Source organism: Esox lucius, chromosome 10 (genome assembly GCF_011004845.1).
Source record: "Esox lucius isolate fEsoLuc1 chromosome 10, fEsoLuc1.pri, whole genome shotgun sequence".
NCBI classification, from domain to species: Eukaryota; Metazoa; Chordata; class Actinopteri; order Esociformes; family Esocidae; genus Esox; species Esox lucius.
The window spans coordinates 16,836,412-16,908,500 of record NC_047578.1 but is presented as its reverse complement, the minus strand read 5'-3'; the positions used below and the strand labels follow the sequence as shown (position 1 = coordinate 16,908,500).

The window sequence follows — 72,089 nt, the reverse complement described above, 5'->3', positions numbered from 1 at the left end:
GTGAACCTCGACGGCTGCATGGTCGTATCCCAAAAAACTGTAAGAAACCTTGGCATTACCCTTGACACTGACCTCCCCTTTGATGAACATATAAAATATGTCTCAAGAGTAGCTTATTTTCATCTTTGAAATATTGCAAAAATCAGAAACTTTCTAGCAAAAACTGATGCAGAAAAACGAATCCATGCTTTCGTTACTTCTAGAATAGATTACTGCAATGCTCTTCTTTCTGGTTACCCTGACAAATCAATAAATAAACTTCAATTATTGCTGCACACGGCTGCTAGAATCCTAACTAGAATTTTTTTTTAAAAACACATTACTCCTGTACTAGCGTCCTTATACTGGCTGCCTTTTAGGGTTAGGGCTGATTTTAAGGTTTTACTGTTAACCTATAAATCAATACATGGACTTGGTCCTACTTATTTTGCTGAAATGATCCAGCCATACAGACCTACACGTAACCTACGATCGCAAGATGCAGGCCTTTTAATTGTACCCAAAATATCTAAACAAACAGCCGGAGGCAGGGCCTTTTCTCATAGAGCTCTACTACTGTGGAATGATCTGCCAAGTAAGGTTAGAAGTGCAAACTCTCAAGTGTCTACTAAAAACTCATCTCTACAGCCCGATTTATGATTAGGTGTAGCATGGCTCGGGGGCGTGAAGGTGACCAGAAGGATCGATACTGTCCACCCTTGCTTTCTTGCCAGGTGGGCTCTCGTCGCCACTGGGATGCCCTCCCTCCAATGCCTTTCGGGGGAAGAGTCACTGGCTTGTTGTCTCTCTGTTGCGCACTTGTGCAATTGGGCTGTAATCTGCTGCCAATACTTGGCCCTCATTCAGGGTGGTTGCGGTTGGTGGGTGTCCCTTTGGTTGATGCCTGGCAATGTGGGTGGATTGATTTCCTGCTTGTTGGGCCTCCCTCGGGTAGGGCCACAGTGCTGCCGGACCCCCCTGTCTCAGTTCCAAGGTCTTACGCTGCTATACTATGGTGCTGGGGGTTTGGGTCAGTTCTCCTTCCCCACTAAGTTCTCCTTCTCCACTATAAATCGTTGTTGATATGAGGAATGCATTTTCTGAATTTTCCCAGTCTCCTCCCGTTTTAAACTTTTGGAGGACATGAGGTCCTGGTCCACACCTGCGGAGTACCTGGTTTGGGGGGCCCGTTGCTGTCCCTGTCCTTGTCCATCTGGTCATACTTCTGACCTAGTCTAAATTTAAATAGACTCTGGATTTAGCCCACATGCATTTATTAATTATTCCAATTGGACTCTTAATATCTCACCCGGCACAGCCAGAAGAGGACTGGTCACCCCTCTGAGCCTGTGTCCTCTCTAGGTTTCTTCCTAAAATTCTGCCTTCTTAGGGAGTTTTTCCTAGCCACTGAAATTCAACACTACTGTTGTTTGCTCCTTGGGGTTTAAGGCTGGACTTTTCTGTAAAAGCACTTTGTGACAACTGCTGTTGTAAAAAGGGCTTTATAAATAAATTTGATAGATTTTTCATGTAGAAAAACCAAACAACTTGCTGAAGTGGATACATTGTGTATGATTGTAACATAGACTTCTATAACTTTCTTTTGAATCTGAGAATATTTGATGTAGCCTACAATGCTTGGCTGTATAGTTTTAGAGTGTACTTAAATTGACTTTGCTAATTTGTTGCCTGAGTTTAGGCAACACTCTTAAAACTCTTTAAAAAATGTCATCACTGTCATTATTATGAAATGTATTTAGTCCTCACGCAAGCATTCAAAGCTGAAAAAATCAATGTTCTTCTTGACGAGGTAGGGAGGAACCAGCACCTATCCATCAAAGACAACCGCCTACCAGGTCCCAGATTCCCAATAACGTGGCAATTACGATGGTTTAACGAGTAGTTTCCCAAACCACCACGTACGTTGCCTGAGGCGGCACCAGAAATCTAAAAGTTGTGGGGCAAAATTTGGGACTTTGGGGCATTTCTCGGGAACCAGACAATTTTTCCTCAGCTTGTGAGGTAACTTGTGTTCTACTTATACGTAAGTGCCTACAGTTTTGTAATTATGACAGATGCAGAAAATCAGACGTGGAAAGTAATTTAGGACATGTCTTCCTAAGCCCATCCTGCAAAATGATTCTTCTTATCGTATTGGTCAAAGATGTAATGTATGCATTCAGGATTATATCAACACACTAATTTCCATTTAACAATTTTAAACCTGTTTCCACTGAAGCAGCAGAATTTGGTACTGCTTCCACAATTTGGCCAGAAAAAGACTGGTCACCCCTCCAAGCCTGGTTTCTTCGTAGTTCAGCTCCTCTTAGGGAGTTTTTCCTAGCACTGCTGTTGCTTGCTCCTTGGGGTTTCAGGCTGGGAGTTTTGTAAAAACACTTTATGACAACAGCTGATGTAAAAAGGGCTTTATAAATACATTTGATTTATTTATTGATTGATTGGTCTTTTGACCAATAACAGATAATTCACGTCAGATCTTTTTATAGTAGAAAGTTGTTGCATCATAATTATCAAAACACACCATATGTGTAAAAGATAGCTACATCACTATACAAGACTTAACTCTGACCAAGATTTAACTTTGACCATTCTTCCGTACCAGTGATTCTAATAGACCATCACTCTCTAGCTGACTCCAAATACTTTGCTAAGTACTTTGTTTTACAAACTTGGGAAAATTAGATAATGACAAAGTTGTCTTTACATGCTAAAATAGTACAATTTAGATTCAATGTTTAAATTTTTAGCCCTCTGTTCTACCTCATGGTTAAAAAACATGCAATATGGGTCCAGTCAGTTTATTGGGTCGATATCATTTTACTTTAGGAAGTAAGCATGTCTGCCGTAGAAGCCAATGTTCACTGATGGCAGCAAACGCATTAATGTTCATGAAACTAAAACAGTCATGAAATTCTTTGTTAATTATACAAGTCCGTTTTGGGTAGGGTGCCATCCTAGTAAGGCAGAAGCATTGTTGTTAGTACTCAACTGAATTCATTATCTTACCTGATATGACAAATATGAAGAGGCATTGTATAATCCTCAAAAGGGTAGTCCGAGGTTGGACCATCTTGATGGGTAAAATCTGTATCTTTTAAACAAATGTAGCCACATATAAATTATACCAAACTGATTGAGCTGATTAAGGAGTTTTCAGAGATGTAACTTCTTCTATGAAGTGCTTGGTATTTATGATGGGGAAGTGAGGTACCAATCTTTTATGCGGGTGCATGATTCAGGTGTGGCTTGACAAATGTGTGGGTTAGAGGCTGGGCATTGATAAACATCCGTAAGACATGAATCACACCTCATGTTTTGTTTGCTTCCATGAGTGATGGTAATAGCATCAAAGCACAGTTCTTTGATCTGAGCTCCCGTTACTTTAATTTGAAACAAAAGCAAATCATTATTTGGGCAAGGATAATGTCAGGAAGTTTTTGTAAACCATTAGTAACACTACTGCATGATTTTATTATAGAAGAATCACTAAATAGTTATTTTAGTTAAATGAGAACATAAAATATTAGGATCTATTGCTTAATATATGATCACTATGGGGACATAGTAGTGAAGCTTTTCAATGGTATAATTAATCTACAGCTCCTAGAAATCAACTTAGTTTCATTATATTCTCCAATTCAAATGCTATGATTGATAAAGACATGTTTATACACAAACAAAACATCTCCATGACTTTGGTTTGTTGCCTAACCCATTTCCATGAAAATTGTTTTAAAATGGGGAGTTGTATGGCAAAGGTGGACACAAAGAAATGAGTTTGACATATGTGGCCTGTCACATACACAATGGCTTTTTAATCCAAACCTTTGGCATTAAAGTTGTTAATTTGTTGAGGTAGTCTGAAGAGATTTCACCCCGTGATTCCTGAAGCACCTCCCACATGTTGAATTGGCTTGATGGGCACTTCTTAGGTACTATACAGTCAAGCTGCTCCCACAACAGCTCAATAGGTTGAGATCTGGTGACTGTGCTGGCCACTCCATTATAGACAGAATACTAGCTGACTGTTTCTTCCCTAATTAGTTCTTACATAGTTTGGAGCTGTGCTCTGGGTCATTGTCCTGTTGTAGGAGGAAATTGGCTCCAAGGAAGTGCCATCCACAGGGTATGCAAAATGGAGTAATTGCCTTCCTTCTTCAAGATCCCTTTTACCTGTACAAATCTCCCACTTCACCACCACCAAAGCACCCCCAGACCATACATTGCCTCCACCATGCTTGACAGAAGGTGTCAAGCACTCTTCTAGCATCTTTTCATTTGGTCTGATTTTCACAAATGTTCTTCTTTGTGATCCGAACACCTCAAACTTAGATATGTCTGTCCACTTCTTTCCAATATTCCTCTGTCCAGTGTCTGTGTTTTTTTTTTGCCAATCTTAGTCTTTTCTTTTTATTGGCCATGTCACGGTTGAAGGGAGGCAGGACATGAGGGCCAGAGGTGTAGTAGGTAAACATCCTTTTAATGTTCTTCTTTATAAATAACTTAAGTAAAAACAACAAAAGGAGAGGCAGCCCACAAACCGAGTGCAAACACTTAACACAAACAATGATCCACAAGCTAAAGGTCCAAAAGGCCAACTAAAATAGGGTCCCCAACTAGAGGCAATGTGGGACAAGTGCCTCTAATTGGGGACAATCAAAAACAGCAGCACAGAGATGCCTAGAGGCACCTCTGCGGTCAGGCCCTGACTGTTGCCCCCAGGTGCATAGAGATGCCTAGAGGGTCCCCAGCCAGGACCTGAGAGGCCAGTCTGAGATATGGCTTTTTCTTTACAATACGGCCTAGAAGGCCGGCATCCTGGAGTTGCCCCTTCACTGTTGATGCTGTGACTGGTGTTTTGTGGGTGCTATTTAATGAAGCTGCCAGTTGAGGCCCTGTGAGGCATCTGTTTCTCAAACTAGACATTTTAATGTATTTGTCCTCTTGCTCAGTTGTGCACCGGGGCCTCCCACTCCTCTTTCTATTCTAGTTAGAGACAGTTTGCACTGTTCTAGGGAGTAGTACACAGCGTTGTATCAGTTTTTTATGTATTTCTCACATTGAAAAGTCTTTATTTCTCAAAAGAAGAATAGACTGATGAGTTTCAGTTCTTTGTTTCTTTCCATTTTGAGCCTGTAATCGAACCCACAGTTGTTCCTCCAGATACTCAACTAGTCTAAAAAGGCCAGTTTAATAGCTTCTTTAATTAGCACAACAGTTTTCTGCACACTAGTCCACAGAGACCAGCCTGATTTCAATCTTAGACATCTCTTCAATATAATGTTCTCTCCAACATTTACTTAACATGGACCTTGCTGTTGTATCTCTTGATGCAGAAAAAGCCTTTGATCAAGAAGAATAGCTCTTCCTATTTCTCTTGCTACAAAAATGTGCCACTGAGAATGGAAATGGATCTAGGATTTCCTTTTAGAATCAGTCCTGTGCTATAAAAACAATAATTAAAGTGAGCTTCCACCTTCTGATGGAAAAACCCAAAGCAGAAACACCTTAATATTCCTGCTGGGAAGAACAAATGTCAGCAAAATAGTTTTCCTCTTGCAGTTACCTTTTTTCAATCTCTATTTTGAAAACTTTTGCTGAACTCAATTATCAAACTACTGTTTGATTTATTTTCTGAGGGAAAACAATGAACTTTCCATAAATAACCTTTTCAGATACCTGCAGGTAGAGATGTTAGAAAACATCTTCCAGCATTGGAAAATGCTTGCGTGATTCACAATGGCCCTCATTTATCATTCTTGCGTAGAAACGGGCGTATATGTTGGCGTAGGATTTTGCTTACACTCCTCTCACCGCCTGATTTATGAAGCTGTGCGTACCTTTAAAATCCAGGTGTACGCAATACCTGCCCTTGATAAATGCCGCGGCTGAAAACGATCGTCATTAGAATAACACGCCCCTATATATTCAAGTCTCCGCTTCCCCCACGCCCTCATTTTACGCCATGGACACACGGAAGACGGAAAAAAAGAGAAACTTCTCTGACGTGGAGATTGAAACGATCACCAGGGAGGTAGAAAGAAATACAATTGTTTCATTTGGCAGTTTAAAAAGAGGAATAAAAGATGATGTGATGTGGAGTACCATTCATTCACATTAATAATTGCATGACAATTTGTAATATTCGTCTTATTATTTCATGGTATTTATTATTAATGACGTTTATTGTTATTTAGAAGAATGTCGTTATTATTATTATTTCTATTACTTAAAAGAAGAAGAATGTCATTTTTATTATTTTGTCAGTCTGAATTATATTTTGGTAATTTAAAGCCTTTTATTACTGAACCCAGTCCGTGCGCAACTGCCGGGCCTAACCCTGAAACGTCATGTAAAGCGCACAGGCTCGCATCTGACGGAATACATAAGTCAAATGCTTTGGTAAAGTCACACAAATGAAACCTTGAAGTCCATTTTGCACAAAAATAAACACTGAAGTTTGTAATTATGTTGTTGTTTTTTTTACAGTGGGTCATAATATATCATATCTTTTAGTTTGTCAGTGCATTAGGATTTTTTTTTCTGCGCATTTCCGCACTAACTGAAAACGTGCGTACACCACCTCCTGAGCTGGCGTAGGATTTGAGAGTGCCGTACGCCAACGTCCATATTGATAAATCTCAAAGTCACCGTGGTTTTGGGTGTACACCAGGTGTGCTGGAAATTTGGTGTACGCACTTTTGATAAATGAGGGCCAATGTGCCCAACATCAACCAAACAAACAGTGAACTCAGAAAGTATTGGACAGTGACACATTATTTGGTTCTATTTTCCAGCACTTGGGTTTGATATTATGACAGTGGTGTTAAAGGGCAGACTTGTCAAATGTTATTTGAGGTTACTGACATCCATTTCGTGTGAACCATTTTTAAATTACAGCACTTATCCCAGAGGTCCCACGGAGGGCAGTGTAATTGGACCGCACATTCCGGGTTTCAGTGAAGACTTGTGGCCTGTGTGCTCAATGAAGGTAGAAGTCAGGAGAATGCTTTACTACCAGCATGTAAGGCTTCCTAGACTGCTAGAGTGACTGGTTGAGCGAGTAGTGTTATAAGAACAAGAATAGCATTTGTTCTGCTTCAGAAGACATATATCCCAACATTAACTCTCCCAGGTGTGCTGGGAGTTGCTGCGATGAAGCAGGGCAAAATATATATAAAAATATTATATCACCAAATTGCACAGAAAAAAAGGGCAAAAGGTTTAATAAAAGTAATCACAATATTTGAATATGACACCTGTACATTAGACCATTGTGTTGATACTGATAGGATCTAAACAAAAGTAGTTGTGGTCTCAGTTCAGCTTTCAGGAGTCAATTCTCACAAAAATGAAACTAACAAAATCACACAACGAATTTTTATTTTTTTATATATACAAGCTGGTGAGAGATTAAGTTTAGACTCTATTTTTCGAATATAATTAACTAACATTTTTACATTGTGACTGAATGCACTGTCTGTTATCTGTTTGCTGTTAGTGCCATCCAGTGGTAAGAAATGATTTATATTTTACTTGTACTAAGTACCCTGTCTGCTATTTACATACATACAGTATAATGTGGTCTGTAATTCATAACATTATTATATTTTTTTTTTATGTTATGGTAGTGAAGCATTTACATTGTAATGCCTGACTATTAATTGCTGAATTACTTGTTCAACTCACAGCTAGTTAGTACTTTGACTACCGCAATACATAGCTTTATTGGGAATACAGGTTACAATAGAACACCACTGTTGGTTTTATAAATCTTGTAAAATGTGCATCAATGAGGTTTTTCCTCATGCTTTGTTGATTGTTATCGATATTTTTAAATGGCACTCAATAAATAGCTTAAACAAATGCAAATGAGTTTTTCTGGTTATTGTATAGCTACTGACTTTTAGCCAAACAAGTAGTTGACAGGCAAACAAAAGGGATTGACTTTGACAGCCAGCATGGCAACAGAAACATAAGAAAGCATAAACAAAGAGATTACTAAAGCAGACATACAGCTCCGTAGAAAAAATTAGGAGACCACTGCACCTTTTTCATTCCTTTCCAAAAAAGTTGAAAAGGAACAGAAGGGTTAAAATTAAGAGATTGAACGCTTCTATTCCTCACTCAAAACTTTCCTTTTCAACTTTTTTGGAAAGGAAAGAAAACGGTGCAGTGGTCTCTTAATCTTTTCTGTAGCTATATATTTATTAAATATACAATTCTAATCACCATCAAAGATATTCGGTCATAAATCTCAACAAAAACTGTTTTAAAAAGACTGAGTAAAGTGCATTTGCATCTGTCTTTGACGTGTGGTTCATATAAACTAATAATAATTTGATTTAGTTTAACACGTGCAGGGTCATTTTCATCCATTTTTAGAAGGGAATGTTAGTGTACACACTTCTTGAGTGTTCCTAACGAGCCATGTTTTTTCAAATATGCCTGGCTTCAAATGCTTCAGAAAAATGCTTCACAACAACTCGCCAAATGTTACTTAATTTCAACGTAGTTATTTTTCATCAAACATGAATACAACCTTCACTCACCAAGGCTGAGGGCTCACTTGAAAAGAAAGGTGGCAGGGCGGTTCTTCCTCTGGGAAAACCTTTGGATGACTTTGGGAATGAAGTCATGTAGCTGCTGAATCAGCTGGCTTTCGATGGACAACACGGCCAATGCGTTGAGTCGCGACTGTCCCATGGTATTGCGAGTGAAGGTTTTTACCCTCTTCAAGGTGGAAAAGTTCCTCTCTGACTTGGATGTCGTCGTAGTTGTTGTAATGACAATTTTCAGCAGAGTGACGGTCGCAGCAAAAGCCTCCTCTAGGTAGTTCTCATGGATGGATCTTAAAAGAGACAGGGCCGTCTTACCAGTGTGAAGCTCAGTGTGGTGGTACAGAGTGTTCAGCTCAGACTTCAACATTTCCTCGTTTCCTAGAGGCCATAGTTTCACCGCACAGTCAAGCTCGGGACAATGACAGGACAAACTTTGGGAAGAGCGAGCCGTCAACCAGGTTGGCAGCGAGCAGGTGGTCACTTTTTGAAAACCTCTGCTCCACCTGGGAGATGACTGTGTCACATGCCTCCATCACCGGCGCTGTGTTGGTTACTCTTCGGCCTGGCTCGTCTGTTCCATCGTAAACGGTGGCAGCCCATTCATCAGTTTTGCTTTTGCATATTCTGGAAATTCCCAGATGCACCGATGCTGCGTTTTTTGCAGAGTGTTGTATAAAACCTCAACTTCTGGCATAAGGAAGAAAATTAATTCCTGCAGCTGCAGAAAGGCTCGGTCCCGGAGTTTTTTTGATAGGCCGTATGCCTCACTTATGGTGGCCTCATCCCATCTTGGTTGTGTGGGTATGCCCTCCATACACAGATCCCTGATGTGGGTACATCTCTTTCATTAGCATCTGTACCCCTCGGACGTTTCCACTCATTACAGCCACAACATCATAAGTCTGAGCGATCAGCTTTACTCCCACCTTCAGTGGTTCCAGAACACCCTTCATGCTATTAGAGAGGCAGAGTCCAGTTTCATCTTTGCCCTCCACAAATTCCAAAAACCTATTGTCAGGCAACATGTATCGCAACACAACCACCATTTGTGATTTACAGGAGACATCAGTTGTCTCATCTGCCTGTATGGCCACAAATGATGTCTCGTCCACTTGCTTGGCTATCTCCTCCCTGTATACTTCATTCATACAGTCTAACAATTTGTTTTGTACAGTGCTGGATGTTCCTTTGAAGATGGGGTCATAGAGCCTCTGAAGTCTCAAATCGCCCTCACACATAGTCTCAAAAATGCATCTGAATATTCCAGGATTCAGGGAGTCCACTGACTTGTTGTGCCCCTGCAGTGCGGTTTCACATTTTCCACACAGTTTAATACATGTTATTATCTGACTGAGAACGTACCTGTTTTCCTCCACCTGTTTGTTATGCTGCTCAATGGAGCGCCTGTATGCACTGTCAACTTGGGCTGCGACATTTACCCTTCCAAGTAAGCCATATTTCACAGCATTGTCCAGATGACTCCCGCTGCTCTCATGTTTTGCAATCCTCTCAGAAAGATGTTTCAAATTTTTGTAACCCGTCCTCGACCATGTACCTTCTCCACCAAATAGCAGACATGGAAAACAGAAGAGTGCCTTCTTGTGTATGCTAACCGTTAGCCACTTTTTCTTCAAAAAACACTCAACGTTAAAAATCCACTTTATTAATTTTCTCAAGTTATCTGGCGTTTGTGAAGCTAACAAGTTAGCTAAGACAATCTACCCTCCTTACTCTTCTTGGCGACTAATGTTGGCGCCAGACAGACAGCATATCAGGTCTGAAATACGAAATAGCGGCTGTCAGCCCCACTTGGCATCAAATTTGTGTGATCTACATTGATCACACTAACATTCTGAGCATGCGTATTAATATTTTCACACGTGACGTACATCTTCTTTAAGAGGCTCCTCTGTCCTCCACTCGCTACTTGTATTAATGGCACCTATTTTAACTTGTTATCAGTATAAAAGACACCTGTCCACAACATCAAACAGTCACACTCCAAACTCCACAATGGCCAAGACCAAAGAGCTGTCAAAGGACACCAGAAACAAAATTGTAGACCTGCACCAGGCTGGGAAGACTGATTCTGCAATGGGTAAGCAGCTTGGTGTGAAGAAATCAACTGTGGGAGCAATTATAAAAAAAAGACATACAAGACCACTGATAATCTCCCTTGATTCGGGGCTCCACACAAGAGCGTGAGGGGCAGAGAGATGGGCTGCCCCACATTCACACTTAGCCTATGGCCTAATACTGCAAACTACAATCGGCAGAACGCTGTCTGAGGCAGCAAGGCAGGGACCAATGAACATGAAATAAAATCCTAACACAAATGATATGCAATTTAGGAAGATGCTATATTCATAGATAATAAATTATAGGATGTAATTTTCGATTAATAAAAATAACATAATTTTGTTGCAGTTCTTTCTGTTGACAACAGTTGGGGCTGTGCCCCTAATGACCAGTCGCCCGTGTCTCAGATCCAACACACTGCCACAATCATACCTTAAATTTAGTCCTTGTCACGAGAAATAGATATTGTAGATCTAATAATTCCCCCCAAAAATCCTGGAATATCGGATCACTGTCTTATTACATTTAACATTAAAACAAGAAATCCACAATGACTTTCAAAAGCCGTACTATAAATTCTCGGACTACAAATAGATTTCTTGATATTCTTACCAGCTTGCTCATCAACGACAGAGTAAATAAATCAGCAAAAAAACAAACACATCGAGGATCCAAACTCAACACTGCGAAATACTTTAGATACGGTTACACCACTGAAAACCAAAGAAATAAGCAACAAGAAACTTCCTCCCTGGTACACAGACAATACTAGAGCACTCAAGCAAGCCTCCAGAAAATTGGAGAAAATGTGTTGCTCCACCAAGTTGCAAGTATTCAGACTAGCCTGGATATACTACAATACCAAAAAGCCCTCACATTTGCCCAATCAGCTTATTTCTCCAACCTGATTGAGGTGAACAAAAACAATCCAAAATTTCTCTTCGATACAGTTGCAAAGTTAACAAAAAAGCAATGCTCAACAAGTGAAGTGGGTCTTCACTTTAGCTGTAATGAATACATGAACTACTTAGATGAAACGATCATCACCATTAGAAAACCAATAACGGCCCCTGTAAATGGCCCCTGACCAGACCCCACCACCAGGTACACCACCCCTATCGTCGGCAATGGAGCCCCGATGCAGGGAACTGGAACTGGCCCAACCGGACCATGCTCCGCCACCGGTTACCCCACTCGACTGTTGGCAGTGGGACCCCTATGCACGGAGCTGGGACTGGGGTTAGCGGACCAGGAGCCGACATCACCGAGTGCTGATGGGCACTCTGCACCAGCCTCTCCACACCCCGCCTAACCTGCTCCCCCGCAGGTCCGGTCCCTGACCCTCTTTGGCAGATGTTGTCAGCTGGTAGGTGGAGAGAGGTGTGTTGCCCTAGCTCTCTCTCTCTCTTCCCCCAGGACTGAAAAAATAAAATTGACTTCAAGCCTCACCAGATTCAAACAGAATGGAGGTTTTTCAATTAGCATTTAGTATATGGGGTGCCAAATGTAAAAGTTTGGTGAAAAATGTTCTACATTTAGCTCACTTTCCTCACATTTAGCTAATTTTCCTCACATTTGAGACAGAAATTATATATACATATACACACACACATATACACACATATATATATATACACATATATACATACACATATATATACATACACATACGTACATACATACATACACATATATATACATACACATATATATACATACACATATATATACCCATACATATATATATATATATATATATATATATATATATATATATATATATATAAAATGTTAAATGTTTAAATCTAAATGTTAAATCTAAATATAAATGTTATATCTAAATGTTATATCTAAATATAAATGTTAAATTTATATCTAAATGTTATATATAAATCTAAATGTTAAATCAAAATCTAAATGTCATATCTAAATCTAAATGTTAAATTTATATCTAAATCCATCCATCCATCATCTTCCGCTTATCCGCTTATCCGCTTATCCAAATGTGAAAAAAATTGGACAATATAGTATGTATACACTACTCAAATAAATGAAGGGAACACTTAAATCACACACTGTGTCTCAGTTAATGAGACCAAAATGAGACCAAAATGACATAATAACGTTCAGTGGAAACCAAAATCACCAACCGATTGAGGGCTGGATTCAAACTCACAATGAAAATCAAAGTAAACAATCAGTAGTTTGTATGGCCCCCATGTACCTGCACTCCCGACAATGTCTCATGCTCCTGATGAGACGGTGGATGGTGTCCTGGGGGATCTCCTCCCAGACCTGGATCAGGACATCTGTGAGCTCCTGGTCAGTCTCCCTCTCCAGTGCATCTGTTGTCACTTTCATTTGCACCAAAACAGATGACGTTGATTCACAATGGCTTATGCTAGGCTAGCTGGACAGATTGATATCCATGAAGTTAAATTGGCTTGGTGTTATATTGTGATGTTCTCTTAATATTTTTCTATATGTAATATACAGTGGGGAGAACAAGTATTTGATACACTGCTGATTTTGCAGGTTTTCCTACTTTTTTGTTTTTCCTACTATAATTTTTTTTATCATAGGTACACTTCAACTGTGAGAGATGGAATCACATTGTAAGATTTTTTTATAATTAATTTGCATTTTATTGCATGACATAAGTATTTGATCACCTACCAACCAGTAAGAATTCCGGCTCTCACAAACCTGTTAGCTGTTCTCCACTCATTATCTGTATTAACTGCACCTGTTTGAACTCGTTACCTTTATAAAAGACACCTGTCCACACACTCAATCAAACAGGCACCAACCTCTCCACAATGGCCAAGACCAGAGAGCTGTGTATCAGGAAAAAAAGTGTAGACCTGCACAAGGCTAGGATGGGCTACAGGACAATAGGCAAGCAGCTTGGTGAGAAGGCAACCACTGTTGGAGCAATTATTAGAAAATGGAAGAAGTTCAAGATGACGGTCAATCTCCCTTGGTCTGGGGCTCCATACAAGATCTCACCTCGTGGGGCATCAATGATCATGAGGAAGGTGAGGGATCAGCCCAGAACTACAGGACCTGGTCAATGACCTGAAGAGAGCTGGGACCACAGTCTCAAAGAAAACCATTAGTTACACACAACACCGTCATGGATTAAAATCCTGCAGCACACGCAAGGTCCCCCTGCTCAAGCCAGCGCATATTCAGGCCCGTCTGAAGTTTGCCAGTGACCATCTGGATGATCCAGAGGAGGAATGGGAGAAGGTCCTGTGGTCTGATGAGACAAAAACAGAGCTTCTTGGTCTAAACTCCACTCGCCGTGTTTGGAGGAAGAAGAAGGATGAGTACAACCCCAAAACCTGAAGGATCTGGAGAAGGTCTTTATGGAGGATTGGCCCAAAATCCCTGCTGCAGTGTGTGCAAACCTGGTCAAGAACTACAGGAAATGTATGATCTCTTTAATTGCAAACAAAGGTTTCTGTACCAAATATTAAGTTCTGCTTTCCTGATGTATCAAATACTTATGTCATGCAATAAAATGCAAATTAATTATTAAAAAATCATACAATGTTATTTTCTGGATTTTTGTTTTAGATTCCGTCACTCATAGTTGAAGAGTACCTATGATAAAAATTACAGACTTCTACATGCTTTGTAAGTGGGAAAACCTGCAAAATCAACAGTGTATGAAATACTTGTTCTCCCTAATGTATTTGCATATCTGGATTTTTTGTTGTTGTAATTGTTAACATTTGCATACAAATGTGGTAAATGTGTGTAAATGTGACTGTTTCAACAACTATATATTTTTCAAGATTTTCAGATACCTACTTGTCTGCTAGCAACAGCTCTGGGTGTTGGGCCTGACACCCAGCACTGAAGACTGCTCCATGGTCAACACTAACGGAGCCAAAAGAACCTTGTACACAGTTCTGGTTGAATTCTTTTTGACCTTTTTTATTGTTTGGACTGATGGGATTTCATGTAATTTATGTATTTAATACAAAATGTCACTGTGTGCCACTCCTAATGTCAATATTTATAATGCATATAATAATTGTTCTATGTTTACTTGAACAAGACATTCTTAATGATAATGATTGCAGGTTAATTTAATTGAAACATTTCTAAAACGGTGATAAAAACTTTCAGGTACAGAGCCTGCACAGCATGCATTTAGGATGTCTAAAAATGATGATCAATAACTTGTGTGTCAATAACTATGAACATCATAAAGGTGAGGTTTGGCAGTAAGATTCAAATCCTGAATCTTATGTAAAGGATCTTGTCAAGTAACAGGAGTTTTGGCCCAAATTGTCCATTAATATCAATTGGTTTTTAGGTTACTAGTCAGTCATCCATCTATTTCTATTGTGCAGATGTCATATTATCATTGAACATGGTGTAAACTGCCAATTCAAATATGAAACTAATTAAACAATGCACTCTTTGATTTTCTTCAGAATTTTACAATTCAATCATTCAAAACAAAGATTATTTGTAAATAATAAAATAAAAAGGTCCATAAAAATATAAAATATATGAATTAGCTTGGTGATACTTTTGTAAGCAACATAGTCTGATGACATCATTTACAGTATAAAAATACTGTCATGGTTGCCCAATATTTATGCACAACATTTTATATAAATAAAAATAAGAAGCCATTATTCAAAATACATTTTAGCTAGAAAGATGACATATTCAATTCCTATGAACTGTACAACTATATACAATGGCTTCTACTTGGCTTCAATTATTGCTCAATCTCTAGCCCAGCTGACCGGAGCTGCCTGGAAAAACAAAGAAATAGGGTTTAGTAAAAATACATTTTCGTTGTTAATGAATACCATATTTTCTTTGTAAAACATATTTATAATTTGGATATTTCATTATGGCTTATTTTGCTGTCTGTTTTTTTTATTCATGCCTAGTCTTGTGTAGCCATAATGCTGTTGTCACACCTGGTTCTTGATTAGGCTAGTTCATTCCAAACAATTCTCCCTGAATCCATTTACTGGTTGTTAATGCTGGAAATCACAGGTCATTAAAATTACACACACACACACGCCTCTGCCATCCATGAGAAATAATGGTTCATGTTGTTTGACTCATATGGAAGCAGATCGCCCATCATCAGTAAAACAGTCATGCACTGAGCAGGGCCACTAGAACATAGGTGTGAGTCAATATGCCTATACCTTTAATAACAAAGTAAATACAGTGATGTCAGTCACCCATAAAAACAATGGCACTGGGCCTCATGTGCTGGACATGTCCGTTACACACCTTTGTTAAAGTGGCAAATAATGGTAATAAGAATCAATTAAATATTTCTGTCAGTTTCTGTTAATGTTTAAGCTATGTACTGATTCTCACATAATATTATATCAAATAGGAAGTGTGGGTACCTGTATGTTGCCACCACATCTTCCTGTTCAGGGGTTCACTACGTACATGCCTGTTTTATTTTTCTTCTGTGGGTCATTCTGTTGAGAGAGTGTCAGACACAAACTTTGATTTCAGAACGTCCTGTTTAAAACTTTACTTTATTGTCTATCATATTATTCCAGCCTCTCTAAAGGTATGCTGAAATGGTGCAGATGAATATCATAAAATCCCCTCTGCATTGTTAATCAAATTTTTAACCAAATACTACTCTTAAGTGTTTCACCCTGGCTGTTCAGTTGTTGCCTTAATGTGGTTATGTAGTGGTACGCCATATTGCTTCCCCGACTATATACAACAAGGTAAACTTGAAAGCAAAACTGAAGTGTTGATAGGAAACTTTTCTCTAAACCTAAAACCCCAGACACAAAAGGAAATAATTAGTATTGTTCCTATTCTTTCATTTTTTGAAAGGGGCCCCAGGTACAACTAATAATATGAGCAGATGTAATGTTTTGCATTTTCAGAGCCAATAGCAGATGAAGACAAAAAGTTAAGTTAAACATTTTCAGATGTATAGAGGGATTCTTACAATGGCCTGAAAGGTATTGACATTGAGTGGCTCTCCTATAGGGGTTTGGGGTACTTGTGTTGGGAAAGAATCCATGTTCGGGGTGCTCTTTTTTTCAGAAACGTAAGGATCCTCTGACAGATTCTTTCCTGACTTTTTACAGCACCAGCGCACCACCTGTTGAGAGAGCAACATATAAAAAAGGTGTCAGACAGGAAGGAAATATTTCTGCCTAGAAGTGAAACAAACCAGGATGCAGGTTTCTCACCATCATGATGAAGATGATAATGAGTAGCAGCAGGATGACAGCAGCTAACACCAACAGGGCAATGGCCCATCCCGGTACCCAGTCACTGAAACCACCACCATTACCCCCACCAAACGATTTGGGAGTAACATTTGACTGATTGTTGATGGAAGGTTTCTCAGAACTGCTGGACAGGGAGGCGGTTGATCTACTGGTTATCATTGGGTCAACCTTCCCAGTCGTACCATGACTTTTGTTTGGTGAAGGAGCACTAGTGTTTCTTTCCTTACTGCTTATAGAGGTAGTTACACTAACATTTGTACCTGAGGCTGATGGGGTACCTGGTGGTGGAACTTCTAGAGATGTGGTTGGATTCATTCTGTTTGTTGTTGGAATTTTTGTTGTAGTTGGAATCAATGTGGTGGTTGTTGTTGGAACTTTTGTCGTTGTAGTTGGAGTCAATGTGGTGGTTGTTGTTTGAACTTTTGTCTTTGTAGTTGGAGTCAGTGTGGTGGTGGTTGTTGTAACTTTTGTAGTTGGAGTCAATGTGGTGGTTGTTGTTGGAACTTCTGTCGTCGTAGTTGGAGTCAATGTGGTGGTTGTTGTTGGAACTTCTGTTGTTGTAGCTGGAGTCAATGTGGTGGTTGTTGTTGGAATTTTTGTCGTTGTAGTTGGAGTCAATGTAGTGGTTGTTGTTGGAACTTTTGTCGTTGGAGTCAATGTGATGGTTGTTGTTGGAACTTCTGTTGTTGTAGTTGGAGTCAATGTGGTGGTTGTTGTTTGAACTTTTGTCATTGTAGTTGGAGTCAATGTTGTGGTTGTTGTAACTTCTGTTGTTGTAGTTGGAGTCAATGGGATGGTTGTTGTTGGACCTTTTTTCATTGTAGCTGGAGTCAATGTGGTGGTTGTTGTTGGAACTTTTGTCGTTGTAGTTGGAGTCAATGTGATGGTTGTTGTTGGAACTTTTGTCGTTGTAGTTGGAGTCAATGTGATGGTTGTTGTTGGAACTTTTGTTGTTGTAGCTGGAGTCAATGTGGTGGTTGTTGGTGGAACTTTTGTCGTTGTAGTTGGAGTCAATGTGATGGTTGTTGTTGGAACTTTTGTCGTTGTAGTTGGAGTCAATGTGGTGGTTGTTGTTTGAACTTTTGTCATTGTAGTTGGAGTCAATGTGATGGTTGTTGGAACTTTTGTCGTTGTAGCTGGAGTCCATGTGGTGGTTGTTGTTGGAATTTTTGTTGTAGTTGGAATCAATGTGGTGGTTGTTGTTGGAACTTTTGTCGTTGTAGTTGGAGTCAATGTGATGGTTGTTGGAACTTTTGTCGTTGTAGCTGGAGTCCATGTGGTGGTTGTTGTTGGAATTTTTGTTGTTGTTGTTGGAGTCAATGTGGTGGTTGTTGTTGGAACTTTTGTTGTTGTAGTTGGAGTCAATGTGGTGGTTGTTGTTGTAACTTCTGTTGTTGTAGCTGGAGTCCATGTGGTGGTTGTTGTTTGAACTTTTGTCGTTGTAGTTGGAGTCAATGTGGTCGTTGTTGTTTGAACTTTTGTCGTTGTAGTTGGAGTCAATGTGATGGTTGTTGGAACTTTTGTCGTTGTAGCTGGAGTCCATGTGGTAGTTGTTGTTGGAATTTTTGTTGTTGTAGTTGGAGTCAATGTGGTGGTTGTTGTTTGAACTTTTGTTGTTGTTGTAGCTGGAGTCAGTGTGGTGGCTGTTGTTGGAACTTTTGTCGTTGGAGTCAGTGGAGTGGTTGATGTAGTTGTCATTGTTGTAGCTGGGGTGGTGGTGGTTTGGTTTGGAACCACAGTTGGTGCTGGTGTTGCAATAACTGAGTAGAGAAAAGAAGATGTCACTGAGGTAAAAAAGTTTATATCATTAATGAAAATGACACAGGAAGAAAGAAAACAAATACAAATGTTACATTTCTATATCTTACTGTCAGTATAAGTTTTATTAATTTGGAGAAGGGTGTCAGGATTGCTTTGGATATAAGCCAGGAAGAGATTCTTCACCACGATCGGATTGATTGTAAATTTTTGGAAAACAACGATAGGGTTTGCTATCACTGATCCAGCACTGTGAAAATAAATGAAGGATGTTAACAAAAGTCCCAAACACCCAATGACAGGCATTCAAAAATGTATTGTAAACCAAAAGATTAGAAGTTCAGGTGTTCTGTGTTTTGTGTTTTTGTTCTATGTTGTCTACAGATCTTAACCTTGAGGTTGTTGCATAATTTCACCTGTTTTACCAATTACATTTCCCACATTGGTAGATGAAAATGCTTTGAGTTGATATTTCCTTTAAAGAACTAATTAGAATTCAAGTGATTTAGTCAAGGCTATCGTACCTGAAACTCATTGCAACAACACCCTCATAAAAGGATGCTGTATTGCATCCAGCACACCCAAAACAGTCATCAACCTGCAAAATAAGAAAAGTATTATTTTTATCATTATCATGATCAGTTTTAGACCAAATATCTGTTGTAATAATTGCTGTGATTCTTTAAGTAAGCCTTCCACAAATATACTTGGACTAGAAAGCTGTCAACAAAGAAAGCCAAATATGAACCAATTTAAAAACAGGCTGTTGCCCTGGTTTCTATAGATGCAGTGTAATCTGAGGCACGGTCCTTGTTCTTACCAGTTGTTTGACCTCATTGTACATTTTCTTGTAGTCCTTGGAATTAGGATTCAATAAAGAGTCATTAAAGACCCGATTGGTGATCTCTATAGGCAACGTATAGGCCTGTATTGCTGTGAGAGTAGCGGTCCTATGTGCTGGAATGACTGAGCGAGGGACCTGAAAGAAGCTGGTTGACAAGGTACCTGTGGGATGCAAAAAGAAGGGTGTGTACAATTGTGCGACAATAATACATTATAATATATTAGGTATTCTTTGTACTGTAGTATTATATATATAGTATAAGTATTTCTCTATAATGCTGTCCTATCTTAACTTTTTTTATTATATTGAAGGATTCAGCACCCGATTCACTGAGAGTAAATATATATATATATATAATATACAAAATTATAAACAACACTTTTGTTTTTGCCCCCATTTATCATGTGCTGAATTCAAAGATCTAAGACGTTTTCTATGTACACAAAAGGCCTATTTCTCTCAAATATTGTTCACAAATCTGTCTAAATCTGTGTTAGTGAGCACTTCTCCTTTGCCGAGATAATCCATCCACCTCACAGGTGTGGCATATCAAGATGCTGATTAGACAGCATGATTATTGCACAGGTGTGCCTTAGGCTGGCCACAATAAAAGGCCAATTATAATATGTGCGGTTTCACTGTATTGAGGGGGTCCAGGGGGCCCGAAAACCAGTCAGTTTCTGGTGTGACCACCATTTGCCTCACACAGTGCAACACATCTCCTTGCATCTGTGTTCGTTGTCCATAACACACGCCTGCCCATACCATAACCCCACCGCCACAATGGGCCATAGAGTTGATCTTTGAGTTCAGCTCATGATAAACGGGGGCAAAAACCAAAGTGTTCAGTGTTCAGTGTATAAATATAAATATTTATAACCACATAGTGCTGAGTTGAGCACATATACAATTTGCTGAAGTGGATACATCAAGTGTATGATTGTAAAATAAACTTCTATAACTTTCTTTTGAATCTGTGAGTATTTGAGGTAGCCTACAATGCTAGGCTGTACAGTTTTAGAGTGAACTTAGATTGACTTTGCTAATTTGTTGCCTGAGTTTAGGCAACACTCTTGAACGATTCCATCACTGTCATTATTATGAAATGTATTTAGGCCTCACACTCACAACCAAGCTGAAGTCTAAACAATCACCAAAATAGTAGCCAACGGTGATCAGGGCCTGGTTTCCCGATAAAGTGGCACTTACGACGGGTTAACGATGCATGTAGTCTTAAGATGGCCTTTGTTACGACGGACTTAAGCCTGTTTCCCAAACAACCACATTTCCCAAACAACCTATTGTGCATCGTAAGTGCTACTTTACGGCTGTTTGGAATGGAATTAGACCATGTTTGTAGTTTGAAATGGAAAATATATGCTATTGCATTTCGGTAGATCTTGATTACTTATCATAAGCATATAATATCGCTGCCGATGTATTCTACTAGGCATCAATAGAAAAATGTAAAACTCGAAGAAGTAGTGAAGTTTAGGGTGGACGAAACATTATATACAACCAGTGGGGTGGACTTCAGCAAATCAAAAACATATTTCCGGAAATCGATCATGTGACATCAAATTATCAGTTCCTTGGGTAGCTGTATAGAATAGCCCTATATGTCACTTAAGTCACATAGCAATCACACATGATTGTTTAACTGGGAATATAAAACTTCGTTTTTAAAATCCACTTGTTTTAAATAAAAATGGAACGCAAGAGAAAACAAGCATTCAAAGCTGAAGAAATCAATGTTCTTCTTGACGAGGTAGGGAGGAACCAGCACCTATCCATCAATGACAACTGCCTACCAGGTCCCAGATTCCTGATAACGTGGCACTTATGATGGTTTAACGATACAAGTAGCCTTAAGGTGGACTTTGTAACAATGGATGTATGCCTGTTTCCCAAACCACCACGTATGTTGCCAGAGGCGGCACCCGAAATCTAAAAGTTGTGGGGCAAAATTTGGCACGTTGGGGCATTTCTCGGGAACCAGACCAGTTTTCCTCAGCTTGTGAGGTAACTTGTGTTCTACTTATACGTAAGTGCCTACAGTTTTGTAATTATGACAGATGCAGAAAATCAGACATGGAAAATAATTTAGGACATGTCTTCCTAAACCCATCCTGCAAAATGATTCTTCTTATCGTATTGGTCAAAGATGTAATGTATGCATTCAGGATTATATCAACACACTAATTTCCATTTAACAATTTTAAACCTGTTTCCACTGAAGCAGCAGAATTTGGTACTGCTTCCACAATTTGGCCAGAAAAAGACTGGTCACCCCTCCAAGCCTGGTTTCTTCCTAGTTCAGCTCCTCTTAGGGAGTTTTTCCTAGCACTGCTGTTGCTTGCTCCTTGCGGTTTCAGGCTGGGAGTTTTGTAAAAGCACTTTATGACAACAGCTGATGTAAAAAGGGCTTCATAAATACATTTGATTGATTTATTGATTGATTGGTCTTTTGACCAATAACAGATCATTCACATCAGATCTTTTTATAGTACAAAGTTGTTGCATCATAATTATCAAAACACATCATATGTGTAAAAGATAGCTGCATCAAATTACATCACCATTCAAGACTTAACTCTGACCAAGACTTAACTTTGATCTTTCTTCCGTACCAGTGATTCTAATAGACCATCACTCTCTAGCTGACTCCAAATACTTTGCTAAGTACTTTGTTTTACAAACTTGGGAAAATTAGATAATGACAAAGTTGTCTTTACATGCTAAAATAGTACAATTTAGATTCAATGTTTAAATTTTTAGCCCTCTGTTCTACCTCATGGTTAAAAAACATGCAATATGGGTCCAGTCGGTTTATTCGGTCAATATCATTTTACTTTAGGAAGTAAGCATGTCTGCCGTAGAAGCCAATGTTCACTGATGGCAGCAAACGCATTAATGTTCATTAAACTAAAACAGTCATGAAATTCTTCGTTAGTTATACAAGTCCGTTTTGGGTAGGGTGCCATCCTAGTAAGGCAGAAGCATTGTTGTTAGTACTCAACTGAATTCATTATCTTACCTGATATGACAAATATGAAGAGGCATTGTATAATCCTCAAAAGGTTAGTCCGAGGTTGGACCATCTTGATGGGTAAAATCTGTATGTTTTAAACAACTGTAACCACATATAAATTATACCAAACTGATTGAGCTGATTAAGGAGTTTTCAGAGATGTAACTTCTTCTATGAAGTGCTTGGTATTTATGATGGGGAAGTGAGGTACCAATCTTTTATGCGGGTGCATGATTCAGGTGTGGCTTGAAAAATGTGTAGGTTAGAGGCTGGGCATTGATAAACATCCGTAAGACATGAATCACACCTCATGTTTTGTTTGCTTCCATGAGTGATGGTAATAGCATCAAAGCACAGTTCTTTGACCTGTGCTCCCACTACTTTACATAAAATTTGAAATAAAAGCAAATTATTTGGGCAAGGGTAATGTCTGGAAATTTGTGTAAACCATTAGTTACACTAATGCAGGATTTTATTATAACTATTTAGCCATTATAGAATGGCTAAATAGTTATTTTAGTTAAATGAGAACATAAAATATTTGGATCTATTGCTTGATATATGATCACTATGGGGACATAGTAGTGAAGCTTTTCAATGGTATAATTAATCTACAGCTCCTAAAACATGGAATGAAATTCCATTCAAACAGTTAGTTGATGGTGGATAGTAAACAATGTATGAATATCCTTGGCACAAACACACTTCTGTACGGCACTGTAAATGCAAAGTGATTGTTTCTGATTTATGCAAAGAATCTTTTTCTAAACGCACAGATGTATTGTGGTTACATCATGCTGTATCCATTAGTCTTTCTGCCTCCCATGTTTCTTAACTTTGTTAATTACGTGTGGTAACCCTAACCCTAACCCTAACCCTGCAAATAATAAAGGCTATTCAAATGCTCACTATAATAAAAACTACTTCTGGAAGTCTTGTTGCTCAATGGCTTTTTTTGTGTTATTCACTATCCTGCATCAACTTAGTTTCATTATATTCTCCAATTCAAATGCTATGATTGATAAAGACATGTTTATACACAAACAAAACATCTCCATGACTTTGGTTTGTTGCCTAATGTTTTTAAAATGGGGAGTTGTATGGCAAAGGTGGACACAAAGAAATGAGTTTGACGTATGTGGCCTGTCACATACATAATGGCTTTTTAATCCATATATAATAGGTTGTATTTGCTTTTCCACAGCCTCGGAGCAGTGGCACCTTGCTCACTACATTTTGGAAATGAGTTTGAATAGGGAATATAGTGAAATGAATTGGAAATATATGGTTAGAAATAATGAATGTTTATTGAAATAATAATTGTGTCCTTCAAACTTTGCTTTTGTCAAAGAATGTTTTATTTGCAGAGGTTACTGGCTTGCAGACCTTTGGCATTCTAGCTGTCAATTTGTTGAGGTAGTCTGAAGAGATTTCACCCCATGATTCCTGAAGCACCTCTTGGCTTGATGGGCATTTCTTAGGTACTATACAGTCAAGCTGCTCCCACAACAGCTCAATAGGTTGAGATCTGGTGACTGTGCAGGCCACTCCATTATAGACAGAATACCAGCTGACTGTTTCTTCCCTAAATAGTTCTTACATAGTTTGGAGCTGTGCTCTGGGTCATTGTCCTGTTGTAGGAGGAAATTGGCTCCAAGGAAGTGCCATCCACAGGGTATGCAAAATGGAGTAATTGCCTTCCTTCTTCAAGATCCCTTTTACCTGTACAAATCTCCCACTTCACCACCACCAAAGCACCCCCAGACCATACATTGCCTCCACCATGCTTGACAGAAGGTGTCAAGCACTTTTCTAGCATCTTTTCATTTGGTCTGCTTTTCACAAATGTTCTTCTTTGTGATCCGAACACCTCAAACTTATATATGTCTGTCCACTTTTTTCCAATATTCTGTGTTTTTGACTGACTGCGTAAGCAGAGTCGGCCAAGAAGAGCAAATGTGTCTTACTGAGTGAGTGACTGACCGACTGACCAACTACCCCTTGTTAAATAGCGTAGTGGTTAGAAAAGCGGACTTGTGAACTATGGGTCCGGTGTTCATATCTCCTCGCAGGCGAAGCGAAGTATGAATTATTCTGTATAGATGAAAACTTTGCTCTGTAAAACCATTAGTATTACATTATAGTAAGCCTGAAATAAAACAGTTTACAGTTATATTGCAACTGTGTCTGGTGAATCCGTGCATGCTTTTTGGGTCAGGATAGACAAAAACATTTGCTGGCTACAATATACAGTAGTTACGTTATAGTAAGCCTGAACTGAAACTGTATACGGTTATATTGCAACTATTTCTGGCATGGAAAAGTTCACCTTCAGTCTCGCCAGAAATTGCTCAATTCTTATGATTATTCCTAGGAAGTTAGTAGATAGTAGTAAGCCTATTAATGGCTAATAAGCTGTTAAAATGGCCAGTGGCAAAAGCAGTACAGTTCATAGATACTATGGTGGAGGTAAACTTAATAAGAAACATTAGTCAGTTTAACACAATCCTCAATGGAATCTAGCAACTACTGAAACATGTACTAGGCTTGAACTAGGCTTGCCTTGTTTCTTGTTTTGCCCATCTTTATCTTTACTTTTTATTGGCCATGTCACGGTTGAAGGGAGGCAGGACACGAGGAGCAGAGGTGTAGTAGGGACACATCCTTTTAATGTTCTTCTTTATAAATAACTGAACAGAAAACAACAAAAGGAGTGGCAGCCCGCAAACCGAGTGAAAACACAACACAAACAATGATCCACAAGCTAAAGGTCCAAAGGGGCTACTTAAATAGTGTCCCCAATTAGAGGCAATGCGGGACAAGTGCCTCTAATTCGGGGTAATCAAAAACAGCAGCACAGAGATGCCTAAAGGCACCACTGCAGTCAGGCCCTGCCTGTGGCCCCCAGCCAGGACCTGACAAGCCAGTCTGAGATATGGCTTTTTCTTTACAATACTGCCTAGAAGGCCGGCATCCTGGAGTTGCCCCTTCACTGTTGATGCTGTGACTGGTGTTTTGTGGGTGCTATTTAATGAAGCTGCCAGTTGAGGCCCTGTGAGGCATCTGTTTCTCAAACTAGACATTTTAATGTATTTGTCCTCTTGCTCAGTTGTGCACCGGGGCCTCCCACTCCTCTTTCTATTCTAGTTAGAGACAGTTTGCACTGTTCTATGAAGGGAGTAGTACACAGAGTTGTATGAGATCTTCAGTTTTTTTTGTATTTCTCACATTGAATAGTCTTTATTTCTCAAAACAAGAATAGACTGATGAGTTTCAGTTCTTTGTTTCTGGTCATTTTGAGCCTGTAATCGAGCCCTCAATTGCTCCTTCTCCAGATACTCAACTAGTCTAAAAAGGCCAGTTTAATAGCTTCTTTAATTAACACAACAGTTTTCTGCTGTGCTAACATTATCAGAAAAGGTTTTGTAATAATCAATTAGCCTTTTATAATTATACATTTGGATTAGCAAACACCACATGCCATTGGAACAAGGACTGATGGTTGCTGATAATGGTCCTCTGTATGCCCATGTAGATATTCCATAAAGAATCAGCCGTTTCCAGCTACAATAGTAATTTCCAACATTAACAATGTCTACACCGTATTTCTGATAAATGTTATGTTATTTTATTGGTAAAAAAACTTGCTTTTCTCTTGAAAACAAGGACATTTCTATGTGACCCCAAACTTTTGAATGGTAGTGTAGGAAAAAAAGAAATCAGATCCAAACCTTACCATAATTATTGCTAATAGAGTAGTACACTAGTCCACAGAGACCAGCCTGATTTCAATCTTAGACATCTTTTCAATCTAATGTTCTCTCCAACATTTACCTAACATGGACCTTGCTATTGTATCTCTTGATGCAGAAAAAGCCTTTGATCAAGAAGAACAGCCCTTCCGGTTTCTGGTAAAAATGTGCCACTGAGAATGGAAATGGATCTCCTGCTAGAATCAGTCCTGTGCTATAATCACCAATCAAGTCCTGACTCCCCAACTGAATACCCACAGAGAGTTTAGAGAGGGATGTTCACTTCCAATACTGCTTTTTCTCTGGCCATCGAACCATAGGATATCATGCCATATGTTGTTATAATTCAATAACATAGTAAACATACAGTAAATAAAATGTTTCTATACGCAGAGGAATTTTTCCTGGAAGTAAATAAAACCCAATAAGGCAGTATCCCATCATGCTTGGCTGGGCCTATTTATTTATTACCTTTATATCAATTGGAATAGGAACCAACTAATGCTCATACTTGGTCAGAACAATTAGGTTATCTTGGCCTCCCATTTAAGATATTTTCAGACAAAATATACTTATAAAAACAATACTTTAAAGTGAACTTCCACCTTCTGATGGAAAAACCCAAAGCAAACATGGAATTTGGAGAAACATCTTAATATTCCTACTGGAAAGAACAAATGTCTGCAAAATAGTTTTCCTCTTACTTTTTTTCAATATCTCTATTTTCAAAACTTTTTACAAACCACTGAACTCAATTACCAAACTACTGTTTGGTTTATTTTCTGAGGGAAAACAATGAACTTTCCATAAATAACCTTTTCAGATACCTGCAGGTAGAGATGTTAGAAAACATCTTCCAGCAATTGAAAATCCTTGCGTGCTTCACAATGTGCCCAACATCAACCAAACGGTGAACTCAGAAAGTATTGGACAGTGACACATTATTTGGTTCTATTTTCCAGTACTTGGGTTTGATATTATGAATGGTGGTTTTAAAGGGCAGACTGTCAACTTTTATTTGAGGTTACTGACATCCATTTTGTGTGAACCATTTTGAAATAACAGCACTTATCCCAGAGGTCCCACGGAGGGCAGTGTAATTGGCCAGCACATTCCGGGTTTCGGTGATTAGTAATGGAACTGGGTTGCCTAGCCGGGTTGCGCTCTAGCAAAACCTAGTGGAGGCTTGTGGCCTGTGTGCTCAATGAAGGTAGAAGTCAGGAGAATGCTTTACTACCAGCATGTAAGGCTTCCTGTCTAGACTGCTAGACTGACTGGTTGAGTGAGCAGTGTTATAAAAACAAGAATAGCATTTCTTCTGCTTCAAAAGACATATATCCCAACATTAACTCTCCCAGGTGTGCTGGGAGTTGCTGCGATGAAGCAGGGCCTTAAATAAAAAAATATATATCACCAAATTGCACAGAAAAAAGGGGCAAAAGGTTTAATAAAAGTAATCACAATATTTGAATATGACACCTGTACATTAGACCATTGTGTTGATACTGATAGGATCTAAACAAAAGTAGTTGTGGTCTCAGTTCAGCTTTCAGGAATAATTTCTCACAAAATTGAACCAAACAAAATCACACAATGTAATTTAAAAAATATATATACAAGCTGGTGAGACATTAAGTTTAGACTCTAGTTAATTTTTGACTGTAATTAACTAAAATGTTTACATTCTGACTGACTGAATTGTCTGTTATCTGTTTGTTGTTAGTGCCATCCGGTGGTAGGAAATATATTACTTATATTTGTCTATGAGAAGCTGCTTAGGCCAAAATTGAATACTTCACTTGCACATATATATACAGGTGCTGGTCATAAAATTAGAATATCATCATAAAGTGTATTTATTTCAGTAATTCCATTCAAAAAGTGCATACTTGCATAATGTATACATTAATTCCACACAGACTGATATATTTCAAGTGTTTATTTCTTTTAATTGTGATGATTATAACTGACCACTAATGAAAACCCCAAATTCAGTATCTCAGAAAATTTGAATATTGTGAAAAGGTTCAATATTGAAGACACCTGATGCCACACTCTAATCAGCTAATTAACTCAAAACACCTGCAAAGGCCTTTAAATGGTCTCTCAGTCTAGTTCTGTAGGCTACACAATCATGGGGAAGACTGCTGACTTGACAGCTGTCCAAAGCACATTAATACAGTGCTCTGTGTCCAAGCACATTAATAGAGAGGCGACAGGAAGGAAAAGAAAAAAAAACATTCAAAAATGTGGGGGAGATTCACAAAGAGTGGACTGCAGCTGGAGTCAGTGCTTCAAGAACCACCACGCACAGACGTATGCAAGACATGGGTTTCAGCTGTCGCATTCCTTGTGTCAAGCCACTCCTGAACAAGACACAGCGTCAGAAGCGTCTCGCCTGGGCTAAAGACAAAAAGGACTTGACTGCTACTGAGTGGTCCAAAGTTATGTTCTCCGATGAAAGTACATTTTGCATTTCCTTTGGAAATCAAGGTCCCAGAGTCTGGAGGAACCAAGGAGAGGCACATAATCCACGTTGCTTGAAGTCCAGTGTAAAGTTTCCACAGTCAGTGATGGTTTGGGGTGCCATGTCATCTGCTGGTGTTGGTCCATTGTGTTTTCTGAGGTCCAAGGTCAACGCAGCCGTCTACCAGGAAGTTTTAGAGCACTTCATGCTTCCTGCTGCTGACCAACTTTATGGAGATGCAAATTTCATTTTCCAACATTTTCCAAAGCTACCAGTACCTGGTTTAAGGACCATGGTATACCTGTTCTTAATTGGCCAGCAAACTCGCCTGACCTTAACCCTATAAAAAATCTATGGGGTATTGTGAAGAGGAACATGCGATACACCAGACCCAACAATGCAGAAGTGCTGAAGGCCACTATCAGAGCAACCTGGGCTCTCATAACACCTGAGCAGTGCCACAGACTGATCGACTCCATGCCACGCCGCATTGCTGCAGTAATTCAGGCAAAAGGAGCCCCAACTAAGTATTGAGTGCTGTACACGCTCATACTTTTCATGTTCATACTTTTCAGTTGGCTAACTTTTCTAAAAATAATTTTTTGGTATTGGTCCTTAAGTAATATTAAAATTTTCTGAGATACTGAATTTGGGATTTTCATTAGTGGTCAGTTATAATCATCACAATTAAAATAAATAAACATTTTAAATATATCAGTCTGTGTGTAATGAATGAATATAATATACAAGTTTCACTTTTTGAATGGAATTACTGAAATAAATCAACTTTTTGATGATATTCTAATTATATGACCAGCACCTGTATACTTCACTCGCATTTACATACATACTTCACTTGCGCATACATATACACTCACCTAAAGGATTATTAGGAACACCATACTAATACTGTGTTTGGCCCCCTTTCGCCTTCAGAACTGCCTTAATTCTGGCATTGATTCAACAAGGTGCTGAAAGCATTCTTTAGAAATGTTGGCCCATATTGATAGGATAGCATCTTGCAGTTGATGGAGATTTGTGGGATGCACATCCAGGGCACGAAGCTCCCGTTCCACCACAACCCAAAGATGCTCTATTGGGTTGGGATCTGGTGACTATGGGGGCCATTTCAGTACAGTGAACTCAATGTCATGTTCAAGAAACCAATTTGAAATGATTCGAGCTTTGTAACATGGTGCATTATCCTGCTGGAAGTAGCCATCATAGGATGGGTACATGGTGGTCATAAAGAGATGGACATGGTCAGAAACAATGCTCAGGTAGGCCGTGGCATTTAAATGATGCCCAATTGGCACTAAGGGGCCTAAAGTGTGCCAAGAAAACCTCCCCCACACCATTACACCACCACCACCAGCCTGCACAGTGGTAACAAGGCATGATGGATCCATGTTCTCATTCTGTTTACGGCAAATTCTGACTCTACCATCTGAATGTCTCAACAGAAATCAAGACTCATCAGACCAGGCAACATTCTTCCAGTCTTCAACTGTCCAATTTTGGTGAGCTCGTGCAAATTGTAGCCTCTTTTTCCTATTTGTAGTGGAGATGAGTGGTACCCGGTGGGGTCTTCTGCTGTTGTAGCCCATCCGCCTCAAGGTTGTGCGTGTTGTGGCTTCACAAATGCTTTGCTGCATACCTCGGTTGTAACGAGTGGTTATTTCAGTCAAAGTTGCTCTTCTATCAGCTTGAATCAGTTGGCCCATTCTCCTCTGACCTCTAGCATCAACAAGGCATTTTCGCCCACAGGACTGCCGCATACTGGATGTTTTTCCCTTTTCACACCATTCTTTGTAAACCCTAGAAATGGTTGTGCGTGAAAATCCCAGTAACTGAGCAGATTGTGAAATACTCAGACCGGCCTGTCTGGCACAAACAACCATGCCACGCTCAAAATAGCTTAAATCACCTTTCTTTCCCATTCTGACATTCAGTTTGGAGTTCAGGAGATTGTCTTGAGCAGGACTACACCCCTAAATGCATTGAAGCAACTGCCATGTGATTGGTTGATTAGATAATTGCATTAATGAGAAATTGAACAGGTGTTCCTAATAATCCATTAGGTGAGTGTATATGTAAATGTGAGTGAAGAATGCATGTATGTGCAAGTGAACTATATATGATTGTGCACCTGAAGTATATATGTATATGCGAGTCAATAATGCATGTATGTGCAAGTGAAGTATATATGTATGCACAAGGGAAGTTTGCATGTATGCGCAAGTGTTTAGTACCAGTACATATGCATGTGCAAGTGAAGTATTCAATTTTTTCTGTTTGTATTTTTCTGTTATGGTAGTAAAGCATTTACATTGTAATGCCTGACTATTAATTGCTGAATTAATTGTTAAACTCACAGCGAGTTAGTGCATTGACTACCACATTACATAGCTTTATTGGGAATACAGGCTACAATAGAATGCCACTGTTGATTTTATCAATCTTATTAAATGTGCATAACTGAGGTTTTCCCCTCATGCTTTATTGATTGTTATGGATATTTTTAAATGGCACTCGATAAACAGCTTTAACAAATGTAAATGAGTTTTTCTGGTTATTGTACAGCTACTGACTTTTAGCCAAACAAGTAGTTGACAGGCAAACAAAAGGGATTGACTTTGACAGCCAGCATGGCAACAGAAACATAAGAAAGCATAAACCAAGAGATTACTAAATTAGAAATAAAGTTCCAGAAAAAATTAAGAGACCACTGCAAATTGAACGCTTCTGTTCCTCACTCAAAACTTTCCTTTTCACCTTTTTTGGAAAGGAAAGAAAAAGGTGCAGTGGTCTCTTAATTTTTTCCAGAGCTGTATGTTTATTAAACATAAAATTCTAATCACCATCAAAGACATTCGGCCAGTTATTTTCTCAACAAAAAAGACTGTTTTAAAAAGACTGAGTAAAGTGCATTTGCATCTGTCTTTGACGTGTGGTTCATATAAACTAATAGTCATTTGATTTAGTTTAACACTTATGGCTGCAGGGTCATTTTCATCCATTTTTAGAAGGGAATGTTAGCGTACACTCTACACTTGAGGCAACAATTTGCAGTCAGCTTCAATTTCCAGAGTGTTCCTAACGAGACGTGTTTTTTCAAATATGCTTGGCTTCAAATGATTCAGAAATACAAATATGTTAGGTTCTCACAACAGCTTGCCAAATGTTACTTCATTTGAACTTAGTTATTTTTCATCAAACATGTATACAACCTTATAAATATGTATACAACCTTTTCATCAAACATTTATACAACCTTATAAAATCATCATAAAATCAACTTTTGAATTGCTAACAATCCTCTACAAACAGGGCCATGTGTTAGGAGAGCTTAAAATGTTTAAAACTGTTGACTCAAATTTTTATTTCGTGTAAACATTATGTCCACACAGATATGTTACAGATGTAACATGTAACTCTAACATAATATTTTTTAAATGCTTTACATTTAGAACCAAGCACATTTCTTTACCTTCTTTTGGTCATGTTTTTATAAATTAACTAAGGCATTTATATGTTTTTGTTAGTTTTTGGGTTCTCACTGAGATTTACGCTGCTATACTATTGTGCTGGGGTATTGGGTCAGTACTCCTTCCCCACAAAGTTCTCCTTCTCCACTATAAATCGTTGTTGATATGATTAATGCATTTTCAGAATTTTCCCAGTCTTCTCCCGTTTTAAACTTTAGGAGGACATGAGGTCCTGGTCCACACCTGCGGAGTACCTGGTTTGGGGGGCCCATTGCTGTCCCTGTCCTTGTCCATCTGGTCATACTTCTGACCCAGTCTAATTTTAAATAGACTCTGGATTTAGCCCAGATAAATGTATTAATTATTCCAATTGGACTCATAATATCTCACCCGGCACAGCCAGAAGAGGACTGGTCACCCCTCTGAGCCTGTGTCCTCTCTAGGTTTCTTCCTAAAATTCGGCCTTCTTAGGGAGTTTTTCCTAGCCACTGAAATTCAACACTACTGTTGTTTGCTCCATGGGGTTTAAGGCCGGGTGTCTCTGTAAAAGCACTTTGTGACAATTGCTGTTGTAAAAAGGGCTTTATAAATACATTTGATTGATTGATTAATTGAAGAGTACAGTAGTACTCGTAAAATAATTATGTAAATTATGTAAAATAAATAAAAAACATTATAATTAAATAGGCAACTGTTTAAAGTTTCAAAGTTTATCAAATGCATCACATCATCATCCTGCACAAAAATGAAATTCTTGTATCATGGCACATGACGTCTACGTAGTAAGAATTAAGAAATATATAAAGCTCAAATATATACATAACAATGCAAACTAGCAGCAATTTTAAAATGAGTAGGATGAGGAATATGAACAATATGGGTAGAAGTATTTAATATTATAGATACAGCAAGTGTCGCAATAATATACATAACAATGTAAACTAGCAGCAATTTTAAAAAGAGTAGGATGGGGAATATGAACAATATGGGTAGAAGTATATTATAGATACAGTATATTATGAGTGTAATATACTGTACGTTGAATGAACATGGAAAGACATAAGAGCATTTGATGGACCATATCAGCATAAACCATACATTTTTATTACTTTATAATAATAAAACAATATTTGCTAAGACAACACCCAAAAATACATTGTAAATTATATTTCAGTCGGGGACTACCCCTAAACGCTTCAGAGAAGCTAGAAATACTTTTTACCTTCCGCGTAAGAGGTCAATCAGTCAAATGAAAGATGGCTGCCCCCTTGGAGATGTACTGTTGGAAAGGCGATTGGGGTTTGCCCTCTGTAGATACAGACTGTCTCACTGTACTGGTAAGGACCACAGTTACTATCTGATTACAATACGTAGTTGCGTTATTATTGGGTTCATGGTTGCGTAAATAATTTTCATAAGGCTGAAGGGTAATGTGACCTAGTTGGCTAGCTGGCTAACGTTAGCTATGCCTTGCTGCTTCAATGAATGGAACGCTCAGTCTTGTTTGGCTATGTGACTTGAGGCACAGTACGTCAACAATAGCCAAACTTAACTTAATACTGCATACCCAAGCTGACTATCAGCTGGAATTGTATGAATCTTACTGGAAATTACAAGTCTTGTTTGTAGTCTCTTTTTCTGTGCTATTGGGTGCGCCCGCCTTTAGGACATCATATTGCACATTCCTCAGCTCCAGAGGGTAAAAAATAATTAGCAACAGCGTGTGTTACCAGAGATGTTATGTTAGCACGTCAAACGGTCATTATCAATGAAACGTGTTTAGGGCAGCTTTGTCATAACAATTCTGATATATCAATGCGTGTTCAAGTGTGACAAGAAGGGCAAAACATAGTCTAACTACTGTACGGTACTCTACTGTCGTCAGTAGGCTATGATATAACTAGCCATTAAAATAATATGATGTATAGTCATATATTTTAGCTTGAATAGACAGGTTTGACCTGGGATGTATTAATATTAATTTATTTTTGCCTCTATTTACAGTTAATGTTTTCAATGTTTACTCAATATGCAGAAGACTTGTTATTGAAGTTGGTAAACAATGGCCAAAACTAATGTTGCTGATGTAATTGTTCTTAAACCATTAGCTGGAAAATTCCAAAATAAATGTTACCCTCTCCAGCTGAGGAATGTGCAATAGGATGTCTTAAAGACTTGCGCACCCATTAGCACAGAAAAAGAGACTACAAGCAAGACTTGTCATTTCCTTTAAGATTAATTCGATTCCAGCTGATAACCTAACATACCCAAGCTGTCTCAGTTTGGCTATTGTTTACATATTGTCCTTCAAGTCCCTAAAACTAGAAATGCAACCCGAAAGAGAAATTCAGACCAGCACCTAAAAAATTATAGTAACCTGCAGTCCGCTTTGCTGCATACACTTTGTACCAGCCAAAGGGGAAACCACAGAGACAAATAAAATATAAATATATTATGTTTAAACATATTGAACATTCTGGCAAATACTTCAAGAAGCCTGGAAGAATTTACTAAAGGGCTAAAAAAATTATAGAAAAAATGAAGCCTGCACAAATAATAGCAATTAACATTGTAAATGTTTATATTATGAATTGGATGCCACTATTATAGTGTAAGCCTAATAATATTTTAGGCCTAAAAATCACATGGGATGGATCCAGCAGGGGGTTCTTCAGATGTGGTGTTTGTGCTTTTCAGCACCAAATCCAGCAATTTGCCTCCTCAAAATAATTTGTCTCACCTCATTTAGTTTATAACAAAAATGTGCCCAGGCAGTGCATTTGTGTTCGGCTTTGGAACTACCACTAAATCAATGTTGTTAAAAATTGCTTTTCACAAAACGCAACTGCAAAGCAATGACAATTACATTTTCCTGCATGTCATGACATTTCACCTCTAGCTCTGCAAGTATTCAACCTGGTCTCATTGGAATACGTAAACTATTTTACGAAAATCTTTGACAACTGAATTTGTAAGATATATTGTGTTAGGTGAAATAACCTTAGAAACCTTAAAAAAATTGCGATTGGCAGACAGTGTTCCGAACCCGCGTCCTTAAACTCCACAGGCGGACACTACCCACTGCTACCCAAGTGATTAATTACATATTTAATATATGGTATTTTTTCGTAGCATTCGTGACATATGATACGTTTTAGCCAACTCATAATGTATTATATATTTTGGTAGCGCATTGTAATGCAACCAACCGTAAAGTAACACCATATGATATCAGGTGCCATAGGTTTACATATAATAGTTTACGTATTCCAATGGGACCAGATTGCAACATTATAGCCTAGTTATTTGAAATAGCCCTCCTCAAGTAGCAAAATGTTTCAACTCTGTTATTTTTATTAATTCAGTTAAAAATGTACAAGGACAATTCATTTTATTTTCAAACATTAATATGCAATGGGAGAACAGATATTTCTATCCATGCATTTTAATGCACATTATCTAATAAGGAAATATGGATGGAAATGACAAGTCAACGTACAATATTAATACAAATATTTTACACATGCTTGAGTGTTTATTCAAAGTTGATACACCAATAAGCGACCGAAACACGCTTGTCTACTAAATAATAATGTTGCGAAATTATATGATGGTGCATTGCTGCAAAACAAATCTAAACCGTGTTTAAACATACTGAGATTAAGAATCATACAAATTTCAGTAAATTATCTGGGCCTGTAACTTTCCACAGATCTATCAAATGCTCTTCTGCACCAATGAAATAGACATCCTAACTGATGGAAACGGACAAAATTTGCTTGGTATTTGTTGAAATGTTTAGCATTAAAATCCCTTATTCAGATTGGAAACATGATTTTGGAAAAAAAATTTCATGAAAATAATTGCAATCTTGCACAAATAATCAAGATTATGCAATTATGTAATGATTGTGTCAGCCCTACCTGCACAACTATATCAAAAATAATTGCTGTAGTTTTGCGTTATAAGGTGGGGCACAGAAAATCCTGACTTTTTTGCGAGTAATGTTTCTTCATGGTCATTAGTATTAAATCTAACTTGTTTTAACAATTTTTCTATTAGCCTAGACATTGGAGGATAGCTAGGTTGACAAATTTTCTCTGGTATGTAAAAAATACTTCTGCCTGACAGGAGCCCTGTTCCTACCCTCGAAGGTAGGCTTTTCAAAATGGGGGAGGTAGTTGTTACAGATCATCTTGAGATTGCAAAATAATTAATTCTTTAAATTCTGGATAAATTATCACCAGAAAATGTAGATGTCCCTTATTAACCTGTAAAATGCAGAAACACTTGTGGTATTTCTGTCCAAAGAGGAAATTCAAATTTTTGATAGGACATTGTAATGCTGTATTAACACACACACACCGATCAGCCATAACATTATGACCACTGACAGGTGAAGTGAATAACACTGATAATCTCATTATCATGGCTCCTGTCAGTGGGTGGGATATATTAGGCAGCAAGTGAACATTCTCTCCTCAAAGTTGATGTGTTAGAAGCAGGAAAAATGGGCAAGCGTAAAGATCTGAGTGACTTTGACATGGGCCAAATTGTGATGGCTAGACAATTGGGTCAGAGCATCTCCAAAACTGCAGACTTTGTGGGGTGTTCCTGGTCTGCAGTGGTCGGTACCTATCAAAAGTGGCCCAAGGAAGGAAAAGCGGTGAACTGGCGACAGGCTCATTGATCCGGGTGGGGACCGAAGGCTGGCCCGTGTAGTCCGATCCAACTGACAAGCTACACTAGCTCAAATTGCTGAAAAAGTTAATGCTGTTACTGTACTGATAGAAAGGTTTCAGAACACACAGTGCATTGCATGGAATCTTATGGGGCTACGTAGCCGCAAACCAGTCAGGGTGCCCATGCTGACCCCTGTCCACTGCCGAAAGCACCTACAATGGGCATGTGAGCATCAGAACTGGACCACGGAGCAATGGAAGAAGGTGGCCTGGGCTGATGAATCATATTTTTTTACATCACGTGGATGACCGGGTGCATGTTCGTTGCTTACCTGGAGAACACATGGCACCAGGATGCACTATGGGAAGAAGGCAAGCCGGCGGAGACAGTGCGATGCTTTGGGCAATGTTCTGCTTGGAAACCTTTAGGTCCTGCCATTCATGTGGATGTTATTTTGACACGTACCACCTACCTAAGCATTGTTCCAGACCATATGCAACCTTTCATGGCAACGGTGTTCCCTGATGGCATTGGCCTCTTTCAGCAGGATAACACGCCCTGCCACAAAGCAAAAATGGTTCAAGAATGGTTTGAAGAACACAACAATAAGTTCAAGGTGTTGACTTGGCCTCCAAATTCCCCAGATCTCAATCCAATCAAGCATCTGTGGGATGTGCTGGACAAACAGGTCCGGTCCATGGAGGCCCCACCTTGCGCCTTACAGGACTAAAAGGACTGCTGCTAGTGTCTTTGTGCCAGATACCACAGCACACCTTCAGAGGTCTACTGGAGTCCATGCCTCAACCGGTCAGGGCTGTTTTGGCAGCAGAAGGGGACCTACACAATTGGGTAGGTGGTCATAATGTTATGACTGATCTGTGTATATATGTAAATGGGAGCCGCTGCTAAATTTACCTTTAATGCAGGGGTTTTCAGAGGGGCATGCCTCCCCAGGGGGCGCCAGAGTGCCTCATGGGAGATGTAAAAGATATCGGAAAGCAGTAATTTTAGGTTTTTTTTGTAAGTCAGACTTGATAAAACAAGTCCACCTCAAGTTTTTTTCTAATGAATCCATATCAAATGGTAGATAAATGTGTCATTTTGATACAGCCAGCTGCCCTGGAATGCTGAATTTGCAATTGACTCTATATATTTTTACTTTCCAGTGGTAGACAGATTATTATAGACAACAGTAAAGATAGTCCTTAAACGCTATAATGTGTCACCTATACTATTAATGATGGGCTTTTCTGCAAAATTACATAGATTTAAATAAGGTGTATGTAAATGGAGGACTTCAAAACAGTATTTTATTTCACCACATTAACAAAACGTCACTCTAGGGTCAACCTTACATCAGCTTTGAAAGGGACGCCCAGTTCACATCGGGAAGGCAGCCCAGTTTATTTTTTTTGTGCTGACTCTAGGGTCCCGGGCCAGCTTCCATTAATGCCCTATGGAAATGGAAATGGGCTGGCTTGCACCCCCTGTTTTTAGTAGATGTTATGGGAGTTTGCTTTGGACTGGGGCTGACCTGTTATCACTTATGTTAAACCCTGTGTGGATGATCTCATTCCAGTACCTCTGTTTAAACAGCTTGCATCCATCACCACCTAACTTGTAAGGTTCCAAAAATCTCTTCCACCCGCATCCTTTACAAACAGTTTAGCTTTCTGTAAAAATAACTCTTGTCACCCCCCACCCAAAACCATACCCTTCATTCCAACAAGGATATTATCAGAAATGTAAAAGTCTTTCTGAAGCTATTTTGATAGCAATCCCGCTACTTGTTCCTATTCCATTATTTCAACAGATGTACAGCCTTGCTGGCTGTATTGTCTGAAACCTAAGTCTTTGTATAATACTATTATTGAGGGTTGTCAACTTCCATGATTTTCTCTATACAATTCAACTATTACAATCCAGCTCAAATACAAGTTAAACAGTACAAACATATGACTACCTCATCTCTCCATCTATGACAATGTAGGCACTGTAGCTAAAACCAATTAAATGGAACAATGTTCATTCCACAGCTTGTTTAATGACTTACTAGGATAGTGATCTAGACATGTCTCATGTTGAGCCAGACACACTTCAGCTGGCAAGCCCAAAAGGCATGATTTCAGCTGGAAAGGGGCTTTAAATGTGTTTTGCAAATACCACAAGGGGAAGGGTTTTCCCAGTGGCAGGGGAAAATGCAATGGTTTTAATTCTTCTCTGCAACAAAGTGGGGTCTCTCATTACTAAACTCACAACCCTAGAGGGTGGGTTATGTTTTCTGACTTATGGTAGTTGCCACTGCCATGAGCCTTCTCAATTATTATTATAACTGCAGTCCCACAGAGGCCCTGGCGTACTCTGAGAGAGGGGTGCTCTAGCTCAACCTCATACAGGAAGGGGTGAAGGTCATTTTCCAACTCTGCCTGGTTTCCAAGGTTCTGGTCCAACCATTGTATTTCTACATTCTGAGAGCTCAAAGTGGTTTTACACTCCCTTCACAAGCTTTGAGGGGCTGTTCTGTTCTGAGCTGGCCATGCATAAGCTAGGCTAGTAGCTGGAACCCTGGGTGGTTCCCCAAAGTAACCCTGCTCGCTCGTGCTCCACCAGACGCTCCGATTTACTTTATATAATATCTGGCTGCACACTTGAAAAAAAACTTGTTGCAGTTCCTAAACGTTTCATAGGATCTTTTTTTTCAACCTCTTGAATTAAAGCTAAAAACTTGCACTTCAATTGCATCTCAGTTGTTTCATTTCAAATCCATTGCGGTGGCATACAAAGCCAAAATTGTGTCACAGTGTCCAAATATTTCCAGACTAACTGTAATGTTTTTGGTGAGAGTACATACCATAATCTCATTATCTTTTCACCAGTCATCTTCGTTTGGCTCACAAACTCTCTTAAGTAAAAAGTCTGTAGCCTAATTCTATGCTAGCAGAATTAATCTGAAATGTATATATTTTTTTAATTTGGATTGAATATATACTTTAGAGGTTACATTTTATTGAAATATTTTGACATGCTTGAGTGTAAAATAAAACTAGGATCCACTTGTTTTTCCGATGTTAGGCTATGTCAATGTGCATGGATTTTATTGACAGTAAACCGCAAAATCTCCCGAGTTCCTCACAAATTTAATTTTCTTCCTATAAATGTCTGTAAATCGATCCGGCCAAATCCATTAAAAGTATCACAATTGGGGGAAACCGCCCCATCTGGCAACACTGACAATATGGGAAAGTTCTGTGAAAGTGCTATGTAGTGTCTAAGACAAATATCCACACCAGGCAAAAGATAACGTTATTAACATGAGTACATGAAGGGTCTGCAGTGATAGTTGAACTTCTGAAATAATTCAGTTTAGGCCCTAACCCCAGGACTTGTCAGGCTAACAAAACGATTCCACCGACGTCTGCACTCTAAATTCCATGTAAGGTTCCTTGAAATTTTGCAAGGGGACACATTCAATAGATTATATGTCCTAGCTAAAACAGCTGGATTGAAAGGGGAAGTTCACTTCTTTCTGCATGTGGCTTTGTTTTCACTCTATCTGTGCATCTCTGTAATCCAACAAACCAGAAGTTTTAATTTTATAAAACAACATGTGAACAGTCTTTAGCATGAAGATATGTATATTTTAGAATTGGAAAGAGATGGAGAACGGGTTATGAGGAAATGCGTTCTTGAACCCATGTCAACATAAATACAAAAAGGAACTTGTTTTGTTCAGCTCTAGCTTCTTGGGGTTGATCAGGTGCCTTGGAGCTCACTTGTGGTAACTAGCCAGAAATTGCACTCCCCTTCAATGATATACAAACACATTCATCTTACAGCATATTTGGCTTTTGAATGCCCATATCAACTAACAAATGGTGGGACACTGGCAATGTTGCGTTGAGTAGGCAGTAACTGGAAACTTGCCTGACACTTGTGATTTCTTCACAGTTTTCTGTGGAACACGTACAAAATGCATGTACTTGTACAGTTATTTGACGAGCTACACTGATAGCCTCAAGGACCATCGCTGTGCCTATTCTGTATATTAATGAGGATTCACCTATGGAATGACCAAAGATCTTGTTCGGAAAAGGCTGTTTATATCATTACACACCTCAACAGTGGACACATTACCCAGAATGAGGTTCTCATGCCATATTAGTTGGTTTTGTGTGTTTTGGAGAATTTCCTGGCAAGCATTATTGTCAATGGCAATCGAAGACTCATGAATAAAAACTAAATATGAATAATATTGTTTAGGGGATAAACTACAAGCACAGAGAGGTTGGAAGGCCGATTTGTAATAATGGGTGAATGTTTCCTTTAATTGAAAACAAAGTAATTGACAATCACTTTGTTGTAAATTAATTAAAAGTTCACTTACAGGTTTACTTTAAATCTAGCTGGGTGGTAGCGGTAGGAGTAAAACGGGGTAGAAAAAGAGGGGAGGGGAGGGCCTAGGTTGTCTATCAGCGGTTCAAACCCCCCTCTCTTTCTGGACTCGCCAGGAAACGGCTGTTAAAAAACATCAAACGCATATTGAGATACCCTCGCCCACGGGACTGTTGGCAAATTCCACTGAATATTGAGGCACACTGTGGCTAGCTCTCAGACAAACTCTGAGCGCTATAAAACATATTTGTTTTTAAGTGTCCACAGGGATGGAGAGGAATGCATATTTCAAACTGCAATAAAAATGTTCAGTAAACTACAGTTAACAAACATGTATGGAAATAAAAGCCAAGTGCACTAGCCTCAAATTAGAACAAACTTAAATGGGATTAAAATCCATCCTGACAATTTTTGAAGCAAGGGCCAGACTTGGCCAACAGCTTTAATACGAAAAGCCTCATCTGAAACAGAATTGAGTTCCTGGAAAGATCTTAGCCTGGAGTGGGCTATACCACAAAGAGTGCCAACATTCAAACGAGGCAATCCGTTGATGATGACAATAATAACATGCTTGACCTAACAAATATAACTAGTAACATACAGATAGCTAGAGAGAAATCAGTCAATGAATCCAAGTTTAATTACAAAATTACAAATGTGACTAGGTCAAGCAATGTACTGGAAATTCCAGGAAGGCTTTTGGCAACATCACATAGGAAGATTGTGACATCCTCTGGCTTAGACTTTGATACACGCATGCTGTCAATGAATTGATGGGCAGATGTGAGTTCCTTCCTGGAAAAACCCACAACCAACTGCATTTACAAAAGAACTGGGGCAGAAAAACCCTCTGACACAGTTTTAGAAAACGGCAGATGGAATAGGAAAATATCTTGACTAAATCCTGAATGAGGTTGCTCATTCTGTGGCCTGATGAAATAATACAATGTGTGTTGCTTTTGTAGATCGTATAACACGGTAGGGCAGCCTCCAAGCCCACAGTGTCTGCTGTGAAGGTTTTGAGTAGCTAAGCAGTAAATTCCTCGATCCCTCAGTCTAATTGTGGTTATGTCCACACACCACTCACCAAGACAGTACAGTAGGTAAATGCCAGATTAACCAGAGACTGAATGTAGACAGTTTGGGCATAGTGTACAGTATGTCTACAAATTGTCTCATTGTGACTTTTCCTGAAGGTAATAAAAGCAATAAGTTCAGAGGAACTGTTGAATATGACCAATATATCACAACTAAAGGCTGTTCTTAGCCAAGACCCAAAGCTGAGTGCTTGGATGCAGCTGATTGTATATTTCCCATAAACCACAAAACTCAAATAACTACTTATCAGTGTAATTATATTGAATGTTTAATGTAATTCTTGAAATGCAATCTGAAAGAAATTGTGATTTTACTTTGTGTGAATTGTTATCTCTTTCTCCTCTCAGGCCTATGCCAAGTTTGCAGGTGCTCCACTCAAAGTGTACAAGATCACCAACCCCTGGAGAAGCCCAACAGGTAACTCCTATCCATGGCAAGGCTATGTTCGGTTCAGACTGGTGCTTACCATGCCTTTTTGGTTATTAACTGAACCCCATCAATCTCATTTGTTAGTGACTCACCCTTCCTGAATCAGACTCTTTTGAACTAAGGGAAAGTAGTTAAAAAATTACTTATTTCCTTCCTTACTGAACTTTGCAAAAGGTCACAGGTCATACGGTCTCATCACCTGATTCCCTAAGAACGAAGAGAGGGGCTGGTCAGACATTTGATGAGAGGATTCTTTTTGCTTTCCCCTTCTTCATACTTGAATAAAACAGGGGTCAAAGGTCATGTGGTAACAAAGTGAGAAGGTCAGCACCTGCCATTCCTAATTCTCACAACTCCACCTCCTTTGTGTGCCAGTCTCATTTGGTTGTATTTTTGGGGGATGGGACAGGTCGGCGGTTGAAATCCCACTATGCACCTCAGAACATGATTACATCATATTAATGGGGTTCCTAGGATGTGATACACTTTCCCAGGCATTGTAAGGTGTGATCTGCAAAGTGCAACTGCAATAAAGACAACATTGAAATTGGCTTTTAGATGACGATTCTGATTCCTCGTTTCAGGTGTGTTGCCAGCACTGAAGACTGCGGAGAAAAGCATTGGTAGTCTTTCCAAACCCAGTAATATCATCATCCATCTCAGAAAACAGGTGGGTCTTATTTATTCCTCTTTTACAGAGTGGATCTCAGAATATCCCCCCTTTTACATAGGAAACGTGCCCAGTAACCAAGCCGACAGATTAGGAGCTTTTCCATAGGAAGCAGATGTGTGTTAATGTAACTCTAAAACCATGACAGACATTCACAAGGGATATTACCTTGCTTATAAATTCTGGGTATGGAGAATACATTTTTGCTGCTGTGAAACTGGTCAACCCAGAGGTGTTGCTAGGATTCACAATACAACCATCTATGTAGCACTTCATCAATCCGGCCTGTATGATAGAAGCCACTCCTGGTGAGAAATATGACATGAAAGGACTCTGAGAGCATGAGGTAAAATGCCAAGTGCTACATGTGGCAAAAACAAGGTACTGCTCATCAACTGGTTAATACCATCTCTACAGTAAAGGCATGGTGGTGGGAGCATCATGCTATGGGGGTGCTTGCACAACATCAACCCAAAGCAGACAATCAAGACAATACTGGAGTCTCTTTGGGACACATTTCTGTCCTTGAGTGTTTCAGCCAAAGCCCAGATTTGAACCCCATTAAACATCTGTGGGGTGGCCTGAAGATCGCAGTTCACCAATGCTTCCCACCTAATTTGACAGGGTTTGAGAATCTAATAATTTGATAGAGCTTGAGAGAGAATGTTGAATTTGAGAAACTATCCGTACAGTATGTTTTCTTCAATAAATTGGTAGAAACCTGTTTTCACTTTGTCATTTGGGTATTTTGTCAGTGCTGATGACAACATAACGTGGAGATAGTGAATTGGTTTTTAATACTTTCTGAAGGCACTGTATTCTGTCCTTAAATCTTCCTGTTTTCACTTTGGCTTTCCATTGTATTTGTCTTGGTAGCAGGCTTTTAAAAAGAAATATCATCCCTTTATGCTTCATTGGATAAAGATAGTGGGGAGAGAGCCAGCAGAACTGGTTTATTTTTTGCAGAAAGAGCAGTGGGACAGAGTCCAACTCATGCAGTCGTACATAAGCACAGGATGCAGCGTCTAATAATGTATGATTTGTGGCGCAAAACTTTGTGTTCAGTCTATAGTGCCCAGACTTAATGTAAATAACCTGGCAGCACTTTCTGCTAAAAGATTATTTTGTTGTCATTGTTTAACATCCTTCCCCCCCCCCCCTTTTTTTTAAACACATTTCAATAATAGATTTTTCTGTGCTTTATAAAGGCACTTTCACCACAACATTTGCTATTCATTTGTTCTCAGTGAATTCTACTTTAAACCATGCAAGCGTTTTCCTCTCCGACCTGCCATTCATTCCATTGTCCATCATGAGGCTTACTTTCCTGTCTTTCAGAAATACAATGCAGATTATGACCTCTCAGCCAAGGAAGGAGCGGACACTCTGGCTTTTGTGTCACTACTGGAGGAGAAACTACTACCCGCATTGGTGAGATAATGTCTGCTGAGTGGGGGAGGGAGGGAGAGAGTGTGGGGGGAGAGATGTCAGTTGGTAGTTTGTTCACATTCCATGTAGAACAGAAACGAAGTGAAGGGGACGGGGGGTTACGACTGGATATGGTGTAGCAGAACAGGCCAGAGCAGGGCCATGGGGTCAGAACACAGAGAAATAATGGCACAAACCCATTATCGCCTTTCTGCAGTTGTTGACGATGATTAAAAAAAAAATACCAAAGGTCTAGGCTCTTTTAGTCTGTGCCAAGGGGAGGAGTCGGAGGAGGTCCCCCCCTGTGGATTCAGGAACGCTTTCAAGTCAGCCAATCAGCAAAAGAATTCTGTCTGCCCCACTAATAGATATCAGCGTTTAAAATTCTCTTGCTTGGCATGGCCTTCCGTGGGTGTGGTTTAATACTATGTTCTTTCTTGGGAATGTGATTGCTCTCTTAATACTAAAACATTATTGGGAATGGTTTTTGCCCACACAGCTTGAAGTAAAAAGACATTCATCATTAAAGCATTTGATCTCTTCAAAGCTTATAAAATATAATTGAGCAAGATTAGCAGTGACAGTTGTTCTTACGTCCACTTTTAAAGTTACTTTGAAGACATGAAGAAAACAAATAATCATAATATATGGAAAATGACAAATGTTTATGTTCCAAAATCAACTTTATATGATATTTGAAAAGTAGGTGCTATTTGACTAAAACTTCCATGTCATAGAAAAGGGGCATTATTTTTTATAAAGAGCATTATTATAAAGGGCATTATGTTTTTACTGCACATGTATTTAAAAAAAATTGTTGTAAAAGGTTTCATGTTAAAATGCTGTCAGTTTCATTCTAATTTCCATTCTACCATACCACTTTGTGTGCAGCAATGATTTGGACACGTATTCCTAGTGGAAGACATTAGAACATAGCTGGTGACGTGAGACAGGCTGTGTTTACTGCTTGGGTCCTGTTGAGAATATTACTGACCAACTTGTGCCGTATTTCCTTTATAAAAGTATGTGGTTTCCTGTGTAAAAGAGGGTGATAATGAAATGGACAACTAACAAGTCTCTAATGAAATGGACAACTAACAAGTCTCTAGGGGGAAAGGATGCGTCATGAAAAAAGTGAAGAATCTCAAGTACATGTGATGGCCCGTGGGGTCACCATCCCTCAATCAAACAGATTTTATTCAGCCCTTTCTACATCAGCAATTGCCTCAAAGTACCTACAGATACCCAGGCTAAACCCCCAAAGAACAAGCAACAACAATAAATTGTTTGTGCTAAGACCCTGAGAAAAGGGAAGCAGTGTATGGGGTTATACTTAAGGGTACGTGCCTGGGACGCCAAAAGAGTCTGGTTAAATCACAGGCATTAAGTAATCAAACATACATACATACATACATCTTCTTCCGCTTCATCCGGGGCCGGGTCGCGGAGGCAGCAGTCTAAGCAGAGATGCCCAGACTTCCCTCTCCCCAGACACTTCCTCCAGCTCTTCCAGGGGGACACTGAGGCGTTCCCAGGCCAGCAGGGAGACAAAGTCCCTCCAGCGTGTCCTAGGTCTTCCCCGGGGTCTCCTCCCGGTGGGACGGGACCAGAACACCTTCCCAGGAAGACGTTCCGGAGGCATCCGAAACAGATGCCCATGCCACCTCAGCTGACCCCTCTCGATGTGGAGGAGCAGCGGCTCTACTCTGAGCTCCTCCCGGGTGACCGAGCTTCTCACCCTATCTCTAAGGGATCGCCCAGCCACCCTGCGGAGAAAGCTCATTTCGGCCGCCTGTATCCGGGATCTTGTCCTTTCGGTCATGACCCAAAGCTCATGACCATAGGTGAGAGTAGGAACGTAGATTGACCGGTAAATCGAGAGCTTCGCTTCACCACGACAGGCCGATACATCGACCGCATTACTGCAGAAGCTGCACCGATCCGTCTGTCAATCTCCCGTTCCATCCTTCCCTCACTCGTGAACAAGACCCCTAGATACTTAAACTCCTCCACTTGAGGCAGGCACTCTCCACCAACCTGAAGTGGGCAAGCCACCCTTTTCCGACTGAGGACCATGGCCTCGGATTTGGAGGTACTGATTCTCATCCCCACCGCTTCACACTCGGCTGCAAACCGTCCCAGTGCATGCTGAAGGTCCTGGTTTGAAGGGGCCAACACGACAACATCATCCGCAAAGAGCAGAGACGAAATCGTGTGGTCCCCAAACCTGACACCCTCCGGCCCCTGGCTGCGCCTAGAAATTCTGTCCATAAAAATTATGAACAGAACCGGCGACAAAGGGCAGCCCTGCCGGAGTCCAACATGCACTGGGAACAAGTCTGACTTACTGCCGGCAATGTGGACCAAGCTCCTGCTTCGGTCGTACAGGGACCTGACAATCCTTAGCAAAGGACCCAGGACCCCATATTCCCGAAGCACTCTCCACAGGATGCCGCGAGGGACACAGTCGAATGCCTTCTCCAAATCCACAAAACACATGTGGATTGGTTGGGCAAACTCCCATGAACCCTCCAACACCCTGTAGAGGGTATAGAGCTGGTCCAGTGTTCCACGGCCCGGACGAAAACCACACTGTTCCTCCTGAATCCAAGGTTCTACTATCGGCCGTATTCTCCTCTCCAGAACCCTGGCATAGACTTTCCCGGGGAGGCTGAGAAGTGTGATCCCCCTATAGTTGGAACACACCCTCCGGTCCCCCTTCTTAAAAAGAGGGACCACCACCCCGGTCTGCCATCCCAAAGGCACTGTCCCCGACCGCCATGCGATGTTGCACAGGCGTGTCAACCAAGACAGCCCCACAACATCCAGAGACTTGAGGTACTCAGGGCGGATCTCATCCACCCCCGGTGCCTTGCCACTGAGGAGTTTCTTGACCACCTCAGTGACTTCAGCCCGGGTGATGGACGAGTCCACCTCTGAGCCCTCATCCTCTGCTTCCTCAATGGAAGACGTGACGGCGGGATTGAGGAGATCCTCGAAGTAGTCCTTCCACCGCCCGACGACATCCCCAGTTGAGGTCAACAGCTGCCCACCTCTACTGTAAACAGCGTTGGTAGGGCATTGTTTTCCTCTCCTGAAGCGCCGGACGGTTTGCCAGAATCTCTTCGAGGCCAGCCGATAGTCCTTCTCCATGGCCTCACCGAACTCCTCCCAGGCCCGAGTTTTTGCCTCCACAACCACCCGGGTTGCAGTCTGCTTGGCCTGTCGGTACCCGTCAGCCACCTCAGGAGTCCAGGGGTCCAACCAGGCCTGATAGGACTCCTTCTTCTTCAGCTTGACGGCATCCCTTACTTCCGGTGTCCACCACCGGGTTCGGGGATTGCCGCCTCGATAGGCACCGGAGACCTTACGGCCACAGCTCCGGACGGCCGCTTCGACAATGGCGGTGGAGAACATGGTCCACTCGGACTCAATATCTCCAGCCTCCCTCGGGATCCAGTCGAAGCTCTGCCGGAGGTGTGAGTTAAAGATCTCTCTGACAGGAGACTCGGCCAGATGTTCCCAGCAGACCCTTACAGTACGCTTGGGCCTGCCGAGTCTGTCCAGCTTCCTCCCCCGCCATCGGATCCAACTCACCACCAGGTGGTGATCAGTTGACAGCTCCGCCCCTCTCTTCACCCGAGTGTCCAAGACATACGGCCGCAGGTCAGATGAAACGACAACAAAGTCGATCATCGACCTGCGGCCTAGGGTGTCCTGGTGCCATGTGCACTGATGGACACATCTATGCTTGAACATGGTGTTCATTATGGACAAACTGTGACTAGCACAGAAGTCCAATAACTGAACACCACTCGGGTTCAGATCTGGGGGGCCGTTCCTCCCAATCACACCCCTCCAGGTGTCACTGTCGTTGCCCATGTGGGCATTGAAGTCCCCCAGTAGAACGATAGAGTCCCCAGTTGGAGCACTTTCCAGCACCCCTCCCAGAGACTCCAAGAAGGTCGGGTACTCTGCACTGCCGTTCGGCCCGTAGGCACAAACAACAGTGAGAGACCTATCCCGACCCGAAGGCGCAGGGAAACGACCCTCTCGTTCACCGGGGTAAACTCCAACACATGGCGGCAGAGCTGGGGAGCTATAAGCAAACCCACACCAGCCCGCCTCCTCTCACCATGGGCAACTCCAGAATGGTGAAGAGTCCATCCTCTCTCAAGGAGTGTGGTTCCAGAGCCCAAGCCGTGCGTAGAGGTGATCCCGACTACCTCTAGTCGGAACCTCTCAACCTCACGCACGATCTCGGGCTCCTTCCCCGCCAGCGAGGTGACGTTCCACGTCCCTAGAGCTAGTTTCCGTGTCCAGGGATCGGGTTGTCTAGGCCCCTGCCTTCGACTGCCGCCCGATTTCCCAGAGTGAAGAGAAATTGTGGTATACTGTGGAAGGAACTACTGTGGAAAAGAGACAGGTCACATTAAATGTGGAAAAAGTTCTGACATGATTTATCTTTGTCTCATTCTTTTACATCACAAGAACCTGGCATTTTAACAGGTGTGTGTAGATTTGTTATATCCACTGTATGTGTGTGGTGTTCATGGTTAAAATGCTATTAAAACCATTTATATATCTAGAGTATTTTGTTCTTTCCCTAACAGTCAGACCATATGCTGTATGCCTATTACGTAATGCGCTGCATAGTAAATTAACCATATTTCTTCTTTAGGGACACATTTTTGCCCATTTTAAATGTTTGATTAATGGTGATGAACTTAAATAATTGGACAGCTCTAGTAAATTATGATAATGCCCTGTTTTTGTAAGAAAAGTTTGGAAAAGAAAATACCTGGAATATTTTGTTTTAACATTTTGCTAGACATAATAGAAAGTTTAGTTATTAAAAAGACTCCATAGGGGTTTTCAACTCCATGGGCACTTTCTTTAAATCACCCAAAATATTGCATGCTTTACAAATTTGGCCTAAAATAAAACATTTCCAACCACAATAGCGTGCAGCTCCAATTGTACAAAAGTTATGAAGAAAACCTCTGTCATTCTAGCCGATATTGGAGTATACACACAACAGTGGTTCTGTGTGTGTGTGTGTGTGTGTGTGTGTCTGTGTGTGTGTACAATAATAAAGTTGTAATTTTCCACGACCTCCATGTTGTCACTACCTTCCTCTCAGTATCTCGCCCATCTCCCATTGCAGATCTACACCCAGTGGGTGGACTCGAAAAACTATGTTGACGTGACGCGGCGCTGGTATGCTGAGAACATCCCTTTCCCGCTCAACTTCCTGCTGCCCAATCGAATACACACCCAGCAGCTGGAGAGACTGAGGCTGGTCAGAGGAGACCCCACACTGGAGCCTGGGGAGCAGCTGGAGAAGGAGGTAAGCAGGGACGGCTTAAGTATGAGAGGAAATAAGACTCAGTAGGATTTGGCAAAAGGGCAGATGGCTGGGGGAAGGTGGAGAAGGGTAAGGTGATGCAGAATGGAGGGATGAAGAGGTGTGTTGGAACGGAGGTTGACAACACCATTCAGACACAGGAAGACTTGCAGCAGTAGAAAGATTGAAATAATGTCTGGACTAGCAGTGAGAAAAGCGGGGAAGAGCTGTTGCACTGCATTGGCAGAAATGAGATGTGTAAATATCGGGGTGGTACAGTCGATCAATCTGCATTGAAAATGGCTGCCTCGGTTACCTGAGAACCCTTGTATGGCCCCTTGCAGTAATTAAGAGAGGGCAGTTCATACTGAATTAATAAAACCCAACAAGTCAAAATGGTCTGTTTTCACAACAAACGGTAATCGGGTCAGATGGTTCATCTCCATGGCAACCACAGTCAAGCATAATTAGCAAGGTGAGTGAGGGTGGGGGGCGAGCTTTAATAAGATCCTACCCTAAAACGGACTGCTTTTCTTAAATGTATATATGTTGTGCATATGACCCATAAAAATATGACCTGTGATCCTAATACAAAACAAAACATTTGTGTTATTAATTTGCCTGGGATCATATAAAACACGACTTGGCACCAGGACTGGACGACATAACTCGTCTTGTTTTTGTCTTTGACTGTGTGTATTGCTACTTATTGCACTTACTGCTCTGGTGCTAGAATGGTTTTCGTGAATGCAAATACCGCTGTTTGGACGTTGAATGCTTCTGTTTGTTTGAGGGTTTTGTATGATTTCCTCCACAGCTGTACCATGACGCGTTGGAGTGCATGACCTTGCTCTCGCAACGCCTGGGCTCACACAAGTTCTTCTTCGGGGACTCGTAAGTGGCTGCCATGCATTGACTGCACCAAGGCTAAATGTTTGTCTTTTTTGTTAATAATGTAAAATTGACTTTTTAACGAATGTCTGGATGTAAAGCAAATTGTTACTGTCCCCCCAGCCCATCGTCTTTGGATGCATATGTGTTCGGTCACCTCGCCCCCCTGCTGAAGATAAAGCTTCCTAATGGAAAACTCCAACAACACCTCAACTCCCTGGACAACCTACGGCAGTACTGCACTAACATCCTGCTTCTTTACTTCCCCTCAGAGGGCAAAGGTAAGATCCCTGAAGTATTATTTCTCAACTCCGGTCCTTGAGTATTACCTCCAACAATACCAAATGTTGTGGGCAGGACAAACACTTTATTCAGCTATTCAAGTGAAGTGGATGATTGGTTGACTGGTAGAATCAGGTGTACTTTGCTACAAAACTAATTGTACCATTTGGCATAGTTCAAAACAAAGACATCTAACCCAATCTAGCAATCTGATAATTCTCCAAAACCCAATACACAGACTGTTAAACAAATTGTTAGGATGCGCTCTGTGCAGACACGTCATGCTTTTTGCTCTTTGACTCTCGTTCTGATAATTCCTTCTCTGTTTCAGAGCCTCCCAGTCGCAAGGTGTCAGTCCATCCAGAGGGTAGTGACTTTGACAGTGAGCCTCATAAACGACGTAACCAAATCCTGTCTGTTCTGTTCGCTCTGGGATCCATGCTGGGTTACGCCATTCTGACCGGGATCGTTAGCATCCAACAGGTTCAGGCACAGCCAGCATTAGCCGAACCTCACCATGTAGACGAGAGAGGCGAGGAAGACGAAGAGGAATGAGCAGTACTGGCTTCATGGAGGACCAGTGCGAAGGTGTTGTTCTCGCACCTACTCCACATACTGACAACAGAGAGACAGTTCCTCATATATTGAAGTCTGCCACAGTATGCTGTAATACGTGTCAGTACCAACCTTGGCATTCACCAACATGCCTAGTTGGGTGGTTTTATTTTGTATTTTGCGACATCCCAAGAAGGCATACCTTTTCTCGACACAGAATCTTCAAGGACGCTTTAATTTAATTGAAGAAGGGTATGACTTTCCTTTTTTGGGGGTAGTTTTCTTCTGTTTTTAGGGGGGTTGAGACTTTCTATGATGTTTTGTCAGGTTTTGTTTTGGCAAATGATTTTGACTTGATTTCAGGTCGTTACAAGTAAAATGCTGAACTGTTTCTCACAAGGCATCCTTTGGATTTGTTAACCCGCCTCTGAAATAACATTGTCAAATATATTAAACTAAAATTTACAGTAGAACATAAATCTTAACTGAAATTCATTATTTAAATTGCTACACATTTTATATTTCACTTTTATTTTAATTTTGCAGAAGATGTTATCCATATTTGAAATCCTTCCAAGAAGTGAAATGAAACAGACCATGTTAGGGTAACCAACAAGGTTTTGCACAAATGAGGAAAACATTATTTACATTTTGACCTCATGAACATAACATTGTTTTCAACCATCACCCAAATAAAGGTCATGCATATGCTTTTGTATTGGGAACTGTGAGCTGTGCTTCCGAGCCATATGAAAAAGAACTAGTACACTGAAGAAGGAAGAGCACAGAGTACAGCAGGATGAATAGAATTTAGTTGTTAGACCAAACATTACAATTAGGGATAAAATAAATACAAAGGTTACGTCTGATGATGCGTCTGATTTCAACAAAGGCAAATTCAATTATTTAATTTGGATATAAATGTAGTAAATAAAACACGACTGATTAAAAATTTCTGATTAAAAATAGTGATATCTATTTAGACAAAAAAATCAGCTGAAAATAATCTGCCATTTTAAAGCAGCTGTACTGTACTGATTGTTACATTGTGACTATTATCGGCCAATACATATTGCTGGACGATATATCAGTGAAACCTTAATTAGAATGGGGGAAGAGGCATGATGTAATTGACTCATCATGGGATGATTGTTGGTTACAGACATGGTGGTTCTTGAATCTCAGAAACTGATCTCCTGGGGTTTCCGTGGACGGCAGTCTTTTGAGTTTACAGAGATTAGTGCAATAAACAAATGAACAGTTGGCGGCAGTTCTGTGGGCAAAAACACATGTAAATTATTTAGAGGTCAGAGGTCACACTTATAAAGGTTGCAAAATGCTGAAATACCCACTCTTTACAACAGTGTTCATTGTTAATTGCAAACAAAGACAGGTGAATTAACACAGGAAAAATGAGCATAGTTTTTCATTTTCCCAGTACATACTGAAAATGACTGTAGTCAGAATCGTACTGCCTACAGCCATTGCCCCTTGCCCGGGACACAGAAAGTCACCCTTATTTGGTTTACTGTATGTAGCTACTGATGTTGTAGCCAGCTTATCCTCAGCTAATCTTTCTTGTCCCTTGCCAGATTCAGTACCCAGTCTCCCATGTGGCAGTCTGTGTCTCTAACCACCACGTTATTTAACAATAGATAGTCTCTCACTCAGAGACATTCAATCTTCTTAGCCTGCCACGCTTACGCGGTCTGGCAAAAAAATTTTAACGCCACCTGCTGGAGAAGATAGATTCACTGCTCAGCTGGGCCTCTGTTTCTTCCTGCCTGATGCCATACATTTATTATAATGTAATTAGGGTCCCCTTGGAATTAATGATCAATACTTTATTATCCCATAGGCTTCTTTTATGCCTAATGACTAGAACCGCAGAATTGACATTACCGTATTTCTATAAATCCCAGCAGTTTACCAAAGTGTTTCGATCAGAGCCATCATTTGACACTATCTACATATGTGACTTTGGCTTGATTCTACTATATCACAAGTCAAGTCTCAATATTTCTTTAAAAAGTGATTTGATTTTAAAATAACCTGTTCAAACCACCTGGCAACTGTATTCTTATGTAAACATTTGGTCACACAGCAAGGGAAAACCTGTCTTATTAAGATTTGCTACAAAAGTAGTATTTGGATGGGCCCATATAAACAGTAAGATATAAACACATTCAGTGACATGCTGAAAAAAGGCTCCAACTGCCAAACATTTTTTTGGGGTGTTTGTATGATGAGCTACACTTCAAGCAACTACTGAGAATTATTTTCACCATATGTTTTGTCTGGATTGTAACCTTTTAAAGAGCTGTGCTTGTTTAGCCCAAAACATTGCCAGTGAGATAACGTATGGTTTGATCCATCCCAGTAATTGTACATTAATTTAAACAGTCTCTTAAGAATCAATATTCAATCTTCAACCACTGTTTCAGAATAAAATAGTCCAACTTGAAAGCCCAAGTCCAAAACCCATGACAATCTCCAACGGTTAGACTTCAACTAGAAGACGAAGACTGTAGCATTAAATAAAAGGTATGCCTATTCTGGTCTCGGTAAATGCAATTACCATTTCTGTAGTAAAGTATAAATAATTGTAAGTTTATTGATTGATCTTTTCACAAATCACATGTAATACCTTTTAGAGGTGCTCTGATAAAAAAAACATTTCAAGAACACAAAGGTTCCACTCATGTCGAACTAATAAACTGTCAGTCAACATTCATATAATATTACTAACATCTTGTTTCCAGCAGGTCGTGACCCTTTTATCCATTCATCCACTTCAAATGGTTGGGTGGAAACCGGATTCATATCCTGAATTTCAAAACGTGTTGTGCAAAACTTCAATCTACTCACATATGCAATGCGGAAAATCTTTTATTCAAAAGATTTCAAAAAAGTCACCAGAGATCATGTCATGCTTAAACCACAATGATACCATCAAATCAATATGTAATTGCAGGTTTGAGAAATAGGCTAGCAGCTGCGGTAACAACATTTCAAGCATCACAAACCCTGTTATTACCAGTCCTTTATGACCTGCCTTAAGGACTACTGAATCAAGTGTGGATATTCTGTTATTAACATTTACCACAGAACCCAATGTTGTAATGTAAAGTGAAACACAGATATATCCTTGTTGATTTGTTTTTAACGACCTTTGCAGGCAAAGTTTACACGAGCACCTAAAACTCAACTCGGGACCGTAACCACGGACAGTTCCACCATTTTCATTGCAACCCCCTAATCAGGGACTTTCTTGACATGAGGCAGCAGGTGGGTGCAATTCATGATTAGGTTTAGTGAGTACAATTTTTAAAAAGGACATAAAGAAACTGAATTTTGTTGTAAATTGTCCAAACTACGAAATAAAGCATCCAAAGAATTGCCTGCATATTAAGTCATCCACCAACGCAAGTAGTTGCTATACTTCATGGTAGTTTGAGTTAATCTGCTATGCCACTGGACACAAAGGTCATACATCATTTAAAGATGACACTAAGCGCACCGATGTGGCCCTGCCTGTTCACGTTCAGTTTGGGAACCGCAACCCAACTCCCCTCTGTTTAGAGAGGGAAAAACGTTTTAGCGGAGAACACCACAAGCTGTGGGGATCACGAGCGAGACTCACCCGCTGATCTTTCACCTCGAGGCATTCTTCTGCCTGGTGCGCGGAGACTGCGACTGTGCGAGCCAAACATCCCTAGACTACACCAGCCCTGCTGGTCTGCGTCCTGGTTTGAGGACTCTTCTCTCAGTTACACGCGCGTTTGTTCTGTGAACTCAGGGAAGTGCAACGGTTTTTCTTCGGATATAATTGAGAATTTAAACAATAGGCTACGTTTATTTGGTGTCTGAGAACGTTCGTTGCCTTGTCTGAGGATGGATAAAGGGAGGCTTGTACCAAGTTTGCTGTTGGCGAGTGTGGTACTCTTCATGGGCTTCACCGGGGCTTCTGAAATGCAAGGTAATGGCAAAAAAGCATTGTATTTGACAAAGTAATTGTAGTTTTTTTTTTTTACCATGTGACAATCATGTAGTGTTCACTGACGAAGCCCGAACTTATTTGCAAAATAAATTAATTGTTAAACTCTTCCTATTAATTTCACTTACATTTTGAATGAACCGAGTGGTTCGGGTGCACAAGATTTAGATTTCAGACCCAATATATACATGTAGGCCTATATAAATGTATTCAACCCGTATGTGCCCAACGCAAGTTGTGCGCTCTTGACTGTAAGTTGCTTCTTGACGTGGTTCACCACCTTGTTCAATATATGGGAGCATAAAAATTGGCATACCATCACATTAAATAACGCTCCATTTCAGTTACTTTTGTGCAGCCCTGGCTAATATAAACTATATCGTTTATTTTCCATTGCAACGTAAATAAAAAGTAATATTTAAAAAAGTAATATACCTACAGTACATAATAGCTTTAAGCGCTACCAAACTTGAAATCCTAAACTCTCTTGTAGCCTACTTTTCTCATAATTTTGATGCAATGGGTGTTTGTCTCTTCAAGACAACCAAGAGGACCAGATGTCCTGCAAAAACAATGAACATTAAACAATGGATGGATCCGCCTCCCATACTAAAAGGTCTTTGATAAAACAGAGTCCTACAACAGATAATGGGCCTCAAGTTTTTCAGCGCCCATAATGGATGATCCAGTGATCGAATGGCTGTCAGCTGAAGGTCTGTGTGCGCCTGCATGGCAGCTATGATGACCCAGAGAGCATGAGGAGACCGATAAGATTCTAATTGCACATGTCTGTTACTAATGGGGACTTCAGTCATTTTAAATTACACCTCACACAGTTATGCCACAGAGTCATTGCTGCTCTGGGAGCCCATTCACTAGGGTTTATTCAGTGGGATTGATCATTTAGAATGGTGCTGAGTAGGCTCACTTAATAGACTGGACTCTACTTCACCATGTTCTATATAATGCATTTCTGTCTGCCATGCTCAATATTCTGGTCTAATGAACAAGCCCACCCTAGCAATATAGCCTACAAGTGTTTTATCAGAATGTTCTGCAAGTTAAGGATTGAGGAAGGAAGATGCTGTCCAGAAGGAGCCATTTTGGGTTGGATCACAAAGAAGAGGGTGATTTAAAAGAGAGACCAGGTGAAAGTGTTGTTTTTACAAGTCAGACAGGCTCCCGCAAGGAACCTCCAATAATGTTGATCTTTAGCCCTTCCCTGCTTGCAACTTTGACTTTCAGCCATGTGTCAGAATAAGTCTGTGAAGTAAGAGAGATTAATGAAATGGAAGATGAGCGGAGAAAATAAGGACTTACTGTCCAGGAAGTCCACAAAGAGAACAGAACACTTGAAACAGACAATGTAGAACAAACATTTTTAAAAACAAAGAACCTAGCAGATGTGATCTGAAAGACACTAAGGAGTGAGAAATTATTGATTAACTGTCAAGTTGACGTATAGGAGGGTGTGGAATCGTGACAATGGAATCAGATGTCGTGGAATGGCCTGGTGTGACCAACCAGGTTGCAATTTGGTTATATTCCACGCCACAAGGCTGTTAGCCTGCTGCGCTAAAGCCTAGGAATTAGCGTATTTTGAATCATTACTGGTGTTTCGGATACAACTATACTGTGATGAGTAAAGGTTAAAACATCACTACAACTTCATACAGTAGATTGCATAAGTATTCACCCCTCCTTTGGACATTGTTAATTTTTCTTGATTTTCAAAGTCTGATTGTTGAGGGGAAAAAATCATGATGAAATCAATTTCCACAAAATATATATTTTTTATCCTGAAGTGGAAGAGTATATCTTTTTGAATGTCACAATAAAAGTATTCAACCCCCTGAGTCACTACATGTTAGAAACATGGAGGGAATTACGTTTGTGAGTCTTATTGGGTCTCTAAAAGCTTTCCACTCATGGATTGTTCAGTATTATTTTCTACAATTCTTAAGACTCTGTCAAGGTGTTGGCGATAATGGCTAATGGCTTTGTTTGCCAAATCTGAATCTTGAACTAATTTAGGATTCTCATACTGTATACTATTTTGTATGTGTATGTTTTATATATTTATACCTTATATTTTCATTTCAGTCCATTTCAGTCACCATTGCAAAGTCAATGAATACTTCTACAACGGCCCAGTGTCTCCAGTTTTAAATGGTCTTGACCCTAAATTGCGTAGGAACATTTCCTTTCAACTTTGTTTTATGATGTATGATAAGAAGCAGCTTTTCTGTTTCGTTATAGTGTGCATATGTCAACAACTATGGTGTTAGCATTTACTAGTGATTAAGAGTATTTCTGTAGTCAGCTGAATGGTCAGCTCTTCCTCAGGAGTATGATCTAATACTCTATGGCATTTTTATGTTTGAGACAAGTTTGAGGTGTTAGGGGAGACTTTTAAATGTTTTTTCCTCCTCATGCTCTGGCCACAAATATGTGTATAGGTAGAGTGAGCAACATTATTTAGGTGTGATTTGACCGTAAACGAACTGGGCAGTAACTTTAAAGTAATTAACATTGATTGCAGCCACACCAGGCTCCAACCATTTCAGTAGTGGACAGACGTACATTTTGCCACCAACAGTGACAGAAAAATGCAGGTCTTTAATGTGACATTGTTTTTATTCTGTGGCAACAGACCATTAAACTCTTTGCAGAAGCTGTAAACTCATTTAGATGAATCACCCATTGTCTATTCATTTATCTATTCTCTTTCTTTCTCGGACTGTCCAACATATCTCTCTTTCTGAGTTGGCCTTTCTTAACTCTATTGCTGTATCACTCTTGCTCTCAAGTTACCTCTCCGTCATTATCCATCACTCTAGAACAGAAGTCGTCAACAGATGGCCTGTGGCACAAAACCGGCCCGCGAGTGATGTGCTGGGAGTTTGTGGCCGATCCTGCAACAAGCATTTATGCTGAAAAATCGACAGATGTCGCTGAGTTAAGGCAGTTCTGCATAGTAGAAAGGGTCACCAGTATTCCACACTGATGCGAAAGACTGGTCAACAGCTATAGGAAGAGTTTGGATACAGTCATTAAGCACAGTCAGTCACTGCGTATACGAGGGCAGTCACAGTGACGTTCTTGGTTTCAAAACTTTCTTAATTAAATCATTGAAATAACTCTTGTCTTGTTTAATTAGATTGCCTTTTTTGTAGTTATGTGTAATTATGACAGCTCTGCCAAAAGTAGTTGCGGATTGTAGCTGCACACCCGTGCTACCTCTCAGTGTATTTCCAAAATATTCGGACTGGAGCAAGTAACGGACCACCAGCCCTCTGCCTTTCAGTGATTGACATGCTGGAGCTGCATGATGCCAAGCAGAGTGTGTCTGCGGCGGGGAAGATTTCCGGGGCTCTGGGCGAGATATCAGACCTTTATCTGGTGTCCACTCTGCGTCTTCCACCCAAACTGGGAGGAGTTCTCCTGGGTCTCTACAATAAAGACGACAACAGGAAGTACCTGGAGGTGGCCCTGATGGGCAAGATCAACAAAGGTATGGTACTATCCGATTTCAGATTAGGAGGGAGTTGATCAAGGCTTATAACCTATTCACATTCACCGAATCCCAGTTGTGGGATTTGCCAGTCAATTGCCAGCCGCTAACATTTAGAGGGTTGGATAGTTGTTATAATTAAGTACTTTGTGTTTTTGTGAAAATGTCAGTGCTGGAGCTCCTATACAGATGGTCCTATGCAGGCCAACTTGAAATATGCTCTGCATTGCCTGATCTAAGAATTGTCTCGTCTCAGTTCTGGTGCGCTACATACGTGAGGATGGTAAAATCCACACAGTGAACCTCCAGAACCCCAGCCTCTCCGACGGCCGAACCCAGTCACTCATCCTCCGAGTGGGCGGGCTCAGACGTAACCACCTCCACCTGGAACTTTATGTCAACTGTCGATTGGCCGACTCAGCACAGGGCCTGCCATCATTGGTTCAGCTGCCAGAAGAGCCGGAGTCTGTGGAGATACGCAATGGGCAGAAGACCTATGCAAGGCTACAGGTGAGAAAATGCTAAGTTTTTTCTGTGTATGCACATGTATATTTCCATACCAGATTCAAGCCCTTGCTTCAGAAGTACATGCAGTGGCTTCAGCACTGGTCCATCATTTTTAGAAATCCACAGCGAAATGTTAATCTGCCGGGGCTGACGCTATTGGCTCTTCCCAAATTGAGCCTGCCTCAAGATTGTTCAAGCATTGGGCAGATGCAAGAGTTCTTTTTGAGCAATAAATGGCATAGATACAGTCATGGCTTAAAGTGTTGGCAGCCTTGCACCTTCTTCCAATAACTCTCGTCGTCTCTAAGTGTTTTGTCTCCAGAATTCTTTATTTCACTGTTAATATTACAGAACCTTTGTTTTGAATCCCAACCATAGTATATAATTTTCAATCTGAAAAGGAACAGAAATGGCATTGACACCCTAGTCTCAGTATTTGGTAGCTCAGTATTTGGTAGCACAGCCATTGGCCAAAGTAATGCAATCAAGTACTTCCAATTGCCATGGATAAGCTTTCCTATAGCCATGGATGAGCTTCTTATAGCCATGGACGAGCTTCCTGCACTTCTGCACTGGCAGTGTGACCCAGTGTTATTCTCCTCCAGAGAACTCCTGTTCTCTCAGATTTGCAGGGTATTTCCCAACTTCTGTTACAATAGCAGGTGCCTTAACGTTAACGATAACGTTAAGTACTGTGGAAACAGGAACATCAAGATCTCTGGAGATAGAGTTGCAACCTTCAAATTGTCCAAGCTTGGCAACTATTTTGTGTCTGACCTCATCAGATAATACTCTGGACTTCTTTTCTCCATGCTCATTGCGGAACACACTGACATAATGAGTCCTGTGTTCTGCTCAAACTGGTTGAATTCGTGATTTTCATATTGCAGGCACCTGCAAATAATCACAGATGAGTTCAAATCCAAAGTAAAGGAGAATCACCTTTACTACTTCTTGAAATTTAGATTTGTAGAATGAGATAAGATTTAGTACATTTTCCAGGCTTTTTGATTTTGTTCAACTGCCAGATCCAAAATCTTTTAGAATTTCAAAGGTTTTGTAGACCTAATGGTGCAAGTTTTGACTGAAGTGCAAGGGGGCCGATACCCTTTAACTTTTAAGAACATGTTACATTTCAGAGAGTTAACTATTAACATTCCCAAACCCACAGTGAGGAAGTATTCCAGACCCCAAATAAATCACCTTATTAGACCAACAGTAAATGAAACCTTAACACAGCCGGCACAGTGTGGCATTCCCCATTCTACAAGTTGACGTTAAAGATGATAGTGTTACTGGTTTGTGATGGTTTTAAATATACACTCACCTAAAGGATTATCAGAAAACCAGTTCAATTTCTCATTAATGCAATTATCTAATCAACCAATCACATGGCAGTTGCTTCAATGCATTTAGGGGTGTGGTCCTGGTTAAGACAATCTCCTGAACTCCAAACTGAATGTCAGAATGGGAAAGAAAGATGATTTAAGCAATTTTGAGCGTGGCATGGTTGTTGGTGCCAGACGGGCCGGTCTGAGTATTTCACAATCTGCTCTGTTACTGGGATTTTCACGCACAACCATTTGTAAGGTTTACAAAGAATGGTTTGAAAAGGGAAAAACATCCAGTATGCGGCAGTCCTGTGGGCAAAAATGCCTTGTTGATGCTAGAGGTCAGAAGAGAATGGGCCCACTGATTCAAGCTGATAGAAGAGCAACTTTGACTGAAATAACCACACATTACAACCGAGGTATGCAGCAAAGCATTTGTGAAGCCACAACACGCACAACCTTGAAGCGGATGGGCTACAACAGCAGAAGACTCCACCGGGTACTACTCATCTCCACTACAAAGAGGAAAAAGAGGCTACAATTTGCACGAGCTCACCAAAATTGGACAGTTGAAGACTGGAAGAATGTTGCCTGGTCTGATGAGTCTCATTTCTGTTGAGACATTCAGATGGTAGAGTCAGAATTTGGCGTAAACAGAATGAGAACATGGATCCATCATGCCTTATTACCACTGGTGGTGTAATGGTGTGGGGGATGTTCTTGGCACACTTTAGGCCCCTTAGTGCCAATTGGGCATTGTTTAAATGCCACGGCCTACCTGAGCATTGTTTCTGACCATGTCCATCCCTTTATGACCACCATGTACCCATCCTCTGATGGCTACTTCCAGCAGGATAATGCACCATGTCACAAAGCTCGAATCATTTCAAATTGGTTTCTTGAACATGACAATGAGTTCATTGTACTGAAATGGCCCCCACAGTCACCAGCTCTCAACCCAATAGAGCATCTTTGGGATGTGGTGGAACGGGAGCTTCGTGCCCTGGATGTGCATCCCACAAATCTCCATCAACTGCAAGATGCTATCCTATCAATATGGGCCAACATTTCTAAAGAATGCTTTCAGCACCTTGTTGAATCAATGCCACGTAGAATTAAGGCAGTTCTGAAGGCGAAAGGGGGTCAAACACAGTATTAGTATGGTGTTCCTAATAATCCTTTAGGTGAGTGTATATTCTTCTATCAACGACTAACCTCTGCCAATTAAGAAAATTATCTAGAATTTGGATTTGCTAATAAGCGGTCATGGACAATAGTGATCGGAGGCAACTTGAGTGGACAGTCAAATTTCTTACTATCTTATGAGCACCCTTTCATCCAATACCTGGAATAGCGCTCAGCTGCAAGTCCTATCAGCTACATTTCTGTCAGAATGTATGCCATGCTATGACTAACTGATAGATGCCAGACTCCCTGTGGACAAAGAGAGGCCTGTGTCAGGATGAAAGAGAGTAAGCTGGAGGAAGGTAAGACTATTGAAAGAGTAAAGATAGAAAATGAAAGGGCACACTGGAGCTATTGTTTGCAGGTTGTATTTCTTATCTTGCCAGAACCACTCGCAACACATGCATGCAAATAGTTTTAGGTGTACTTGGGTACTAAACAGAGACAGCTTCAGTAGGCACGAAACGTTGAAATGTTCCAAAGGGCAGTGAAACGGTCAGATACCTGCTGTCTAAACTTGCTGCATAAACATTGCTGAAGAAACACTGTCACTGTATGGCCCAGTGAACATTACCCAGATCATGTGCTTCAATAAGTCTGAGTAACACCAGGGATAGGTTGCATGAATATAGCACTAGACCTAGACATTTATTTTGAAGTCATAGTTTTTTCTAAATATCAATTAGCATGGTAATTCCACTTGTCCTTTTGTGTGAGAGAGTTTATCAAGGTCGCATGCACACTGAATATGTTTGAGAAATTCAGAAATACAATGGCATTGCACAAAAGAATGCATAACTCTTTCTTACACATAAAACCATTACACAAGAAACAGAAATTCAAGCATAAATCAGGATGTGGCCCATGGCATGGTGCGGGTGTTGTCAGGGTGTGGGGCGTTGTCAGGGCGCGTGGCGTTGTCAGGGCGCGTGGCGTTGTCAGGGCGCGTGGCGTTGTCACGGTGCGGGGCGTTGTCAGGGTGCGGGGCGTTGTCAGAGTGCGGGGCGTTGTCAGGATGCGGGGCGTTGTCAGGGTGCGGGGCGTTGTCAGGGTCCGGGGCGTTGTCAGGGTCCGGGGCGTGTCTCTCACCCATTCCTGAGTGGCTTAGTATTAACCAGGTTTTCTAGTGGTTTGACATGCTGCTCTACTGTAGAGGTCTTCAATTCAGCCGTACAACCACTAAGATCCATTTAGCTTGTTTCAATTGATTCATTAATCAGACCAATCCATTTACTGCACTGTGTGTGTTTGCCTGTGTTTCAGGGCTCAGTGGACTCTCTAAAATTGGCTCTGGGTGGCTCCGTAGCCAAAGCTGGAATCCTGACTGACTGTCCATTTCAGGGAGATACATCCTTTCAAAATTCAGGTAGGTATTCTTATATAACCATAAATACATGCAACAGATCATATACTCATGTAGTATAATATTTTGTGAACTTCAGCCTCAGAAAACCCAGAGCTAGAAGCAAGAGCTAGATCAGAGTTTTAGGATGCTTTGTGATTTCCATTCTCAAAGGAATGATATTCCAGATTATGCAACACCTCTCCTTTTTCCATGCCAAGCTTAACATAAGTTGAATGTACTTTGTTGGAAGTAAACCGTCTGTCTAGAGCTTGTGTCAAACACATTCCACAGGGCTGAGTGTGTGCAGGTTTTTGCTGCTTGTATGAGATTGAATACAGTTCCCTGCTTAGTTGGGAACTACACTCATCTGGTTATATAGGTGTTGGACACATTGAAAGTGTTCGCTTTGATGCACAGAATCTAACTTGTTCGTGCTTCGCCGATGTTACCTGAAATTATTTGGTCTCATTACTGTATTCTTGCTACTTTCAGGCCCTCTACTGGGGAGTTATTGTAACATATAGATAATTTTTCTGACTGGTGGTCAACACAGCTCAATCTACATGTTGTACTCATCACTATATCCAGTGTCTTATCCCATTTGAAAACCTGGGATAAAAAAAAACATGCAAAGTGTGTGAGTGGCAGGGAACAAAAAAATCACCCGTCAAATTCTGAAACCTCTCTTAAGTTTCTTCTTATGTTCTGACCCCACTAGGGTGTTATTCCTCAGCACATGGGCATCAATTCTTATTGTTACTTGGTCTTTGGGGTTCCAGGCTGAGAGTCTGCATAAGCACTTTCTGACAACTGCTGATGTAAAAAAGGGCTTTATAAAATACATTTAATTGATTGACTAGTGAATTGGGATGCATTTGTATCAACTAAAGTGGTCTTGTTTGTCTCCATAGTTGGTGCCGACGTCAGTGCCATTCTGGGTGAGTGTCAGACAGAATCTCCTGTTTATCAACCGAAAAGACAACCAGCAATTAGAGTACCAGCTATAATGATGCTACTACTGGTTTCTGTGCACTTATTGTTGCTCAATGATTGGACATCTGTGTCAGGTGACCACACCAAGGCTTTGATCGGCCAACTGATCATCTTCAACCAGATCCTGGGCGAACTCCGAGAGGACATCAGGGAACAGGTAAAAGAGGGAGAGGGCAGGACTCCACAGTAGAAGTGACGATGACCGAGGGGCCTGTATAATCTACAAACACGCGGTACCATTGCAGTGACTGTTAGATGTGCTGGATGATCTTCACAGGTGAAGGAGATGTCTCTGATAAGGAACACCATCCTGGAGTGTCAAGCGTGCGGTGAGTGATTGGAATGGGGAAAAAGGGTGAATGATAAGATCGAGGTGAGAGCGAAAGTAAAGGCTCCAAGAGATGGTATGTCCCATTTTGAGTGTTGGCGGATTCGGTTATTTCTTCTTGATTAACCAGGCTTCCATGAGCCCCACTCTCGCTGTGATCCCAACCCCTGCTACAAAGGCGTGCCCTGTACAGAGATCCGGGAGTACCCAGGTTACCGTTGTGGTGCCTGCCCAAATGGAATGACTGGGAATGGCACCCATTGCAAGGACATTGACGAGGTATTCTATAAGCCTAAGTGGCTAATAAATTCCTTAAGATTCTTAAGTTTTCTTAGCTAGATCGGCACATCTCTAAAGAAACCATTGCCTAGCCACGCAGCTGTCAAATGTTTTGTTTACCGGCCAAACTTAATGAAGCACTACCCGGGGTGAAATAAAACGAAATACAATGCCATTTCTATATTTATGTTTCCCTCATCCTTTAAGTGCGCCCTAGCCCAGCCCTGTTTCTCCACTGAGGGGTGTGTGAACACAGCCCAGGGCTTCACCTGCGAACCCTGTCCTGTGGGCTTCTCGGGACCTCCCCTCAGCGGTGTCGGGCTGGAGTTCGCCAATAGCCACAAGCAGGTTGGAACTACACACAAACACACAAACAGACACACAGACATGCACGGCACACACACCGTCACTGACACCAGGTTTCGCCCCCTGGGTGGGCCCAAGTCATGGCCTTTGTGGGCGTGGCGGCCGGTTGGTCCGACATGCCTCGTCTTTGGCATGACGCGTCTGTCTGTCTGTCTCTGTAGGAGTGCAACGATGTGGACGAGTGTGCTGACCTCTCCAACACCTGCGTGCCCAACTCCATCTGCGTCAACACAGAGGTGGGTATCAGGATGGGAGACCGAGGTTGCCAGATACGTTGACAAACGCATCTCTTTTTCCTGTCCCCTCCTCCCTCCTCAGGGTTCGTTCCAGTGCGGTCCGTGTAAAGACAGTTTTGTGGGCAACCAGACGGTGGGGTGTTTCCTGCGGAGGTCCTGCGCCACCCTGGGGTATGACCCGTGCGATGTCAACGCCCACTGCCTCATAAAGGGTGCCGCCGAGATCTCCTGCGTGGTGAGACACAGCGCTCGTCTCCGGCTAAAGGAGCACGGGAGAAGGAAGTTGCTCACTGTCTCTTTATCAATCGGAAAACGCGTTATAATTCGAGATAGCAACTGAAATGTAACGTATTTATAGAGAAAAATCCTTGTAAAGTCGTCATGGTAAAGCAATATTGTAACCCCGACCGGTTGTTTGTTATCTAGTTACACAGAATGACGTCAGTGAAGCATTGTGTTCCTGCTTGGTGTTTCCTCTGAATGTGTCGGACATTTCTTCCAGTGTAATGTGGGCTGGGCCGGTAATGGAAACACGTGTGGTCCAGACCGCGACATGGACGGCTACCCCGACCTGGCACTACCCTGCATAGACAACGACTATCACTGCCGAGCTGTAAGCATGTTTCGCACACACGCACGCACGCACGCAACATGTCTGACTCACCTCAACTGTCACGCGCCCCCTGTGCAGGACAACTGCGTGAACACGCCCAACTCCGGCCAGGAGGACGCCGACGGCGACGGTATAGGTGACCAGTGTGACGAAGACGCCGACGGAGACGGGATCAAGAACGTGGAGGTGAGTCCGTCCTTCTTGCCCTGGCGGTCGACAGAAACTCCCTGACTGGGCTCACCGGCGTGTTCTTTGACCCCTTTGCTTTAACAGGACAACTGCCGCCTGGTCCCCAACAAGGACCAGCAGAACTCGGACACGGACTCATACGGGGACGCGTGTGATAACTGCCCTAACGTTCCCAACGGAAGCCAGAGGGACACGGATGGAAACGGAGCGGGGGACACCTGTGACAATGATATCGATGGGGATGGTAGGGGTCGCTTAGGGACGGGGCTGTTAAAATAGTGTCCAATCGGCACCAACGTACTTCATTTTCCACCTGCTAGTTCTTTTAAATCATATCATTGATTGGGATCCCTGGCTAGTGTAAGCCCTGGTTATGGTGGGACTTGTGGGAAGCAGTGTTAGGGCCTGCAATGTGTTCACAGACTCAGAGTAGGTCATAATAATCGAGTATGTGGACAGGGCGCCCAATCCAAGACCACCAGAACTCAGAGATTCTGAGTTGTTTTGTAAAAACAGGCTCTTAGAACTGCAGTTATATCGACGCCTTCTTTTTCCTCGTGCCCTTGCCAGGTATCCCCAACCTGCTAGACAACTGTCCCAAGGTTCCCAACCCCATGCAAACAGACCGCGACGGGGACGGAGTGGGGGACGCCTGCGACAGCTGCCCGGAAGTCAATGACCCCATGCAGGTCAGAGGTCAAGGCGAATGTTCAAGAGCCCACACTAAAACGCCAATGTAATGTTTGACTCCCCCTTTTTTTTTCTCCATGCAGTCTGATTTGGACAACGACCTGGTGGGAGATGTGTGCGACACGAACCAGGACAAGTGAGTTCTCATGCTGGTTTTTCGAAGACTTCAGAACCTGATGACGGCCAGGTGTCCGAGTTTTTTTGGGGTGGTCTCTCCGCCCGAGATGACAATCCGGCTCAGTTGGGAAACATTTATAGATGTGGGATAAAGCCTAGTTGTCCAGACTATTTGGGCCAGTAGAAAAAAGGTTGCTGGTTCCAATCACTCAGCCAACAGGGTGAAAACCCCCTGTTGTTCTGTCCCGGAGCAGCATGGTTAATCCTATTTGCTCCCAGGTTATTGCTGTGAATAAGGAGTTCTTAGCTAAACAGAAAGTATGCAATTTCACCATGCTGTTGAATATCAGTCTGACATCATTGCGACGAGTTTTGCCTGATGTTTTATTGAGTCTGTCGATCCACGTTGTCCGGGTATGTCCAGGGACGGTGATGGCCTGCAGGACTCTAGGGACAACTGTCCAGATGTCCCTAACAGCTCCCAACTGGACTCAGACAACGACGGGATTGGCGACGAATGCGATGGTGACGATGACAATGACGGCATTCCCGATTGGGGACCTCACGGAGCGGACAACTGCCGTCTCATCGCCAATCCCAGCCAGACAGACACCGACGGTACGGATGGACTCCCTTGGAAGGAAATGTTTTCAACCGCAGATGTTTCACTGGATTAAAGGCGCAATCTGTTCCTTTCCCAGACACGCACATAGCATTTTTTACTGGAAATGAGTCCCAAATGTTTCTCTAGGTCCTACTGTTTCACATGACCCTATGTTTCTCTATACTTTTAAGCACTTGGTTCTCAGACTTTTTTATTTGTTTCCCCATTTCCGATTCAGGAAATGGTGTTGGTGACATGTGTGAGAATGACTTTGACAACGACTCCGTGCTAGACTTGATCGATGCATGTCCAGAGAGTGCTGAGGTCACAATGACTGACTTCAGAGCCTACCAGACGGTCATCCTGGACCCAGAAGGAGATGCCCAAATTGACCCTAACTGGATTGTGCTCAATCGGGTGACTATAGGAATTGTCCTTTTTTATATTTTTTACATTTTGTTGTAATTTTTTTTTATTGAATTTAACATTGTTCTGGAATTTTGTTTTAGGGTATGGAGATTGTTCAAACAATGAACAGTGACCCTGGTTTGGCCATAGGCAAGTACATTTCTTACTTTGCATTGTTTATGTGTTTTTATATGTGCCGTACATTTGTAAATTTATTTAGAACACCTAAGTTTGTTTAGAAATGTGTATTTTTTATTTTCCACAAATGTATGTGTATGCATATATTTGTTTCATATATGTGTTTTATATCTGTCTAGCTGGCATTTGCTCTACCATTAGTGCTGTCTCAATAAAGTTAAGAATCTCGTTCCATCTCTACCTCCAGGCTACACAGCTTTTAACGGCGTGGACTTTGAGGGGACGTTCCACATCAACACGGCTACGGACGACGACTACGTGGGCTTCATCTTCAGCTACCAGGACTCGTCCAGCTTCTACGTGGTCATGTGGAAACAGATGGAGCAGATTTACTGGCAGTCGCAGCCTTTCAGGGCTTTGGCCCAGCCAGGTTTACAACTGAAGGTGGGGGACGCCGTGAATGCCTCCTGTTGGCTAAATATGAACATTACACTCCAGTATCAGACCTGTTTAGCTTTTTCAAGTAACCTAGCAGTGAGAGTCCACGTCCCACACCATCCTCTTGTACAGAACCAGCTATATGCTTTGAGTCCAAAGATTCTGAAATGATCGCAGACTCAGACTTCATTCCCTCGGCTCTGCAGGCAGTGAAGTCTCGCACGGGTCCCGGTGAGTACCTCCGTAACGCCCTTTGGCACACCGGCGACACCCCGGACGAGGTCACCCTGCTGTGGAAAGACCCCCGGAACGTGGGCTGGAGGGACAAGACGTCCTACCGCTGGCACCTCAGCCACCGCCCACAAGTGGGCTACATCAGGTAGGCAAACCCTTCCATGGAACTAGTTAGCATATAGAGGTGGTGAAGTGTCCGCGTACCGCATAAGTCTGGTTACACAGAGGCATCCATACGCTTCGTCACTCTTTATGCCTGCGTCTCAGGGTGAGGCTTTACGAGGGCATGACGCTGGTGGCGGACTCGGGCGTCGTCGTGGACACGTCGATGAGGGGCGGGCGGCTGGGCGTCTTCTGCTTCTCCCAGGAGCAGATCATCTGGTCCAACCTGGGGTACCGCTGCAACGGTACGTCGGCCCGGTTAAACGGGGTTCGTCTTGAGTCAGAAGTGAACTCGTGGCGTGGTTTTGGTTGGTGTTCTAAGGGTTTTGTCTTGTGTGTCGTTCCATTAGATACTGTACCCGAAGACTTCGAGTTCTACCGCAAGACGATCCACATCAGGGTGTGAGCCTTGCACAGCATCTGTGCAGATACACTGCATTGGCTACGGCATCACCTGCGCCTTTGCCGGCGTGGTGTTGTGTGTATGTGTGTGTTTGCATGTATACGCGCGTGTGTGTGTGTGTGCGTGCGTGTGTGTGTGTGTGTGAGTGCAAGGGCGTCGTTGTGTGAGTGCACTAATTTGCATATGTCCATCGTTGAAATACATTCACTAAGGAGATCTTTGTGTTACCCACGCAAAACAAAAAACTATTTACACCTGACTACACTGTGTAAAATAAAAGTTGAATGTTTTTTTTTTTTACTATTCCTCACTGAATACATGGTGCTGCAGATGACTAAAACTCTTAAAGTTAGCTGCGATTCATTCAAACTCAACACAGTAATGTTTATAATGTGTCTTCCTTTCCAATATTCCTCCCATGCTCACACACCTCTGGCATTGTAAGAAGGTATTCACACATTTTGGACCTAAAAGACAAAGAAAGTGTAACAATTTGTGATTTAAATGGGTTCAATTGTGTAATAAAATATGTAATATCAAAGCATAAGAAAAAAATAATATCAGTGAATAGTGGAACAAGAACATTCCTTCATATGATATGAGGAGGCAGGTAAAGTAGCTGATATATTATCTGACCAATAACTAGATTGAATCTCAGCACTGACAAGGGACACGTCTGGTCTGATCCCTAAGCGAGACAGTGAACTCTGTATGCTTCAGTGTTGTTGCTGTAAATGAGAATGTGTTCTCAGTCAACTAACCAGGTAAAATAAATCAATACACATTATGTTTGAAATACCTTTGACTGAAATAAAATAAAAAAGATTGAGAGAATCCGGAGTAATCTCTGCAAGGAATAAGGCCAAAAATGGCTGTGATCTTAGGGCTCTCAGGTTGCACGTATTACAACAGCATGGCTCTGTAGTAAAAGATTCCAGGTGCTAAACTGGTTGTTCGTGTAACATATCTGATTTGTTGTTATTGTTATTCACAATCTACCAATCACTGCCCTTCATGAGTATCAAGAAAGATACCTGATCTCATAGTTGAATCTATGCTTGGAATTTTAAATGTGACTGAGAGATTGTAATATAACTGCACTGACAGTTTTACTGAACTGAGTCCTTAAACTTAGTGTCATGTCACACAACATACCACTAAATACGCAGTTAAACTGTACAAAGTTAGTAAATTACAGTATGCATCTGAGTTCACAAAGACTTTGATGCTCTATGTCAGAGGTAGCCTGTGAGATTTCACAAAGGGACATGTTTTCATAATAATAAATATCTCAATACACAATCTTTTCTTTTACTAAGACTGTGTATATCGATAAAATGTAACCAACCCAACATGTATACAGTTTATCATAGCAGTGTTTCTTAACACCAATAGTTGGATTCTGCCAACACCACACATTTGATGTCACTGGAATCACACATTGTCCATAGGATTGTTTTTTTAAATTTCAAAACAAAGGGATTACCAGTGTGTATTTGTATACAGTGAGGGAAACAATTCTATCAATTTATAATATTTTTGACATGCGTTTTTCTGGATTTTTTTGTTGTTATTCTGTCTCTCACTGTTCAAATACACTTACCATTAAAATTACAGACTGATAATTTCTTTGTCAGTGGGCAAACGTACAAAATCAGCAGGGGATTAAAAAAAAAATAATCCTTTCCTGTATGTTAGATGTGTCAAGGGTTGGTTATGTGAAGTGCCGAGCGACTGGCCATTTTTAACTGAGAGGGGACGCAGTCAATGGTCAGTTGAGGAGTGATCAGAGGTCTCCATAAACAGCCTGGAGAAGGCATAAGGTCCAGTGGGCAGGTAGTCAGTTTGTCCAATATTACTAGGATGTAGGATTTAATCGAGAATTACAGAGGAAAAAAGTACAGGCGTGAAGTAGTCCAATGAGTGTTGAACTATTGGACTTAATAGGCAGAGTCAATAAGGAAGGCACATATTATAATAATGCATTTTCTGTAGGACTT

The 72,089-nt window shown here is 41.0% G+C and overlaps 2 protein-coding genes across 2 annotated transcripts; both read left to right on the top strand.

Annotated features, from left to right (window-relative positions):
* The first annotated feature begins 33,476 nt into the window (after positions 1-33,476).
* Positions 33,477-52,728, top strand: LOC105012719 (metaxin-1). The gene is made up of 8 exons (XM_010873742.4): positions 33,477-33,574; positions 42,758-42,827; positions 43,424-43,509; positions 44,848-44,940; positions 50,105-50,287; positions 51,102-51,178; positions 51,299-51,456; positions 51,789-52,728. The coding sequence occupies exons 1-8, from the start codon at positions 33,494-33,496 to the stop codon at positions 52,010-52,012; spliced, it is 972 nt and encodes a 323-aa protein (XP_010872044.1). The 5' UTR covers positions 33,477-33,493; the 3' UTR covers positions 52,013-52,728.
* Positions 52,729-55,450: 2,722 nt separating this feature from the next.
* On the top strand, positions 55,451-71,597 carry LOC105012720 (thrombospondin-3b-like). The gene is made up of 23 exons (XM_010873743.4): positions 55,451-55,991; positions 59,317-59,523; positions 59,780-60,033; positions 63,810-63,912; positions 64,803-64,829; positions 64,959-65,041; positions 65,162-65,213; positions 65,343-65,491; positions 65,699-65,839; positions 66,019-66,093; positions 66,176-66,328; positions 66,596-66,706; positions 66,785-66,892; positions 66,980-67,139; positions 67,466-67,584; positions 67,669-67,721; positions 68,127-68,320; positions 68,545-68,723; positions 68,816-68,864; positions 69,100-69,296; positions 69,497-69,669; positions 69,792-69,931; positions 70,037-71,597. Exons 1-23 carry the CDS (start codon positions 55,907-55,909, stop codon positions 70,090-70,092), a joined length of 2,868 nt encoding a protein of 955 aa, XP_010872045.1. The 5' UTR covers positions 55,451-55,906; the 3' UTR covers positions 70,093-71,597.
* The last annotated feature ends 492 nt before the right edge of the window (positions 71,598-72,089 follow it).

Coding starts and splice junctions, on each gene's coding strand:
- LOC105012719 (XM_010873742.4), top strand. CDS start 33,494: ATGGCTGCCCCCTTGGAGATGTACTGTTGGAAAGGCGATTGGGGTTTG. Junction 33,575..42,757: donor CAGACTGTCTCACTGTACTG/GTAAGGACCACA, acceptor TTCTCCTCTCAG/GCCTATGCCAAGTTTGCAGG. Junction 50,288..51,101: donor GGGAGCAGCTGGAGAAGGAG/GTAAGCAGGGAC, acceptor TTTCCTCCACAG/CTGTACCATGACGCGTTGGA.
- LOC105012720 (XM_010873743.4), top strand. CDS start 55,907: ATGGATAAAGGGAGGCTTGTACCAAGTTTGCTGTTGGCGAGTGTGGTA. Junction 65,042..65,161: donor GAGAGGACATCAGGGAACAG/GTAAAAGAGGGA, acceptor TGATCTTCACAG/GTGAAGGAGATGTCTCTGAT. Junction 65,840..66,018: donor TCGCCAATAGCCACAAGCAG/GTTGGAACTACA, acceptor CTGTCTCTGTAG/GAGTGCAACGATGTGGACGA.